Raw genomic sequence first — 71,751 nt, 5'->3', positions numbered from 1 at the left:
CCACCTTTTATTGTTTTGTTTTTTTGTCTTTTAATCATCTTTTAATTTAATTTAATTTTTATTTTCTTTGTAAAGCACTTTGTCACTTTATCAGTGATAGGTGTTATATATTTAATATTTAGCTACTAAAATTAACAAAAATGAGTGAAGATGAAGTGCTTTTTAAGGGACCAGACTCACTCGTTCACACTGTGGATGGATACAATCAAGCCAACTCTTCACTTTCTGCTGTGACTCTGTCTTTCGTCTGTTTTTGTCTGCAAGTTTTAAAGGTGCAATTTGTAGAAATTCTACTGTGAAATAAACGCAAAACAGTCTAATGTTTGAATCATGTTGGAAGGAAATTTATACGTAGAAACACATTTCATTCCCAGACAGCAGGGAGTTGTCGGCTTTTTTCCCTTTCGGACAAAACAAAAGCAGAACGAAGTTCCTTTCTGTGAGTTTGTGAGGTTGCAGAATCTGCAACGCAGACATTTGTAATTCAACACCAATAGGTAAAAAGCCCCAGAGCCGAAGCCAGTAAACTGCATCAACCCAGAAGGTATTTCTCAAACCCCTAAAGGCTGTGATAAACTTGCCGTTTAACAACGCAAACGCATGTTTAAAATGGTTTCCACGCGTTACTTGCGTTGATTAGAAGCGTTGTTTTTGCGCATTCTCCGAAATTAAGGCAATGCGTCCGAACGCTGCAATATAAGTAACCAGTAGGTGGAGTACACAAAATGAGCCAGACACACTCATCATAGTGACTCCGGGTGTTTCTCAATGCCAAGGAATCTTGCCTTGATGCCTTGGCCCCACCCCGGTTGCCTAGGAGATACGTCATCAGGAGATGCCAAGACGTGTTCCAATGTTCATGTTCAACCGATCCGTGTGTTCTCCGTTTGTTAGCCATTTAGCTAGCTGAGCGAGGATACACGGGAGGTGTCTTGTAGCCTAGCCTTGGTCAAACATTACCCAGAATACACCGCGGTATTTTCAAAAGGACGACGGATCAGAAGCCGGCAGCTACTTCGGGGACAATTTTCAAGTTTAAAAGTAAGTCAGCTGATTTTAAATGTTTTTTTTTAGATCCAAAGAAGTTAGCTATGGTTGGTTAGTTGCTTAGTGGTTGCAGCTTCGGTGGCTAGCGGGTAGTAACTCACTTATATTTTTTATTTAATAAATATATACACAATTTAAAAGTAAAAGGCTCATTATATATTTATATTGAAACTAATGCGTATAAAATGTAACGTTATCTCCTGTGTCACGTGAAGTTACGTGACCGCCGTGGAAACCACGGTCACGTGATGCAAGTCTGTTCCATTTAACCGTTTTCTTTGACCAAGGATGGACAGTGTCCTCGTAAGCAAGGAGCCTGGCCTAGCAAGACATCGCCTCGCAAGGCCAGGCGCCTTGACATTGAGAAACACCCTCCATTTGTGGTTTTGAGGTCTTTCACAACATCTACGGTACAGCTGCGATAACCAGTTACAGATCTCTTCTTTTGACGCCATGTTTGTTTTGGATGTACCCACAAACCTGGCTCTCTGTCCAGTCTGAGTAGTCTAGTGTGCCCCCTAGTGGAACCCTCCAGTTCTACATGCAGTGCCGTGCCGTGGAGCAGCAAGTATGTCAACAAAGACACAGCCTGCTGCCTGCGCCAACGCGAGGTGACACAGCAGGTATATCATAGCCCTAAGAAGCCACAGCATCTTTTTGTTCTGCTCTAATATCGGGTGAAGCAGGCTAGAAGCTAACATTGAGCTAACAATGCTAAAAGTAAATTAAAATACTAAGGTCAGTGCTAAAACTTTTTCAATCACCAACAGCTGGGTATTACGGTGAAATGTATGTGTGAAGTGAATATTGAATAATGAGTTATTTGTGGCGTTCTACTTCTTTTAATGAGTCGTTCAGAACTATAACAGTGAGATAACTGCTTGACGGAAAACAACAACACTTCCTCTTTGCCAGAGACATATTACCATAATATTTGGAGTAAGTGCTCCCCACTGTAAAACACCCAAGACAACTTCCACCAGATATGACGAAGTATTTATCTACATACTTATCAGTCTGCTGTGGTCGTCTTCCCCCGTCCTCATCTAGAATCCTCTGGCGCTGATCCATAACTAGCAACAGCCATGAAACTCACGGGACGGCAGTGAGAGAGTGATATGATTGATCAAACAAATGGACTGCAGGAACCACATTTGAACACAGGATGTCGTTCTTACAAATTGCACCTTTAACGTTTTAGACCCGCATTGAACACAGTCAGGTTGTAAAAAGTCTAGAAGGTGATTTAAATCATTTCTATTAGTGAATCGGTCTCAACAGCAACAATATAAAATACAGGTTCATTTGGTCCCCCTGCTTTACCATGTGTGTGTGTGTGTGCGTGCGTGCGTGTGTGTGTGTGTGCATTGCGGTGGCCAGCTTTGAAGGGGTAATCCATCTCTATCACTTAAATGATTATCTCCATTAATCTGTTGTAAACTAATAAAGCAAACACCCCCCCCCCCCCCTCTCATCCCTTCATCTTCTTTCTCCTCTGCACTCGATGAAGCTTCATTAAGTCTTCAGTACATTAATATGTCTTCATGTCCCCCATCACCACTATCACCTGGTGCTAAGGGCCCCTTGGGGCCTCTGGAAGACCTTGTGTGTGTGTGTGTGTGTGTGTGTGTGTGTGTGTGTGTGTGTGTGTGTGTGTGTGTGTGTGTGTGTGTGTGTGAGTGAGAGAGAGAGAGAGAGAGAGAGAGAGAGAGAGAGAGAGAGAGAGAGAGAGAGAGAGAGAGAGGACCCCACACACACACCCTGTGAAAATGCAGCGTTTCGTGGCTGTCTCACAGACATGGGGTGATGAGCTTAGTGAATTTAATTTTGCAGTGAGGGACTCATGTGCCCCTGGCAGTCGCCGAGGTAATTTGCCTGATCAGGTTAGAGAACGGTTGCTGCTGGTGATCAATCATCCGGTTTGTCACAGGAACTCAGGGCCCGGTCGGCAGGAGGCCACTTGTAATTGCCATTAGACTGATGTGGCCGTGTTTACAGAGCATGTCAAACAAAAGTTTGGTCAATTAAAGCTTGTTGAAATTACACCCTCCTCTACACACACACACACACACACACACACACACACACACACCTGTATGTGTAGATGTTGGGTGGTAGAATGACGATGACAGGAGGAGATAAAGCTGCTGGTGGAGAGGAGCACGGTTTGTGTGTGTGTGTGTGTGTGTGTGTGTGTGTGTGTGTGTGTGTGTGTGTGTGTGTGTGTGTGTGTGTGTGTGTGTGTGTGTGTGTGTGTGTGTGTGTGTGTGTGTGTGTGTGTGTGTGTGTGTGTGTGTGTGTGTGTGTGTGTGTGCGAGGCAGAGGGAGGTCTGCACTATTTTAGACTCTGACAGTGTTTGTCTTGTTGAGTGACTCTGTGCTGCCACCACTTAGAGATAAAAACAAATAATTATCTATTTCTGACACACACACGCACGTACACACACACACACACACACACACACACACATGCACGTACACACACATTTTGACCAGTACATTAAGATAAAGTGCTTTCAAACGGGTTTTGTTTCCAGATCTGATACTTAAGAAGTTTCCTGCAAATCTGAGAGATGTTTGTGAGGCTAACCCCATACACACTATACACAAAAGATACACACTTGATACTCACATGGGAGGCACCAGTAGCTCAGGAGGTAGAGCAGGTTGTCCAGTAATCAGAGCATTGTAGGATCTTAACACACCTTGCCCATTGGTGGTGCTTGGCAGCCTTGCCTCTGTCAGTCCACACCTGGGCAGCTGTGGCTACAATGTAGCTCATCACCACCAGCGTGTGAATGGATGAATGTTTCACTCTGGTGTAAAGTGCTTTGGAGTCCTCTGACTCTGAAAGGCGCTATACAAGTGCGGGTCATTTATAATTGATCTCACACACGCGTTCCTGTCACACGTCCCCACTAAATCCTGGATCTTTGACTCCAGTCCAGCTCTTCCAGCTGATCAATGAACAAATCTGATCTAATTTCACCTGATTGAGTCAGGTGTGTGTGTGTGTGTGTGTGTGTGTGTGTGTGTGTGTGTGTGTGTGTGTGTGTGTGTGTGTGTGTGTGTGTGTGTGTGTGTGTGAGTGTGTGTGTGTGTGTGTGTGTGAGTGAAGAGCATTTTGACCGTCAGATGTAGCTCATCTCAGTTAAATGGACCCTATTCCCAGTTAGTTTTCCCAGCACTGGGAAGCTTAAAGGAACATCCAAGTTCATCCAAGGACAGAACATGAAACTAACAACAAGAATTGGGACATCAAAGGATTAGGAAACAACCAGTGAGAGACTCTGTTGTTGGAATCTTTCACTCGTTCATGGAGCACATTGGAGCTAGAACCAGATCTTGGTCTGATGCTTCTGGTTGAGCTGACATCCTCAGACCATCACTGTGATTTTCAGACCTTCTGAAAACATCAAACACAAACTTTTTAGACTGAATCACAGGTTCAGGAGGGACACCGGGCCCACACAGCTGAGTTGTTGTGTTTTCTGATCTTTAGGAGGATCCGAGTGGTGAAAATTCACTTATTCTGTTTTAAAGCTCTAAATGGGAAAAATCCAACAAGGAAAAGGGATTTTAGAGATAAAAGAAAAGACCACACCTTAACCCAAACCCCAAACAGACTAGATTTGTTCTGAAGAAGATGTTTTCAAACTTCTAAGATTTATTTTAATCTACAACCAGCATCCGATTAAAAGCTGAGGTCAAAGTTCACACATCATCATAACTCCTAATGACGGAGTTCCTTTAGCTAGTCGAACGTTCGTGTCTGCTTCCTTCTCAGGAATGTCACACGGAAAGATGTTTATGGGTTGGAAAATTCCAGAGTTCACACACTCAGTCAGCCGATGGAGCTCCGCAATAATTAGCTTAGTACTCAGTAATCCAGTCACTCAGAGCTGCTGGTTGTGTTGAAATCAGATGGATTAACTCGGATTAGTCTGAGTGAATCAGAAAGGAAATCATCAGAAAGCTGCTCCTGGTTCCGGTTTCTTCAGTCAGTCAGCTCAGACCATCGCTGTGATCTTCAGACCTTCTGAAAACATCAAACACTAACATTTCAGACTGATTCACTGGTCCAGGAGGGACACCGGGCCCACACAGCTGGGTAAGGCCAGAAAGGGTGTGGACAACGACAAACATATATTTTTATGGCTCTTGTGGGTTTTATTGTACAGATAAAAGCACGCCGGGCCATTTTCATCATCCCAACTCTCCCTAAAATGGCTGAAATCTCATCTCTGCATCATTCTTGCTAAATCAAATGCTCTAAGAAATATACCATTGTCTCACACACACATACACACATACACACACACACACACACAACCCAGGCCATGATACAATAGAATAGAATAGGCTTTAATGATCCCACAGTCACTCGTTTAGGCAGCATAAACACCTAAACAATAACACAGGTAAGGTGGGAGGTTATTATTGTAACTTTCAGCAATTAGAATAATGAATAAAAACAGAAAAAATGAATTTCCATAAAGAAACAGCATAAAGGATGCAGAAATACAAATAAACATCTGGGTATTTCTTGTTTGATCTACTCCCAGCTAAAGGTAACCTCAGTAACTCTAGAAGACTGCAGGTGTGTGTGTGTGTGTGTGTGTGTGCGTGCGTGTGTGTGTGTGCTTGTGTGCATGTGCGTGCATGTGCATGCGTGCGTGTGTGTGTGTGTGTGTGTGTGCGTGCGTGCATGTGCATGCGTGCGTGTGTGTGTACTGGGGTGTTGTGTCTAACACTCCTCTGCTTACTGGTTTCTTGGAGTTTTCAGGACTTCATTGGACTCTGAACACAGTCCGTTAAGCTAATTAGAGTGTGACCTTTGACCCCCGAAAGATGAGAGGATGATGTTTATTCAGAAACACACACACACACACACACACACACAAACAAGTCAGATGTGACTTAAAGTTGTATTTGACTGAAAAATAAGTTTTTAAATGTATTCTTAATGATCCTCTCTGATTCTAACGGGTCTCTCTGAGTGTTTCATGCAGGCTGAACATGAAAACTGTTTGCTACACCTATATCCTGCAGTAGCTTCTGATAGAAAACAGACTGGGGGTGAAACATCTGGGCTAGTAGAAGCTAACCGCTAGCATTAGCAACTCCACCTCACAGCAGAACCCCTCCAGGCTTGTGTTATTGGTGAAGATAAAACATCGACGTTGCAGAGCAAACAGAGTCAGTGGTAGAGTTGTGTTGCTGTTAGCCAATCAGAGGAGAGATGTGCACATATCAGGAAATAAGACTCCATATCCTGCTGTCTGAAGCTCAGCTGTGAAGAAATGGTGCGCCGGTATATTTATTCCCTTGAAAATGACATACAAGGCGTTCACTCGTACCAGAGAACACTGCTACTGTATTGATTAAACAAGTGAACCTTTAAGGAAGATGGTTTGATTATCCTGCCCTAAACCTTATCCTGCTGGGATGGATTTGGCCCCAGCAGAGCAATGGAAACCAAACGGGACGTTTCCGTTCTGTGACTGGAACATGATGAAGTGACAGAGCGGGCCTGAAGCCAGACTCACTCATATCTGTTAAAATGATTCAGAAGTACGTAGGAATTAAAGCGGGGACGATTTCAGGAAAGGCTGAGAGAAAACTCCACCAAAGGAGGGAGCAAGTGGCCGGGAAAAGGAGGAGTGAGAGAGGAGGAGGCCCGGGATCAGTTGCTGTTGCTCCTGTTCTCCTTCCTGAGTGAAGCTGAGGAGCTTCAACTGGATCTGAGCAAAACATTAAGTCAGAGACACCCCAGGGGCCCGAGAGGCACCGTCCAGTCTGTGTGTGTGTGTGTGTGTGTGTGTGTGTGTGTGTGTGTGTGTGTGTGTGTGTGTGTGTGTGTGTGTGTGTGTGTGTGTGTTACTTTTGAATGTTTTCTCCTTTTCATTCCTTCTCTGCTGCTAAAGAAACAGGAAGGTTTTAGGAGTTTTCACCGTTAGACACAAACATTCCCGACATCATCGCTGCTCAAACGGTTTGTGTCAAATCAAAACACTGAGTCCGATTCATGGGTTTGAGGATGAACGGACATGAAGACAGAAGACGTTTCATTATTTGATTTTAACGTCCTAAATGTCAAAGATCATTACATTTGTCTTGATTGGCGTCTGTAGGACAAAACAACATGGTGGATAAAAAACTTGTCTTTTACAGTTTTTAATTGTGTTTTTATTCAGATTGTAAATAAACCCGTGCTAATAAACTGGATTGATGAGCTCAGAGTGACGCGGTGTGAATTAGCTTCTGTCTGACTGAGAGCAGACGTCTCAGGTGGACTAAAAACAGGACAATCCTGTCTGCCCTCCAAAAAGAGACACGTCCCAGCTGTCCCTAAAAATGGACAAAAACTAGAAATCAGAAGAGTCACTGTTCCTCCCATCCGCCCTTCAGGGGACAGCAGGAAGCACACACTCGACCCACGGCACCTCTACCCGCCATGGGGGGGTCTCCAAGTGCTGACGGGGGGGTACTGTTTCACCAGACACACTCCACCTGTCAGCCATAAACTCCTGAGCATGAAGCCAGATCAAGCCAAGAAGTTCCTCCTAAATAAATGTTTAGTTCAGAATTCATGACGGAGCTAAAATATAAAACACGTTTAATAAAAACTCTGATTCCACTGCTTCAGCTTTAATAAGGAAGAACATGTTTTCACAAAATGTATTGTTTCAGGTTTTCTCTGTGCTTTTTGCCTTTTCGTCTAATTCTAAACTGATAATAATTTTAATAATAATTATTATTATTATTATTATTGTTATTATTATTAATAACCCTAACCCACCCAGCTGTTCGAGCCGTCTCGGGTTCATGGTTTGGTACCAAACATCTCTCACTTCCAGAGGTGTCCAACATTTTTCTGCTGCATCCTAACAAACTGGTCATGTGACCCCACCATCAGCAGGATTCCCACTCTGATGGGATTGGAAGACATGATGGATCATACGATGGAGCTGCAGGTTTGTTGTGTCTACGGCCTCCAGCTCTAGGATTACAGGCGGCTCCTCTGGAAGACGTGTGCAGCTTGAATCAGGACCAGTAAACATGTTTCTGTGTAATTCTGAACCAGACTAAACGTTCTCTGCTCCTTTAACCAAAGATTAATTTGGCCTGACTCGTCTTTATAAATATGACTGTTTAATTACGATTTATCGTCATAATAATGACTTTATTTTATAATGGCTTATCTTCATAACTCTAAATCCAAACGCGTGAGCACAGCAAGCAGCTGTTTTCCTCCTCCTGTTGCCTCTCGACGAGGACTGACCAGCTTTAAAGTTGACTTTCGTTTAGTTTCAGAGATTTTCGTGATCATTCTAACTATGAATTTGTTTATTTAACAAAGTGTAGTCACTTCATAGATCCACCCCACCTCACTGTTCTCATCTCTATCTGAATTATCAAAATTAATTAATAATTAATTAATTAAAAATATTATTCTGTGAAGATAAAATCTAGAAGCTTGTTTCAAATCTTATGTTTTTCTTCACCTGAATGATTCTTATTTAAGTAACTTAAACCACTAACAGAGAAATTAGAGGTAAGGGTGTTTAGAAGCTTTATTGGTTAGATTAAATGAAGCCAATCAAACGTAGAAACTGAAAACCGGACGCTGTTGCTGGCTTAAATGTGAGGATTTCTGCTGATAAACTGAGTGACCAACAATGATCCATGATTTTCCTTCATGGAGATTCACAGATCTGTTGTCAGAGATCAGGAAAAAGTCTCTTCACTAACGTCTAAAATGCTTCAGCAACCATCAAGCATCATTAGTTTCCTCCCACAGAAACTAGAAATCCTCCCATCAGCCACTCAATCCACTCTCCTCAGGAAGTCAGCGACTTGGGAGCTGACTGACTCGAGGACTTTTATGGAAAAACCCTGAAATGTTTGGGGTCAAGAGGTTGTTTGAGGACACTGAATTCTTGTTGAATCATTTCTTATGGTGTCCTCTGACGGAGATCCCTGCTTGTTTCATCTGATGAACAGATTTCAAACGTTGGTTTATCAGGATGAACTATCGGATCATTAAGGGTTCAGTGGTGTTTAAAGGCCGAGATCACTGAGAAACCATCTTGGTTACGTTAAAAACGTGATTGATCACTCTGAGTTCATATTCAGGCTAAACAAGAAGATAGTCTTCTGTCTGAGAACTGTGATAAAAGTTCCTATCGTCATATTAATACACAACAACCCACTCTTTCTTCACTCTTTAAAGAGCAACTCACCCCCTACCAGAGTATTACTCCACTCCCACTTCCTGTTTGAAAAATGCAACAAATGCTGTTGCCTAGCAGACCGAGAGGGCGGAGCTGCTAACAAATACACACACACACACAGGCTCACAACGACATTGTGACATCATATGGTACCAGCTAACATTCTAGGGTACCTCTTAGCCAATAGCGATGTCAGATTTAAATTCAAATACAGTGCAAAGTTTTTACCTGACAACGGCACAACACTGACAGTTTTAGGCAGAAAATTTAAATTTTAACTAAAATGCACTAAAGTGCAAAACTATTGACTACACGTGTCTGCAGCACGATTAGACACACATTTATACAGTTTATCAGGAAAAAAAAGTTGATTTGGGGGTGACTTGCTCTTTAATGTTCTCTGGTTATTATTTGTTTTCAGTGGCGGCTGGTGAAAAATATTTTTGGTGGGGCTGTGCTATTTTTTTTAAACAAACTTGTGCTTTCTGAGCTTTGTGCACAACTTCACTATTTCCTGAATTAAGCACAGCTCTTTTATTTCCTGTCTTACATCATTGGACAAACTGATTAATCCAGGTGTGTCTGACTATTGGCATGCTGCCTTACGGACCAAGGTTGAGAAATACTGCATTAAATTGCACATAAAATAACATGACCATAAATGGTAAATAGGCAATGCAAGAGGCAAGTAACAAAAACATTTTGTTTAATTTCAACATTTGAGTGAACACGAAAAATTATGAGCAGGTCACTGTTACAGTAATGGTAGTAAACACTGCTTAGACAAAATGCCAGAAATTTACACTGTTAGGACTTATGGAAAGTGGAAACACTTTCATAGGAAATAATGTCATCAGTATCCTCTTACAAATGTTATATTTCCCACTTTTTGGGACAATAAAACATTTCTGGTTCTCAATGAGATGTTTTTACTTCAAATGTAAAAACATCTCATTGAGAACCAGAAATGTTTTATTGTCCCAAAAGCTGGGAAATTTGTTTGCTGCAGCAGAAGTGTAACAAGTAAACTGGAATCAGATTGATGTATGTACAAATTTACTTGAAATACACATTTACATGATTAAATATGTATAATAGGTATGTGTGTTGAAATTAGTTTTTACAGTTATTGCACATTAAACAATGTACATGTTATTAAACAAATGTCCCGGTTTGTGGGACAACCAAGGATTTCTGATTCTGATTGTCTTGTTTACAGAAATGTAATGTACAGCTTACCTCTGCACCCAGCTGCTGTTCTCCCTGTCCAAATGTCCTCGGTTTCTTTGTTGGCTGCTGCACTGATGCGCTGCATTCCTCAGTCAGAGAATGAATGGAGTCCCCAATGAGACACAAGTTCCACATCCACCTTCTGTGGATCCCAGCCGTTTTGAATAACAAACACAGAAAGCAAAATAACGCATTAGCGTGATTGCATCCAGCAAGCCAAGCCTTCCTGGTGTACCAATTTTGGGAGAAGCGTCGTGTGTACAGTTTACCTCTCTCCTCCTCCTGCTGGCTTATCTTTACGTCGGGCTGATCTGGTCCAAGCTCTTTGACATTAAGTTTTTCCACCATAGTTCTCCTCTCGAACGGATACTGGAGAAGGGACCGAACTGAATTCAGTGGCTGCTGAGATCCGGTATCCATGTTGTAGGCGCACTGGCGTCCATGTCTATGTCTGCGTCATGACCGTCACGAGTCACGACCCAAAACGTGCTGGAGTCGAGACTCTCCGAGTTCTACCGAACACCAACGAAACCTTTGGCGGTAGCTCCATCGCCCATCATGCTTCTGAAACGTTCTGAAACAACGTCGACGCTGATTGGATACATTCCCATTCCAACCCTTTGATTTTCTTGTCAGCAATTGGACAGCTGGTCTCGTCTTGTTTGGGCGATTGAAAAACAGCACACAGCCTCCACCGCTCGGCAGAGACCGGCAGAGACCAATATATATATATATATATATATATATATATATATATATATATATATATATATATATATATATATGTGTGTGTGTGTGTGTGTGTGATTTATTTTTGTTACAAAACACACAATTAACTTAGAATATGTGATTATTGTTAATTTTATTTATTTATTTTTTTAAATAAAAATTTAAAACACAGGGGAAACTGGGAGGGCGGCGCCCTATCACCCTCTACTGGCCAGCCGCCACTGTTTGTTTTTAAAGTTTAATGTCAAACATTATAAAACGGTTCAGGATTAACAAAAGAGTTCAATTTTAAACTAAAATCGTTAGAAAACAGAAGTCAGTTAAACAGCCATAGAAAATCTAAATTCTCTAAATTATTGTTTTGTAGTTTCTTTATGAATTAGCAATGAAGAAGAAATTAGAAAACAATGTTTTACATCCCGCTCCTGCCCCCCAGCACTGGTCCCAGTGACTTATGTTGTTCCACTTAACTCCCACAATCGAACAACACCAAGTCACTGGTTCGTGTGTGTAGACGACACATGGGTCAAAATTCTCACGCAGTACAGTAGAAGGCTTCATCAGGCGCATTGCCGCCGTGGACAAGAACATCAAGTTCACCAGGGAGGATGCCCACAACCAGCTGCCCTTCTTGGACTGTGCTGTGCAAACGGGACAGGGTGGAAGTCTCAGCGTTGAAGTCTACAGCAGACCAACTGTTACGTGCCGTGCCCCTTTTCAGCCACAAGATGGCCTCAGCGGCTTCTGCCTCGGCTGTCTCCCAGTGCCCAGCTGTCTATAATCAGCTGTAATTACTAGACAGCTGTTAAAAGCCGCTCTCCTGCCCTCAGTCATGGAGAAGGTCCAAGGTAGAGTAGACTGGCAACAGTTTTTTCTATTCTCTTCTCCTCGAAAACTCGAAATAGTCTTCGGTGCTCTCGTTTTTTGGATTACGGATTTGGATTTAGGATTATGACCATTTGGCTTGTAGACTTCGGACCGGTTTTTGACCTCGATTTAGGATCTCCCCTTTTGAACATTTATATATTTAATATTCTCGGTTTTCTTCCCACCCCCTTCTGGGGTGGTGCTTTTCATTTTCTCCCCTTTTGATTGTTGCTCTTTCGGTTTTGTATATAATATTTGTTTTAGGTTTTTTGTAAATATCCCTTGGTTTTGTAATAAAATCCTTGTTTTTTTTAAAGCGACACAGCACTTTGTTATTATTTACCCACACACTAACTTTATTGCTCCCCTCCTCATCTCTCCTAGAGAGCCGGGGACGTAATAACGACCCCAGAAGGGGGTGTGAAGAAAACCGAGAATATTAAATATATTAATGTTCAAAAGGGGAGATCCTAAAGTCTACAAGCCAAATGGTCAAAATCCTAAATCCAAATCCTTAATCCAAAAACCAAGAGCACGAAGACTAACTATTTCGAGTTTTTACAAAAGAGCGAGCGAGAAGAGACTAGAATAAACTGTTGCCAGTCTGCTCTACCCTTGGACCTTCTCCATGACTGAGGGCAGGAGAGCAGCTTTTAACAGCTGTCTAGTAATTACAGCTGATTATAGACAGCTGGGCACTGGGAGACAGGCGAGGCAGAAGCCACTGAGGCCATCTTGTGGCTGAAAAGGGGCACGGCACGTAACACCAATGCAGACCAGTATCTGACTCGTATTGCCAGCTGGAGCACTAAATGTTTGTTCTCAGGACGTTACACCATGGTGCTGAGAATATTCCCACAAAGACTGATGGGGAGCAAAAGGAACAGAGACACATCTAGAAAGCTCTCCAAAACTGCAGATACCAACTGGGCCTTTGTGAAATCAAGAAGTCTGGAAAGGAATCCGCAGCAGCAACCGGCAAAGGAAAGGACATCAGGCGAAAAGGCACCGTCATCCCGACAGGAGTCTCAGAGAAACCACATCCTGGTAAATTGTAAACCCATCAACACCTTCAGAAACCGGAGAAGTCCAGTTGCCTTCATTCGAACACCTTTGTGTCGTCTTCTGCTTCCCTCTCCCCTGGCTCACCTCTAGCTGCTGAAACAGGAGCACTAGAGCTATTACTCCGCCAAGATCAACTCACAAGGCACTCATTTACCTGAGAGACACTGCAAATGTGCTGAAAAAAAACGACTTGTTTAACAGTTAGTTGTTTAATCAAAACATTTGCAGTGGTCTCCAGAAGGAATTAACACTGGTGCACCATTTGTAGGAACTAGAGGTGACCCACATCAAAGCTGAGCTACAGACGGCAGGATCCGAGTCTTACTTCCTGATATCTGGACATCTCTCCTCTGATTGGCTGACAGCAACACAACTCTACCACTGACTCTGTCTGCTCTGCAACGTTGATGTTTTATCTCCACTAATAACACAAACCTGGAGGAGTTCTGCTGTGAGGTGGAGTTGCTAATGCTAATAGTTAGCTTCAACTATGAAACGTTCTCTGCTGTTTCCTGGACGTTAAACCAACAACAGCCTTCCCCGTCGTGAGTCCAGATGGGTGAATCCATGAATGTTAGTGACAGTGTGACGTAGATCTGTCAGGATTTTCTAATCCTAGAGTTTCACCGTCTGTTTTAGCTAATATAGGAGATAGGTGTAGGAGACTATTTTCATGTTCAGCCTGCATGAAACACTCAGTGACCCGTTAGAATCAGAGATAATGAGTAAATCAAAAATAACCAACAATTTTTACAAAATCATGACTGAAGTGGGTTTTTTTATTTGTTAATGTTCAGACACACCTACTCCTTCAACATGATTGTACAAACCACCTGAGAACCACCCACACCTGTGCTGCTGAAGGGTGGAGCTTCAGGATCTGAGGGTGCTCTCAGCTGGAGGTCCTCTGCAGTTTCTGAGTCTGGTTGTGGTCGGTGTGTGTGTGTGTGGGGGGGGGGGGTACACCTGTCTGAGTGGGCTGGACCAGCTCTCCTTTCTGAGTGGTATTTGGGGGCTTTGGAGCAGAAGATCATAGTTGTAGAACCGTGCTTTCACCAGGACGAGTGTGAGGGCAGGAATGACGTCTGATGTTTTGTGGTTCAGGTAAACATGGACCAGGTGAGCCCATCGTTTAAGGCTTCTATGTTTTTAGGCTGATCTGAACTTTTCTCAGTTTTCTTTAAACCAAACAAAATCTCGTGATTTCGACTTCAGTTTCTCTGTCTGGTTTCTTTTTCTCTCACTGTCTTTCTGCCCCTTCATTTGCTGACTGGCTTCCATCAATCACTGGAAAATGGGATTTTCTGGAAGTTCTTGACATTCACATGATAAGTGCTCTGATAAGAAGCTGTCAGTCACCCAGATGGAAGACAAATAGCAGACTTCAGCAGCTCGGCCTGCACGGCCAAAGCAACTTGCATGTTTTCCACATTATAGACACACGTTTGGGTTTACCGGCTGAGATTTATTCACAAATGAAAGAAAAACATTTAAAATCACGTTAGATGACTCTGATTTGGGTTTTACATAGAACTGGTCCCAGTATAAATATTAGCTCATCAGTCGGGTCAGCAACTCAATCTACGGAAAACCACTCCGGTTTTCCCTTTAAGGTGCATCTGTCTGTAATATTAATATTTATTTCTAACGGTGAGCTTCAGCCCTGCAGCAGCAGGATGAATGAGTGAACGTTTCTGACTCATGTCTGGGATTCTTTCCCAAACCCAGAAGGACTCTTAGACTCTGAAATGAAACCGTTCGCCCAGTTTTTGAAGACGAAACACAGCCTGTGACGTCACAGGTTCCTGCCAATTAACCGTCAGATAAAATGATAAGTTACAACTAATCAATTCATCTGTTTAAACTTAAATTAGCTTATAAATCAATTAAAACAGGTGAGTTTTTTTTATGTTATCTCAATAATATTCAGATTTAAACTGTGCGCGAGACGCATTGTTGTTGCTGGTCGGGCAGCCAATGAGAACTTTCCCAAACATCAAATATTAATATCCAAGTAGCCGTTAAGTAATTAGGTCCCCGTGGACTTCCGGTGGAGAAAATCAATGAGAAACATGGTTTAATTTATCATTTAATTGTTGGAGGTTTGAGGCGCAGAAAAGCGCAACAGCGCTGCGGGTTGTTTATCATCTGCGCCTAATGAAAGATTCTGTTTTTATTGGAGCTTTAACCCGCTGATGGGAAAAAAGCATCCATCATTTCCGCTTCCGTTTCCCAATCGCAGCAAAGTGCATCTAATTGTAGTTATTACTTATTAAACCCGCTTCATCCCTGCACATGAATTATTAACCACCTCACATCCTCCTCTAATAACAATCATTTTTCATTCATTCATTCACTCATGTGGCAGAATCAAACCAACACCTTCTATGGTTTAGCTTCAGACGATGCTGCCAACAAATTCATTCATTCATGTTTTTATTTGGATTCAACATTTTAGAACATCCTTAATTCGTGACTTTTTTTTTGTTAGTCAGCTAAAACAGCTGATAGTACAAAAACAATAAAATGCCGTCAGAAAATCATCGATCTGCGAATAAAGATTTATTTTGTTTTTTCAAACAAGTAGAATTAGACAAAGTTTCTGCGTTTGTGTGTGTTTGTGTGTGTGTGTGTGTGTGTGTGTGTGTGTGTGTGTGTGTGTGTGTGTGTGTGTGTGTGTGTGTGTGTGTGTGCGCGCGCGCGCGCGCGCGCGCTCCCCGCAGCCAGTCAATGAGCAGATAAATCTTGTGGTTCCTCTAGTTCCGGTACCGCTGCTCTCTGGGGTGTTCCGGACCGTCCCGGTGGAACAGTCCGGTTCTCACGCACAGGCCTGAATTCGGGTTTTAATCTCGCGCTGTCTATTTGGCACTTTGATTGATGTTCCCGCACAGCGGAGGGGCGGGCAGGCCAGCACCCGACTCCCCACCCTACCGCTTGTGCGCACAGAAAGACGCGCACACGTGCGTGTAATCGCTAGACAGCGATCGGAGGTCGAGCAGAGGAAGCGCAGACGGGAGAGTCGAGGGAGCGGCGCGCGGAGCATCCTCTGTTCCTCGAGCAGGAGCGGGGGGCTCACGACGGCCATGGACCACATGGGGCTCCTGGGGGCGCACCTGCAGCAGCAGCACACGCACGCGGAGCCCATCAGCTTTGGCATTGATCAGATCCTCAGCAGCGTGGAGCAGAGCTGCATGCTGGGCGCTAGGATGCAAGAGCCGGACTACGGATACCCGGCCTATGGAGCGGGCGGCGCGAGCGCCGGCTTCGCCTGCGGAAATGGAGGATATAATGGCACGGGCGGCGCGTGTGGGGTCGCCGCGCTTGGAGGGGCTTATCACATGAACATGAGCGTGAACATGAACGCAAATAATGTGAACTCTGCTGGGGTGATCCGTGTCCCCGCACACCGGCCGCTCAATGGTGGGAGCTCGTCTGTGGCGCCGAGCGCGCTCACCTTCCCGTGGATGGAGAGCAACCGCCGGTACACCAAGGACAGGTTCACCGGTACGGAGCCAGAAATAATAATAATAATAATAATAATAATGATAATAATAATAATAATAATAATAATAATAATAATAACACGCACACGAGCAACTAAATTAGCTGCAGTAACAAACAAATAATAAATAATAAATATACAGCTAACGAATAAAATAAAAATAGTTTATTGTTTAAAAGAACAATAATATTATTAATGATAATTCAAATAAATGAACGAAAATAATACATTTCTCTTGCAATAATAAAAGAGGAATACGTTTATGATTAATTTTATCGAAACGTAATAATAAATTGAAAAAACCCAATATAGTTTTAATGTAAAAGCAAATTTCTGCTTAAGAGTCTTTTGAAAATTAAATTAGTAAAATTAATTTAAATTTTATTTCTCCCAATTTTCAGCAGTCTAAAAGTTTCTTATAATTATTAAATTATTCATTGTATTTCTTATTTATTACTCTGTTATCGCACTGCAAGAAACAGTATGAATTAGGCTGAAGCAGGTGTGTTAATAATAATCATTATATTATTATTATTATTATTATTATTATTATTATTATTATTATTATTATTATTATTATTATTATTATTATTATCATTGTTATTAACATTGTTATTATTGCTGATTAGTTATTGATGAATTCTAATAATTGCTCAGAAGTGCGTCACTATTTAATGTTTAAAAAATACCTCCAGAAAACCAAATGAGTGGTGAATTTAACTCTTCAGATTAAATTTTTGTTTGAAACCTGCAGGCAGAATTTGGTTTTTAGAGTTTATTTTTTAATCGTACTGGTGTAAAATTTTTAAAGTAAAATGTGTAAAAATATGTTGTTGAATTTACCTCAAGATTCAGATGTTAAAACACTTTAAAGTCTTTTTATTTCTCTGGTGTTTTATTATAAGGAGGATCTAAAAATCTAAACAGAGTAATGTGGCAAAATTTATTTTATACCATCAGTTTATCTGTGTGTGTGTGTGTGTGTGTGTGTGTGTGTGTGTGTGTGTGTGTGTGTGTGTGTGTGTGTGTGTGTGAGAGAGAGAGAGAGAGAGAGAGAGAGAGAGAGAGAGAGAGAGAGAGAGAGAGAGAGAGAGAGAGAGAGAGAGAGAGAGAGAGAGAGAGAGAGAGAGAGAGAGAGAGAGAGAGAGAGAGAGAGAACAGGAGCTGTATTTAGAGGTGGAGCTTTGTAAATGTTACTTCCGGGTCTCCGGTTGTGTGGAGTGAATGAAAGAATGAATTACTTGAAATGAAAATAAGATCCAGACTATGTTGCTGCTTCTTTCTGTTTTTCTGTGACGCTGCTGCTGCTTTTCTGTCTGACTCCTTGCTGCTTTTCTTCCCGTTCTGTCCCGTTCTGTCCCGGATGTGCAGTGTCCCTCTCACCCCTCACTGTTACACGCCGTGTAGGTCATCCGTACCAGAACCGGACGCCGCCGAAGAAGAAGAAGCCGCGGACGTCGTTCAGCCGCCTGCAGATCTGTGAGCTGGAGAAGCGTTTCCACCGACAGAAGTACCTGGCCTCCGCGGAGCGCGCCGCTCTGGCCAAAGCCCTGAAGATGACCGATGCGCAGGTCAAGACCTGGTTCCAGAACCGACGGACCAAATGGAGGTGATTCGGTTCTTCTGTAGTACCACCAGAACAAAATGCTGATGAAGGTTCTCAGTCATCCAGGTCTGCTAATCCAAAGGATTCCACTGAAGGCAACTGGACTTTGGTTTCTTGACGTTGCGCTTCTCATCTGAGGAGCTAGAGCATTCAGTGGAACCATTTGGATTACCACCAGAACCAATCATGGATCACACATGAAGGGAAAGAGCTGTTAAAAACTTTGTTTGGTCCCTTTTCAGATCTAAGGTCATCAGTCGATTAATCAGTCAATCAACCAATTACATTTGAATCTGAAAGGATCAAAGCGGACAAGAGCTCATTTATATCATTGGCCTCTAGCACGTGACCACTGTCTTGCGTCAGCGGGCAGGTCCCTTAGAAAATGTTCAGGATGTTTGATATTTATTATTATTATTATTATTATTATTATTATTATTATTGGTGTTGTTATATATTAATAAACATCATCATAGCAGAATTTTAGATTAGAATATTTAGAGTTAATCAGATTGTCTTTTTGTCTTTTTTTTGAACATGCGTACATACACATAGTAATACACACAACAGAAGTAACTTATTCTCGGTTTTTTATTTATTTATTTTTATTTTATTTTTTTTAACACATGTTCAAAAGGGAGTAGGATGAAGCATCAGCTTATTTAATCCCACCCCTTTCTCGACATCAAATAACTAATAGTTATTTAATGTTGTCTGGTTTTGGCAAATGACTTTGCAACAGCAATTAAATTTTTATAGACTTTACTGTTTATTTTATTCTAAACACTTTGAAGTATTTTGTATTTATTTTGGCCTAGTTAGATTAATTTGAAGATTTTGTATTTTTGTGAAAATAATTTATTTATGAATGTATAATTTATTTTGTATTTCTAAAGTTTTGCATCCGTAATAAGTTTAACATTTTTATAAACATTTTAATTGCTGGAATTTTCTGATCTGTTTAAATTTCAGACAAATCTGTAAGAATGTCAGACATGAGCACCCTAATGATGATGATGGTGATGATGATGATGATGATGATGATGATGATGATGATGATGATGATCTGTAGGCGGCAGACGGCGGAGGAGCGCGAGGCGGAGCGGCAGCAGGCCAACCGGATCCTCATGCAGCTGCAGCAGGAGGCCTTCCAGAAGACCATCAACCAGCCGGTGGCTCCGGACCCGCTGTGCCTGCAGAACAGTTCTCTTTACGCCCTGCAGAACCTGCAGCCCTGGACTGAGAACACCGGGAAGATCAGCAGCGTGTCGGCCTGTGAGTAGAACTCACACGGAACCGGCTGGACTCCGGACTGGCACCGGGACAGAAACTGCAGACCCGGCTCTGTTCGGTGTGTCCTCCTGCTGCTGTTGGGTCTCCACTCCCATCAAATGGGAATCAGTCCGAGGAGTCACGTGTTGCTTTCCTTACTCATGAATGACGTCATATTTCTAAATGCTATTTTTCTATGGCCTGGAGCAGGTTCTGTCTGTCGGTATTTATCAGATATGTTATTGGACTTTTATACTCGACCGAACAAAGTTCTTCTCGCAGCAACTTTCTATTAAATCTAAATGTTTGAAAATGAGAAAAGATGTAAAAACAAAATCTAAATAAAACGAATGAGAAAATCATCAAGTTAAAAAAAGACTAGTAAACGGTGTGTGTGTGTGTGTGTGTGTGCGTGCGTGCGTGCGAGCGTGTGCGTGCGTGCGCGCGCGCGCGCGCGCGTGTGTGTGTGTGTGTGTGTGTGTGTGTGTGTGTGTGTGTGTGTGTGTGTGTGTGTGTGTGTGTGTGTGTGTGAAGTGACACTCTCCAGAGCTGCTTCTTTAAGCGCTGAAGAGGAATTTAAAGGAGTTTCATGGAAGCTCCGCAGGGACTTTCTGAAATTCCTCCTCGTCCCACAGATCCACGCCTAAAAGCTGCCATGACGAACCAGAACAAGCCGTGAGTGGGAGAACTGATGCTGATGCTGGAGCAAAATCATCCAACAGATCTAGTTTTCAGAGGGGTGTCCAAACTTTTCTAGACGAAGATCAAAATCATGGGCCAAAAAACAGTGCTTAAAAAATTTATATATATACACATATATATATGTATATATACATACAATGTATATATATATGTATATATATATATATATATATATATATATACATATATGTGTATATATATATATATATGCATATATAAATATATACACATATATATATGTATATATACATACAATGTATATATATATGTATATATATATATATATATACATATATGTGTATATATATATATATATACACATATATGTATATATATACACATATATGTATATATATATACATATATGTGTATATATATATACATATATATATACATTGTATGTATATATATATATATGTGTATATATTTATATATGCATATATATATACACATATATATACATATATATATACATTGTATGTATATATATATGTATATATATGTGTATATATATATGTGTATATATATATATGTGTATATATATATATATATATATATATATATATATATATATATATATATATATATGTATGTATGTATATGTGTGTGTGTGTGTGTGTGTGTGTGTGTGTGTGTGTGTGTGTGTGTGTGTGTGTGTGCATGCATATATATAAATATATTAGGGCTGTCAAAATAAACACGTTTTTAATGCATTAACGCAAAGCTCCTTTTAACAGCATTAATTTAATTAACGTGTGATTAACGTGCAGGCTTCCGTACTTTCCATTTGCCCTCCTGGCGTTCCATGGCCTACATATACAAGAATGTTAATGCTCAGTTGGTGGATGCTAGGCAGAGTATGGAAAGCAAAAATGGTCTTTTGAATGGAAAGTTTACATTTAAAACTCTACCAGATGGTACAACTGATAAGACAAAAGTCACCTGTGTTTACTGTCGATGTGAACTGAGCTATCATCATAGTACTTCAAGTCTCAAATACCACCTGCTGGCAAAACACACAGCTGATGCAGAGAGCTCTCCTCCTCCTCGCCGAAAGCAAACCACGCTGGAAAGTTTTCAGCAGACACGCCTGGACAGTTCGACATCATGTAAGCTTCCAACAGCCATTGCTAAATGGGTAGCTATGCTTGCAGACCGATTAACATTGTGGAGGATGAAGGACTACTTGACGTAATTCGCATTGCATCAAGCGACAGCACATATGAATTACCTTTGAGAGCCACCACGGTAACCAATATACAAAAACTGTATCAAGATGAAAAAGCAAAGGTGGAGGAGACATTGAGTCCGACAAAAACAGTTGCACTAACAGGGGACTACTGGACGTCTCTGAGTAATCACAGCTATCTCGGGGTAACAGCACATTATTTTACATCAAACTGGGAACTTCGGTCACATGCTTTGATCGTTATGAAAACAGAGGACAGACATTTTGCCGACACAAGCGCTGAACATTTTATGCAAGTAGCCCGGCAGTGGAACATTGAACTTAAAGTCAGCACACTGACCACAGCTAGTGCACGCACCATGATTGCTGCGGCGAGGCAACTACCATTTGAGCATATGCCTTGCACTTCACACAGCCTGCATCGAGCTATTGCAGTTTCTCTACAGAACAGTCCATTTGACAGTGCATTGACAAAATGCAGAAAAGTTGTTGGTCATTTCAAGCGCAGCCCAGCAAATGCAGTGGAACTTGAACAACAACAAATCACACACTCCATCAAGAAAGAGTCGCTCACCCAGGATGTGTCAACAAGATGGAATAGCACACTAGAGATGATCAAGCGCGCGCGCGCGCCTGTGTGTGTGTGTAGGGAGGGAGGGGGGTGGAAGTAATTTAGTCTAGGTGATTGGTTTCTTTGTTTCTGACTAAAATTTTAATCTGTTTTACTGAAGATACATCACTGATCTTCTGGGAGGAGAGAAGTTTGTTTCCTGCTCTGTGGTGTTGCCAGCATTGTGCCACCTCCTGCGAGTATTGGAGGTCTCTGAGGAGGACCCAGCTTACATGGTGAAGAGACTCTCAAAACAGAAATAGAGAAGCGCAAGGATAAAGCTAACATCACATGGCTCAAGGTTGCAACTGCACTCGATCCTAGGTTTAAGGATCTCAAGTGTCTTAGCAAACCTGACAGGGTTGAAGTGTGGCGACTAATCACTGCTTTGCTGAAGGAGAGGTAGGCACCAGCACAGCCTGAAGATTCAGCAACATCAGAGCCCCCCAAGAAAAGAAACAGTCCTCATGCTTTCCCAGGATTCTTCATCTGATGAAGAAGAGAACTGTATTGAGAGATCTTTGGAGCGATACAAAGCAGAACCTACTTTTGATACAGAGGACTGTCCCCAGAAACGGTGGTCCAGACATGAAGGTGCACACAGTGTGATGGCATCCCTTGCACAGAAGTACTTGGCAACACCCGCCACATCCATGTGAGAAGTTATTCTCACTTTCTGGGCATGTTGTTCAGAAGAAACGAGCTGCACTGTCTTCTGAAAATGTGAAAATGCTCGTCTGCTTGAGCACCTGGCTAAGTACAAAAAAGTAACTGGGAGAGCCCAAAAATAACCTGGAGAGGTTCATTGGGACAGGAAAGAAAAAATAAACCCAGAAGTGTTGCCTTTTTTTGTTCACCAGAAACAATAAGCTATGTTCAAAATGCACAGGCAGAGTCCTGGTTCTATATCACACACCTCTCTTTGTCCTAGTTTTATTCTCATGAGTTGATTTTGTGAGTCCTTATCTGGGTCGAACCATATAAGGTAAAACTGTTATGGTGAGGAAGGTTATGCTTAATTGCACTTTGAATATTTTAGTTTGTCTCATGAAGATTCTGAACTTTTTACGTTTGAATTAGCTCTAGTTATAATAAACATATTTTCATAAAAAATTATATTTGTTCACTCCATATTTGAAATAAAAAACTTTTTATCATTATTAAAAGTTATTATTAAAAATTAAGTTTGTGATTAACTGCGAGTTAACTATAGACAATCATGCGATTAATCGTGATTACAAATTTTAATCGATTGACAGGCCTAATATATATATATATATATATATATATATATATATATATATATATATATATATATATATAATGTTATGGGAATATTTTTATACTGAAACGTACACAAATAAATGTTTTAAAAACATCATCATTTGAGAAAAAATCTCTCTGCAAAAGGCCCTCGCGCCACAAGGTGGACATACTTTTTCGAGCAGGATCATTTTAAACATCGTGTTCAACATGCTGGTGAAGTTTCTCAGTCATCCAGGTCATGGTAATCCAAAACGGTTCAAATTGAGGCTTTATTTAAACCCTTTTAGATCGTGTTCAACTTTTCCGACTGACGGGGATCAAACAGGATAGGATTTTGTCTCCCTCTAGTGGACAAAACCACCATTACATGTTCCCGTTGTCCTCCGTCGTGTAATGATGACGACAGTTACGTAAACAGACCATATAGCTAAACCTCTACAGAGTGTTAGGGTACGTGTTGAGGGTCATTTTACTCATGAATGACCTGTAAACTTTAGATAATGTTCTGTTTGCGAGTGTTTTTCTCAGGAAGCGGACATGTCGTCTCCCGGACCGTCTTTACAGGTGAGTGTTTTAGCTAACCTTGCTAGCTTAGCTTTAGCAGTGCTAAAGTGCTTTATTAAGGAAAGCTAGTTTGTTCGAAACTACGTTTTGTGGCTCTTTAAGAGTGATGGATGAGTTGCTGGTAAACGGAGGTTAAAGGAGAGCTTGTTTATATTTCCTGGTGGCTGTGACCTTGGGCCAGTTGTGTTTCTGAAGACTCGTGCGTGTTTGTGTTGCTTATAGAATAGACTCATCATAAAAAATCCCTTTATTATCTCGCAGTGGGGAAATTTTAGTGTCACAGCAACAATCACATTCACAACAGAGAATAAAATAAAGAATAAGTAAAAGGCTGTAAGTTGAACAAAAAACGACTATGCAATAAAAACGGTTTCAACTGAATTTACAACATTTAAAAAATAAACGGTGTAAAAGACTAGTAGATTGTTATATGGACTGATCATATAACTGAGATATGACTGAGTGCAACAGAACAGCGCAAATAAAAACAGCAGTGTGGAACAAAACCTGTTGTTGTAATTAATGTTATTTGTTGTTGTTCAGGTTGTTCCCATAGAGCCAGTGGAGTTGTGAAGGACAGAGAACCTCTGAGGAAGGCCAAAACCCCACAGGGCCGCCTCGATAACCCTGAAGAAAAAAACCAAGATGTTCTGGAAAGTGAGGAAGACTGAAAGCTTTTCTCCTCGTTTGAGTCACAATCTGCCTCCAAGTCTTTATGTCTCAAAACCTCTTAAAGCCAAGACTCGTGAAGAATGAAAAGCCAGTTCTGCATGAAAGCAGAACAACTCCTAAAGTCCATTTAATTAAAAATTCTATGACTTTTTTCCCTTTAGTATAGAACTCTGTTTGTTATGCATGGAAAAAGCAGACACTTCCTGCTTTTATTTGATTAGATAAACTGGATGCTTTGTGGACTGTGAGCTGAATAAAGAAAAACCAAGTTACTGATTGTTCTCTTGTTTTTTCCTCAGAGTTTCCAGATGATATCAACCCTGCAACGAAGGAGAAAGGTGGTCCTCGGGGTCCAGAGCCCACCCGCTATGGAGACTGGGAGAGGAAAGGTCGCTGTGTGGACTTCTAGTTCTGTTTAATACTTTTTTCTCCTGGATATGATGAAGACCTTCAGCAGCACAGACCAAAGTTCTGCTTGGTTTGTGTTAAACGCCTGGCTTTGAGATCAGAGTCAGACTAAAATCCAGTTTGGAACTGAAGAAACTTTGCAGAACAAACATGTCACATAAGTTTAAAGATGAATCCACTTCTTTCAAACTGGTGAAAGTATTTGTTGTTTATGATACAAGTGGAAACCATTTGAGGTGGTGTAGAGTGATTCCTCAAACCAGCAGCACTGACATCCATGTCTGCAATAGAATGATAAGGCCAGCTGATTCTTGTATCTGATAGAAAAAGGGATATCCTGCAAAAAGTCTTCTGTCGCAGTAGTTTTTGTGCTGAGATTAAACCGTGTTTAGCATCAGCATGAAGCTGCAGCTCGCACACGTCCTACTGGTGTGTCCTAACTGATTTCTGTTTAGGTCACTATTGTAATAACGTATTAAAATGGTTTTGTTATTTGCTTTGCCTTCTTCGTACAAACAAATGACTAAATTTTTGCTAACCTTTGTTAAATTATGAAATTACTGAAACACATCTACTGCACTGCTCTGGTACACGGTGAAGCTCTAAGATGCTTTGCTGTTTTAAGAGTATTCCCCCTCTCACTCTCCTCACATCCAAACAGAATAATCTTCCTTAGATGAAAACATCAACACAGATATTGTCAATGGAATAATTTTACAGCAAATAAAGTAGCCTTATTTTATAGTTCATGTTTGCTTTTGATCCCAGCATCAGAAAACCCCACAGCTCCTGTTCCAGGCAGCAAAACAGCTTCATCACTGAGTATCTCATGTCTCGTACAAAGGCGCTCTCATGAAAAGCTCAAGCATTTTTAATGAATGTGTGCAATTTTACTGCTGTATCTGTTCAACCATAAGTTTTTATACAAAACACACAGCGTGCTTCATAGCTTGGTGTTAAACAGCCGAAATAAAGTCCTCTGAACATTTAACATTGGTCCTTTGATTTTGAGACTTGTGTTCTGTCACTAATACACGTGAATATTTTTAACCCAGCTAAAGACTTATGGCTAATAGCCCATAAAACACCCTTCCATCAGAAAAAAGTATGTTGAAAAAGATTTAAAAAACAGGTTGACGGGTTATTAAACTACCAAAAAAGCTTAGACAAAAGTAACTACTGGTTTAAAAGGACCTAATTTATTTTATGTGGCACAGCGCTGCTGTGTACCTCTGCACTTCGCCGTCTGTCCACTGGAGGGAGTAAAGAGTACGATCCCCGTTGAATTTCATGGTGCTTTTAAGTACTAGCGACAAAAATTGTAATTCCTAACTTAGTAAATATTACGATGACGTAGCAGCCCCGCATATCAGAGTGTTATTATCAATCCTGAATGTGATTATTAACCTTAAATCAAAGTCTAAACAACCTAGTAGTTTATTTTATAAATGAAAGGACGTGTGGTAAATTATCTGGAAAAACTGCAACGTAAGCAACGTCTTTGAAGGCAGCACCGCGTCAGAGGAAGAGGCGGGAACCTCGGCTGGAGCCTCATCTAGCCGGGTAGCTAGCTGCTCTACTGATGGTAAATATGAACGTTTCTGTTGTTTTTATATATAATATAACATAATGCTATAATACGACTGCTGGTTGAATTGTTTATTAGCCTTCTTTCGTGTCTTTACGTTCAACCTAAACGACCGTAAAGGATGAACAACGGTAAGCTGCAAATACGTAAAAGATGCCCGAATATCGACCACTGTCCATGCGTGGGGTGTGGCTTGTTTCCGTCCAGAGCAGAAGATTTAACAGAATCCACCTCATTGATAATATAAGGGTGGAAAACAATAACAGCTTTAGGAGTTTCGTCCAACTTTTGTCAATTTGAGTTTTCTCTTCCTGTTTCTGCAATGACCCCGCCCCCTCTTTGGGGAAAGACTGTTCAAAACTCCCTCCCTCCATAATGTTCACTCCGTAGAGGTGATGGGGAACAGCCTTGTGTTTAATAACATTTCCAGCAGCACCTGAATGTAGCATGGTAACTCCAGGTAGGCGTCACCTGGATAAAAGCCACATGGGTCTGAGATGGTGGACGCTTTTAGTAATTAGTCTCCTTGGTAACTGGCAGATGGTGGGGATGTCAGCCTGGACCCAGAGGTCATCCAAATCCTCTTGGAAAAGGGAGCTGTTGCTCCAGACCCCTCTTATTGGAAAGAAAAACCCAGTCTTGTCTGACATGAAAACATTGGAGCGGCTAACAAATGAAGACAGAATGTTAGAATGGTTCATGGTCTGTACCTTCTTAGAGTTCTACAACCCCCCAAAGCACTTCACAATGCAATCAGTCATTCACCCATTCACACGCTGGTAGGGATGAGCTTCAGTGTAGCCACAGCTGCCCTGGGGCGCTCTGACAGAAGCGAGGCTGCCAAACACCGACACCACCGGCCTCGCTGACCACCTAAATGTCTTTCCCAAGGACACAACAGCAGCTTCCTATTACCAGACAATCTGAGCTACTGCTGCTCCTGAGCAACTTCGTTTTCTGACTGCAGAGATGTAGATCCGCCAGACAAGAAACCGAAAACAAACCTTGAGATTTTGGTTCTGCAGAAAAATGGGTTTTAGGTGAAAGTAGGGCTGGGCGATATGGCCTAAAATCAACATCACGATATACTGAGAATTTCACCTTGATAACGATAAATGGACGATAACTACAGGTATGCGCAGAAACAAAAGTTGTCCACTAGATGGGGCTGTCACATGGGTGAGTCACATTTTTACCTGACTCAAGGTGGTGCAGCGTCTTAAAGGGACACAAATGTTGCCAACCTACACACATCTTTTTTTATTATCAAATTTATTGACATTGGAAAAATTATCACGATAAGAGTCAGAAATTTCGATAACGATACATTTTCGATTTATTGCCCAGCCCTAGGTGAAAGTGAATAATCAGATTCTATTGTTTAACATTAGTGTTTGTTGTTATGTTCCTGTGAAACGAAGGACGCGGGTCCTGGTAGTTCCTGGGTCAGTCTGCTTTGAAGGACCTGTGTGTCCACACATGATCCAGGAGACCTACACAGCAGCTTAGGGTCCATCCTGGTCCTCCTGGACCTGCTTCATCTTCATACGGACTCAGGAACGGAACCTCAGGACGAGTTTTCCTTATGTTTTATCTAAAAAGGATTTATGTTAAACAAATCTATCTTCTAATCTCTGGATATTAAAAACCGTGTTTAATGGTTCTTATCCTAACTTTAATATCATTTATTTTCATTTGGTGATACTGGACTGAACAGCTGATGAAGCAGCTGTAAAGATCAGAGTGAGCGGTGATTCGGACTGCTCTGCTGTTGGTAAAAGATCCCCTGGATGCTGGTCCAGTCTGAGCATACAGTTTTAATGAGATCAGTCAGGTGAGGAGCCACGTATCATTACACAGCCAGGAGCCGGCGGGCTGCTTCTCCAGGCAGCTGCTGGGTTACCCCACCATCGTAGAGAGGGGTAACTGAAGTCATAGCTCTAATCCCAGATGGCTGTCTACTGCCGCTAGTGCGGGGACTCCTCCGCGCTACGATGGAGTCAGGAGGCTCATGGAAGCGGGGGAGAACCTCAGATAGGTCCCGATGCTATGGCTAACTGCTCTTACGTTCAACTCTTCTATCAAACATTTTAGGTGTCCTTTGTCCATGTGTAGCCCCGCCTCTCACCTGGTGATAGACACGAGCTCCCTGAGCCCCTGACAGGAAGAACCCACAGCAGTGTACGAATGAATGAACGTTGAGGAGGTAATTATATTTCTGCGTCTATATTTGAATTCTATTATTTTAAGAAAATAAGTGAAATTCTTGCTTTTCTCGTGTTTATTTTATTATTCAACTCCAGGCCTCCTGAGAAGTTTGTTGTGAAGACAGAAGGATGTAAGATGGCTGAAGGTGTGGCCTGAACAAACACAGGAGTTAATAATCCAGACCATAATATAACATCACTAATTACTCATGTGTTCCTTTAGTTTCACACACGGAGCCTAGAGGCTGCAGCCAGCAGCTCCCCGAGGTTCAACACAGCAGGAGGATCTGTGGTCTGGCTCAAAGAGACCAGGCACACACAAGTGTAACCATGGCAACCACCTCCAGGCATCTGACAGACCGGCGCTATGTGACGAGGAAGCCACTGTTCTCTAAAGAACATGTTTCCATCTTGAAGATGGCCGTCCCAAAGGAGGTGAGGAGGAACGAATCGGGTCCAGATCCGATAAACTCGTGTGTGTGTGTGTGTGTGTGTGTGTGTGTGTGTGTGTGTGTGTGTGTGTGTGTGTGTGTGTGTGTGTGTGTGTGTGTGTGTGTGTGTGTGTGTGTGTGTGTTTTCGCCTCCCTCGTTTTCGTTTGTAGGAATGTAAATTTAACGTTTTGAGTTAGCACGATAGCTTTTCCTGTTAGCCGTGCACGAATACCAAACTAACTGCTGTTTCCTGTCATTCAGGAGAAACCTCCGGCTGTGGCTGTTAGTAGAACAGAACCTCCCAACGTGAAATTCTCGACCAAACCAGGAGAGATGGAGATACCAACGAGCCAAAGTTTTCCTCATAGAGTCACTTCACGTCCCACAGCCTCCATAGGCTACCCATGTCCCAGAGTCCCAGGGCTCCATGCTCGGCTCTGTCAGGACAAACCCAGTTTAGCATCAACCTCCAACGGAAGCAAATCATCTCTGAAGAAAGTTCCAAGTTCCATCCTAGAATTCCCAAGTCTAAACGCTCCTCTAAGGCCACCGCTGACCTCTACAGTCCTTTATCCTACATACACTCCTCGCTCTCGGGACTCCGGGCCATGCCAGATTCAGCTCAGGCTGCAGGAACGCTGCAGTGGGAGAAGTTTTCCCACGGGGAACTCGAAAGGGGTTTCTGTGTCTTCATATCAGGAGGACTACTGGGCTTGTGCCATTCCTAAAGCACAGCCCCCCTCACCCGACAGGCACTCTGCTGGCTGGAATCCAAACAAGGAATATGAGGCCCTCCTAGACTACACCTACCCTCTGAGACCAGGGCACAGGGACAGTGGATGGGACAGCTGTGAGCTGCAGAGAGACTCCTTTCTAAAGACAAACCCCACCTTGCAGGATTCAGGGATTGATCTGGATCCCTTCCGCAGCTCCGCCAGCTTGTCGGGGTTAGAGGCTTCTGAAAACGAGGAAGAGAAGATCAGAGACTGTAGCTCCATTTGTACAGGTGACAGGTCACCTGACCTTCTAGTTTTCCCCAGATCCTCAGATGGTCCTCTCTCCTGTACCCCTCTGTCCCTCGCTGATCTGAGGGGGTTGGACAGCGGTGAAAACAAAGTCGAAACAAGTTCTCACAGCAGGGGTGGTTCCAACCAACAGCATCATGCAGAACCCTCCACCACATCAGTCCACTCCACCCGTGGATGGTCCCGCTGGGATCGCGGAGAGGCTGACGAGGATTTCTTGTGTCTTCCGGTGCAGCTGGAGGAGCTGCAGCAGCTTTCTAGACAGGTCAGTGCTGATGACACATGTCCACCTCACGTTGATCCCCAAATGACCTTTTGATCCTTCTGATCAGTGAATCATGAGTGTCACATTCATCTGGAACGTAATAGCTCAGTAAAAACGACTCATCTCCTTTAGTGGGACCAGCAAACCCAGTTGTGCAGGGTTGTGAATTAAACATCCTCATTCCTTTATTCATGTTCAGACTGAGGCGTGGGAAACCATCCTGCAGGTAACCCAGGATTTAAATGTGCCGTCCTGTTCTACTAACCTTCATGTTTTCTTATCGAAAGGTTCCTGCTGGTTCTCTGAATTTCCAGCTGTGGGCTTGAAAGTCACTGCATGCAACTGTCCAAACGAAATCTTCACAGTGTCTATCCCACAGATTTCTGCCCTCAGCTGATCCCTGTTTTAATCTTAATGTAGGTGAGGGAGGTGACGGCCCAGCTGGACCGGCCCCAACAGACGTCTCTCTCTGTAAACCATCAGCCTGCAGACGAGGAGGACGGCGCAGGTGTTGGAGAGGACAATCCCTCGCATGAGGAAGATCAGCGTGTCAGAGAGCAGAGAGGTAAAAGGTCATGTTTTACAGACTCAAACCACTTAAAAAACAGCTGATAACTTTGACCTTTGGTTTTGTTTCTTCATCTGCAGTTGACGAGGATTTCTCTGAGACTTGTAGAGGTGGTTTGGGGGTCTGTGTGGAACCAGAGGGAGGAGGACGGTGTATGTCCAGCATGAGGGAGGTGGAGGCTTTAGTGATGGAGCTGTGTGGCTCCAACATCCCTGCTGGTCAGAAGCTGCAGGAGCAGAGTGACTCTCTGCTGCAACTCGTCCAGGTAGTCCAGCAGAGGCCTGACCCGTTTCCTGCTCTGTCCCCACAATTTTTACTATAAAATTTCAAATTAAGAAAACATGATTCAACTTTTGCTAAAGGCTTTCTGTGTGATGTTGATATTTATGGAAAATGATGACGATGCCTCCTTGGTTTAGCTGATTACGAGTGAGGAACCGCTTTAGGCTTCAGTAGGAAAATCCTGTTTTCTGGGCAGGAAGGATGTTCTCATTTCCCAAACAAAACACTCTTTTACATCACAGACATCAGATGCAGGTGCAGCATTGCTCAGTGAGGCTGTACTTATTGTGTTTAACCTTCCAGATGTTCTCTTCACACTTGGAGCTTCTCATCCAGCAGCTGTATGGCCTGTCGGAGAGGATGGAGCGACTTGCTGCTCCCTCTGTGGATGTAGGCAGTGTGAAGTCCTCTCTGACCGAGTATCAGGTGAGGGTGAAGCCCCCTCCCCAGAGGAAACTCGTCTAGCTCTTCTACATCCGAGTCCTGAGCTTCAGCACTGATAGTTATGGAAGATTTTTAAAAACTGAACTCCAGATGAACAGATTCTGTAGCTGAAGTTGGTTTAAATGTTTCACAGTGAAATACTCAGACGCATTCAGGGGGAACTTTGGCTTTAAGCTGAGAAAATGATGTACCAAGTAGGCTCTGTTGGTTGCTAGGAAACCAAAATGCATAGCCCAACCAGAAAGTAGCTTGTTTCCCCAACTGTAGTTGAATACAGTGTGTATTTGAAAAGCGCTAGCAGCATCTTGTGTTCATTACAGCTCAGATTCCAGAGGTTAGACTCCTTCAGCAGCAACACCTGCCTCCATGTTTACCCCACACAGGTGAGGGTCATGTGACAACTGGTCAGCTTGATGGAGGAGAGTCACAGTAACACACTTCAGATAAAACCATTAGGGCTGAAGGAGGGATTAGTATACACACTCAAGTACGCACAGTCATGCACATGCATGCACACACACCAATATGCATGCATGCACACCTACGCACACACACACACACACCTAAACCTCCACACAAACTCACACACACACACATGGATATGCATGCATGCACACCTACACACACACCTAAACCTACACACAAACTCACACACACGGATACGCATGCATGCACACCCCCACACACACACACACCCCTAAACCCACATACACACACACACACTGATACGCATGCTCACCTACACACACAGACATGCACATAAACACACATGCATGTAAACACCTTAATGCATTCATGTACACCTACATACACACAACCACACACACAACCACACACACAAGCACTCTTAAGCCACACCCCCTGAATGAAACGTTCTGTTCTCAGATGTTTCAGAAGGAGCTGAGCAGCCACCGACCTCTGACCTCCTGTGTTCTACATGCTGGACAGCATCTCCTCAGCTGCATCAACACCATCTCTCCATGTCCGTTTGCTTTTAACAAATGATTCATAAAGAATAAGATTTACACCTTTAGAGCAGAGTGTGAGTTTGCCTCTGCTGTCTCATTTGCAGTTTTAAGAGATGCCCTTCAGCTCATTGAGAGGCAGTCTGGGACGTTGCAGACCCACTCGGACCGCTTCTTCTCAATGATCCTGTCTGCTGTGGATAGTCTGACACCACCCGCCCATTCTGGTCTAGCTGAGTGGAGAACAGCGGCGTACCCTGCCAGGATTTCAGGGTCCAGTTTGTGAACAGACTGAGACTTGGCTTCATGCTTTAAATGAGATTTATTTGTATTTTCTGACTTTTGTCCATTTTGTTTTTGATTAACTTAATATTCAAAGCTACAAGTGGCCTCCTTTTTACATTTTTTCATTCAAAACACTTTCTGAATAAAAATTTGCATTGCTGAGCACAACTGAATCCTGAAGTTTAGGATTTATAGGTCTGACCTTGTCTTAATGCTGTTTGTATCCTAATTACTGACCCCCCAACCCCCAAGATCATATATATTTAAAATTCTCATTCACAGTCCTGTCTTAAAGATCAATGATGAAGCATGTGTGTGAGGGGATAACAATGTCCCCATGGTTATTTACATACATGTGATTCAGGGCTGCTGAAATGGTCACGTTTCCTGAACCATAACGCTGAAACTGGTCTTGTTTAATAAGCTCGTGTCTGCAGTAGTAATTCATTCTGATGGGATGTTTTACTTTCGTTCCTGCAGAAAACATGAAAACGAGTGTTTTAAATATTCAGACGTTTATGATATAGGTCTGAAGGACGAGGAACCGGGTGATGTTGGAAGCAGGGTTTGCGGGTCCAGATTGGAAGTCTAAACCCGGAACTAGTGGAGGTGTAGTTTGACAGGACACGGAGCGCTACTGACTCCCTTTGCCACGTTTCACTAAATGACGTAATCTCTCCGGTAGAGCTCGACAGTTCACTGGTGCGGCAGTGACAGCCACCGGCTAGCTTCCACATCTACCCGTATTATCTGGGTTCGGTAAGGTCCGTCTTACTGCCGATGAACCATTAACATTCGGTTTAACGGATAAAACGGGGTTCACCCAAGCTGCGCACCTTCGCTTTTTTGTCCCCTAGGCAACCAGCTGGCTAATGTTAGCCGTTTCCTGGTTGAAGTTGCAGCCATTTTGGATTTTTACTGAAAAAATAGCTAACCGGTCGCGGTTTGGGGAGCTGCACAAGCTAGTTACCGAACCCGTTTTCCTAGCCAGACAGCCGAGCTTACCTCCGGACAGACAAAAGAACACCACACCAGAGAAGATAAACCACACTACAAGTCAACTATGAATCCTGAATAGTAAGTATAACAGTTGGAACGCCGCGGTGGGTTAGCCCTGTGCTAACAGGGTTGGCTAATATCTGGAGTCGGTTGAGACGTGAAACATCAGCTGACTGCGACCCTTTTGAACACCTGAGAGTTAATGGGAACAATGTCAGAGGACAGCGATCGAAGCTTGAATGTTGAATATTTTAATGTCTAACTCTTTTTTTCCAACAATGTTTCGTTGTTCTTGTTAACACTTAAATCGTCCAGGTCCTTGGGTGGGGGTGGGAGGCACTTTGTCGGTATTTGACGGTTTGCTTCTAAATTGAGGACAAAGGTTCCCTTTGGACTCGCAGACAACTTTATCCTGAACTCCTGTGTGATTAACAGCTGTTTTCATGTTCCTGGAAGACGACGCTATCACCAGCAGCGCTCATAATCAGCTGTTTGGCTTCATAAAATAAAAGCTGAGGGAGAAGAGCATTTTAGTGGCCTAATAAAAACGATTATACTTTCATGTTTGTTTCAGAACATGTTTGATTCCATCAACCAGAAGGCTGAGTGTCAGCTGTCGGTGGTGGTTTTCGGGGAAGAGCTGGTTTTCACCGTAGTTTGTGTTGTGAGTGACTCAGTTCGGTCATATGGTTCAGAAATGCTGAAGCAGCCCATCCAGTCATGTGTAGGTCACATGCTACAGGAAAGGCTCTCACTTCCTCTCAGCAGGCTTTAGTAATCGCTAACTTCTGCTTTGTCACCTAACCCTAACCCATTCACAAGCGTTCACCAGGAGGGAAAGTTGGACTTTTTTCCCATTCTTCTATATAATTATTCATTCATATTGGTGTTCTTACCAGTGTTTTATCTCCAGACTTCTCAGAAGTCACATCACAGACACTTCCCTATGGACCAGATATTCAGTGCTACGTTAAAATGCGTATCCTGTTATGTTTGGTGAAAATGAGTCGGGTCAGAGCTGGATCATCTTGATCCAGTTCAGCCAAATGAAAGTAACTAATATGTATTGTTCTGTTGAACAGTGAGGTGAATGTTGAGCTCTGAGGAATCTGCTGAATGATGGGGGATGGCTGCAGTTTGTTATGGTTATTATAAGAGGCTAATTTAACCGATCTAGATGTGGAAACAGAGAAACTCGTGCTTTTTAGATTTGACATTGCATGTAGTGACTGGTAGTTTTGGTGCTTATGTATGGTTTAACATAGGTTATTAGTAAAGGTAGATCGATATTGGGCCCATTTTTGTACATTTACAATCCTGACATCTACAATGCTCTAAAAATTATTTTCAATACATTTCTTTTTATATACCAGTTTCGAATTACCATACCCCTTTATTTATAAACCACAACTAAAATAAAGCATGGGAGCTAACCACAGTGCTGCACAGATGGGTTCGGTAAAACCGAAATAAGACAGAAAAACCAGTGAAAGCAAAACCACCAATGCAAAACAGTAAAATCAAATGGAAGCAGTAAAAACAAGAACAAAAAAAAAAAAAGACAAACGAGTCACTGGCTAAAGGCCAAGCCATAAAGGTAGATCTTTAAACAAGATTTAAAAACAGCCAGAGAGGATGCCTTCCTGACTAATCGGAAGTGAATTCCAGTCGTCATTTAATTGATTTGTTTGGTTGACTTTAGATTAACAGATTTAAGATGTAACAGTCGGCTAAATTCAGTTTTCAAAAACATTCAGCTTCAGAAATGTTGAGCATCCACTCATAATATTAGTGACATTTTAGCACGCGGATGAGGTGGAAAACGTCTAGATGTCGGCCATGAAAATGGTCGAAATAAATCGTCAGTACACATCGGTATTGGCAATAGAAAAAACATCGGTCAACCTCTAGTTACTAGCAGAGATCAACCAACATGGCCCATACCGATGTGGAGTAGACCGCTAAGCAGATCCTATTGTCTCGTATCTGTTTGCTTTATGGATTTGTGCCACACCTTTATGTGCCTGATATTAGTACCATGATGGGAAGAACTACCTTTCTGATTTGCTGTCAAAAATTACAACAGTTTTCTCTTCCTGACTCACTGAAAGTATTTAGTCAGCAGTATCAGTACCTGCTTTCATAGCAGCAGCGCATGTGGAAAGACACGTCTGGTGGTCGTGGAAAAGCTGTTAGTCTCTGTGAGAAGGGTCAGATCATTGGCATTAAAACTGGTCTGATGAGTCCAGATGGACCCTGTTCCAGAGTGATGGTGCATCAGGGTAAGAAGAGAGGCAGATGAAGTGATTTGAACCTGAATGACTTGATTTACCTTTTTAATTACTTGTTTTTTTTTTTCTTTTTTCTTTTTCACATTGATGCTGTGTGCACCCCTCCTATATATTTATTTGGTTGTCTTCTGAACGCCATAGGGACTTAAGCCGGGCGCACACTGTGCGACTTTTTCACTTTTTTGAGTCGATTTTCCACTCGTGCGAGAATCCACAAGATCGGGGTGAGTTTTGCGCCGAGCGGTCGTGTAGTGTACAGGGGGTTACGAGAGGCGATTAACACCACGTGACCAGCTACGATCAGCAATCGTGAGCTCGCACGGACTTCTGGCATGTTTGATATTTTGCTCGTCCCTCGTGAGGGTATCGTACTGTTGAAGCGGCGATGTGAGCAGCTGCGACCCAAAAAGTACCAGAACCGCTCACGGCGCATGCGCAATCATGCATCAACACCGCTCGCCCGCTATTTCCCTAATAACACACGTTGTTCGTTTTAATTTCTACACGTTTTTTTTACTCACAAAGATTGTCAAGAAAGCGTGTTTGTCGTGTTCATGTCAAATTAAACTGATCACAAAACACAGATTTACTTTCTTTATTTCGTTTTCCTCATCCAACCCCCATAAATCCCTGTGTGTCCTCCTGCAGCACTCCCGAAGGACAACAGGCAAAACAAGACAAAAAAGTCTGACGTGTTGAGTAAAAACTGCTATTTTTAGCATATTTTTAGGTCCGACGTGTTGCTACCAGACGTACAGTGTGAGCAGTCAGGTCGCATCCGATAACTGGGTCGTGCAGTGTGAGCACATGACTCGTGAGATCTGCCCTGCGAGGAAGTCGTACAGTTTGAGCTGAAGCTGAGTGCTACGAGTGAAAAAGTCGCACAGTGTCCGCCCGGCTTAAGTTTGGCATGTTTCAATGATAATGAAATGATTCTGTCATTCATAATTCGTGAGCGTATGTCCGGTCACATGATCAGTCAGTATTACTGCTCTTCCCTCTGAAGGTGTAGCTCCACCAGGATCTCTGTCAATAATCATTTGATTTGTTGGGAAAAGCAGAAATGGGTGCTCTGGTCCTGGTTTTATAATTTACTGGGTTTTATGGGTCACGATTCTATACAACAGGAGTTAAGTGAAGTTATTTTTGTGTTTTCATTATTAACTACTTTAAAGATCCTCTAAAGTTTTAACTTCTCCTTCACAGTGACTATTTATTCAAACTGCTCCTGATTGGTGATTCAGGTGTTGGAAAGTCTTGCCTCCTCCTTCGATTTGCAGTAAGTTCCCAGAATAGCTCACTAACTCCGTTTTTAGACTAATTTCCTCTTTGCACACATAGTGTGTGTGTGTGTGTGTGTGTGTGTGTGTGTGTGTGTGTGTGTGTGTGTGTGTGTGTGTGTGTGTGTGTGTGTGTGTGTGTGTGTGTGTGTGTGTGTGTGTGTGTGTGTGTGTGTGTGTGTGTGTGTGTGTGTGTGTGTGTGTGTGTGTGTGTGTGTGTGTGTGTGTGTGTGTGTGTGTGTGTGCGTGCGTGCGTGCGTGCGTGCGTGCGTGCGTGCGTGCGTGCGTGCGTGCGTGCGCGTACCTGTATTTGTGTTTAATGTGAGTGACTTTATTTCTCTCTGCAGGATGACACATACACAGAAAGTTACATTAGCACTATTGGAGTGGACTTCAAAATACGAACCATAGAACTAGATGGGAAGACCATTAAACTTCAGATCGTAAGTACACACCTGCTGTTCACACTGAATACAAACCTGCAAACTTGTCACTTTTCAGCGAAAATTGCCATTCTCTTTCACGGGAATTGCAAAGAAAATTTTTGTTTTGGGGGGTGGGGAGTCTTCTTTTGGGGTTCAGCACTTTTCATGTGAATCAATTAGAGACAGGAGAGGCACATTAATCTTGTTTACAAACTCGTTGTTGTTGTGTTGTTGTGTCAGTCATGTCGTTATTTGACCAATCACAGTTCAACATCTCGCTGCAGTTTTGAGCTCAGTTTGTCAAATCAAACAAAATCACCAAATAGGTTTTTTTTCCTCAAGGACTTCAGCAGATTTATCTCCTTTCAGCCTTCATATGTTTCCTGAGTCTCGTCATGTTTTATTTTTGGATTTGAGTTTGGAAATTAACAAACACCAACAGCATTTAAAGAGCAAGTCACCCCCTACCAGAGTATTACTCCACTCCCACTTCCTGTTTGAAAAATGCAACAAATGCTGTTGCCTAGCAGACTGAGAGGGCGGAGCCACTAACAAATACACACACACACACACAGGCTCACTACGACATTGTGACATCATATGGTACCAGCTAACGTTCTAGGGTACCTCTTAGCCAATAGCGATGGCAGATTTAAATTCAAATGCAGTGCAGAGTTTTTGCCTGACAACAGCACAAAGGGGGGGTCAAGGTTGCATTTTTTTATCTAGGGCAGACGAGCAAACGAAGGCAGTGGACGAGTCTCATTGCTGTTGGCCAATCGGAGGCGATACGTTTGCATATCATGAGCGCAAGAGGTTTCTGACAGTAAACGACTCACCAGCATCGATTCATACTAAAGACCACAGCAGATTAAGACGTTTAAAAATGCTGCAAAAGCACGCGAAGTTCTGCAGAACCACAGCATTACGGTGAAGGTTCACTAATGGTAGTACTGAGTTGTTTAATTATTAATATTTCACTTTTTAATCACACGCCTTTAGGTTAGTAATTTTGGGTTAATAAGTCGGGTTAGAATGAAAATGCAGAATTCAGAAATATTAGTTTATGTATTTAGCAGACACTTTTGTCCAAGGCGACATACAAGTGATAAAAACAGAAAAAGCTGAATTTGAAAAAATAAAAGGAAAAGGATTTCATAATATCTGAGTATTATTGGACATCAGTAGCTCAGGTTGTCCAGTAATCAGAGGGTTGTAGGATTGACGACGCCCACACAGTAAAAGTGTACAGCTCTCTGTCCAGAGCTACCATGTAAACCCTACCTCATGTATACCCAATCACATGTGAGGTATGGCTGGGCGATATAGAAAAAAAGTATATCGATTAAAATTTTTTTATATTTATTGATGATTATTGAAACACATTTTTAAAACTGTAGAAAAGACTTTACGTGCCGTTTTATTTTGTGTATTTTTATTTTTTCTCCACCTCTTCTCGCCGCAACATCTTTAGGGCTGCCACAAACGACTGTCTTAGTAGTCGACCAATCGTGTCATTCATAAACGTTTAGCTTATTGCACCAGGATGCTCTAATATTCCCATCATTAGCTTCTAGTCTGAAGGGTGATCAGCTATGTGCCATCTAATAATAAAGACAAGATGATAGCTTATCAAACAACTTTTAATTAACTTTGTAATCTGTTAATACAAATGCTACGGTCAGATGGAGGTAGACACCTAAAACTAAAAATAAATTTTACACAAAAGAAACTTGTGTTCACAAGCGGCATGGTGACGAGGTTGAAGTGCTTCATCTTCCAATCTTAACTCAGGAGATGGCAGGACACACCGGGGTATGCCTCTGTAGCACGGCTGGTCCACACGTCAGCAGTCAGGGACCATCGACCGCTCTGAGGGTCTGCTTTAGCGTAAAGATAAGAAATAAAAGTTAGTTTATTTACCAGATTAATAATTCTGTTAAATCACATAAAGTAGGTTAAGATTTAACACAAAGACAATGTTTTATGCTTTAAAAATATTAGTTTCTTGATTAATGCATTTTATTGTAATGTTTATTTTACGTCCAGAGAGAAACCGAGACAAAGACGTGCGCGCGCGCACACACACACACACACACACCCTTTTAAAAGTTGTTAATTCTTCTTTTCCATCATGGTGCTGAAGTGGAATCAGCCTGGTAGGCTGCTACCTAGTTGTCATGGTAACCTGGGTTGAGCTGCTTGATCATCTCTCTGAAACCTTGATACCGACCATGAACAGGACTCTCGTGACCAACATGCTCACAACGGCCTCGGTCAGGACGTTCGCTCGCTGAGGTGTGCTCGTAACAACTGGTGTACTGAAGAGGAGCACTTTTCTTACCGCTGTAACGTAGCGGGATGAAATAAATCATTAGCGTTTGTACTAAGAGCAAAAATATGTGACATAAAAGTGTTCTAGAGGTAATAACATCACCACCACTACTGGTGTTGTTGTTACAGCTACAAATACAAGTAACTCTGTTAATGCTAGCAGCTAACAGGAGGTGAACTTACCGAGGCGACTCTTCATTCTCTGCCATGATGCGCTTCCTCTTAAGATGCTTGTGCATCGCTGATGTGCTCCCGTGAAAGGAGAGTTTGCTCGCGGACGGAACGCGCTTCACAGCTTCCAGCGTTTATTGTTCAAGCGGCTCGTCTCTGTGGTGAGCCAATATTCTCCCAAACTGTAGGGGGCAGCATGGAGCTCTACTATTTGCATCCAGCACTACACCATAGTAGAAGTAAAAATTACTGTTTACAACATGACATTCCAGCATTTTTAACAGCGTCCTCGTCTTTTCCGACAGTGAGAGCTTTTTCTCTCCAAGAATTATTAACAACATGTTGATCACGGTGATCTTTGAGAGCTGAATCATACAAATGTCTGTATTTACGAACCTCTGCCATACTAGTTCAGTCCGCCATGTTTTACACGTCCGACCGTCCACGTGGTTAGAAAATTTCCTAGGTGCGCGGTGCGGAAAGTTTGGGCCATGCGGAGGCGCGGAGGAGGGGCGTGGTTGTTAAAATGACGCAATTTTGCCGCGCGGACCTCGCGGACGCGTCAAGCATAAACCAACCTTTAGGGTCCCCCCCAACCCCCACTGAGTGGATCATATTCACCTGCTATTGTCAAAATAAATGATGTCATTTAATGTCAGCTGTTGAACTTGGTGTTCTTTGCTGCATCTTAATGATTATTTATTGTTGACAGTGGGACACAGCAGGACAGGAACGGTTCCGTACAATCACATCCAGCTACTACAGAGGGGCTCATGGTATCATCGTAGTGTATGATGTCACAGACCAGGTGAGTCCAGCACCACACCTATCATAAGTCAGCACAGTCACAACCTAAAGGAAACCAACATCAATTACTGTGAAACAGTGAAGCCGCAAACTGAGGAAAGAAATCAGACAAACGCCAGAGGACTGAGTTTCCCAGAGTTCATACATGTGGGTCAGGGTTATAAGACCCATCCCTTACCCTCTTAGGACGGTTCGGGTTGGGTCATGTAACCCCAGTCCCCTCAGGAGGGTGCTCTTGTTGTCTGAATTAGTTATAAAAGACTCAAACATCATTATTATTGAGTGGTTTTCTTCATCTGAAGTGAGGATGAGATCAAAAACATTATTTCCTCCACAACCACATGTGGCTGTATGTCTGAGGACCGCTGAAGTCTGGTTGTTGCAGAGCTCAATGGTTGATCTGTTTCCTCCTAAGGAGTCCTTCAACAACGTCAAACAGTGGCTACAGGAGATCGACCGCTACGCCAGTGAAAATGTCAACAAGCTATTGGTTGGAAACAAGTGTGACCTGACAACAAAGAAGGTGGTGGACTACACAACAGCAAAGGTAACTCACCTGCCAGCACCCATCACTGAAGTAGAACTGGTTTCCTGTTGCTCCTCCTATGACTCTGTTCAGTTTAGTGTAAACAGGTGATCCACCCAAAACCGAGCATTACTTTAGTTGTAATGGTGTCAAAATCAGATTTGTTGTGATTGAAGAGGCTGATGTTTATCTGTTGGACCGTAGCCAGCAGCTGTGGGCATGTGTGATGAAAGCAGCTACATCATTACTCCAAAACTCCACATAAACCTCTCCAGGAACTAAACTAGCAGAAAATGTTTCACTTCTTTTTGAAGCTTTGCAGCGTGGTGTAGATGGGACCTTAAATGTACTTACACAACCCAAAGGTCCTCTCTTCTCCTTTGTCTCTTATTTTCTTATCATTTTAAAGTTCATGCCTGCAGTTTTCAAACCAGCTGTGTGATGGAGTGTGAACTCTAGCCTGATAGTATCGTAGGCAGAGACTCGGCCAGAGGGTAGGGCACGGCGGGAGCTTTTCGTGTAAGACAGGTAGGGTTGTACGCATGTGTGTGTGGTATATTCGTCAGGAACACACTCGAGGCTGTCTACCATCACCAACAACGTGTTCTGCGGAGCGAGACTGTCCTTACAGGAAAATGACATCACAAAACTGGACCGCCAAAATAAGAGTGGTGTAAATTTTACAAAATGAAAGCACTATTGAACGGGATGCAAATATAACACTTTCTGACGAGCTGTGATGGATATTAAGTTGTATAACGATCAACACACCTTCATGTGGGAGTCATGACCACAAGCTGCGCGTTTCAGACGGGCCTGGCTCTCCTCTGTCAGACACCAACACGGTTTCTTTGTGTGTAAACACCTCTGATGCAACACAAAGCTAAATGTTTCCCAGCTAAACCGCTAATCATTTAAGTAGATCTATTCCCACTAATGGAGAAACTTAATTTGATAAAGTTTGGCTTTGTTTTCGGACACAAATGAAATCCTGCCTTTATGTTCTCCAGGAGTTTGCTGACTCACTTGGGATTCCCTTTTTGGAAACCAGCGCCAAAAATGCCACCAATGTAGAGCAGGCCTTTATGACCATGGCTGCTGAGATCAAGAAGAGAATGGGTCCTGGAGCCACGGCTGGAGGAGAGAAGCCCAACATGAAGCTGACTCCAGGCACTACTGTCAAGCCCTCCTCAGGAGGATGCTGCTGAGAGAAACATCACCCCCCCACCCCCCTCCTCTTACTCTGCAGGCCTGTCAGCCAGGCCCCATCACCCTCTAAACACCACTGTGTCCCAGAGAAGCCCCGACAAGCAGACCGGACAGGAAGACTCGCTCTCTCTCTCTCTCTGTCGTGTGTGTGTGTGTGTGTGTGTGCGTGCGTGTGCGTGTGTGTGTGTGTGTGTTTCATGCATTCCTACAGAGGGGTTGGCTAACCAGTCTTCTCATTAAGGTTTCTGTTCTTTTCTTTCTGTGACTGCTGTCTTTTTCAGCATGTGTCTGTCAAGTTTGAAGGTATTTTTATTTTCTGTACCAACCTCTGCACAACATTGTCTCAGCTGTTCTAAAGTCTAGTGCAACATTATATGTACATAAACATTATGTATATATATGTAAAATTGAGTTTGCCAGTTCTCTTGTGTTTGACACATTACTGAATTGGTCTTGAATCTTTATCTCTGCATTAAATTTGTGGCTGAAGACAACTGTAAGTTTGTTTCTCAACATGTAACACTTAAACTGAAAATAAATATTGTACTACCATACTTAATGACATGGAGTTTTTAAAATGCTGCACGTAATGTTGGTGTCATTCATCCTACAGACAGAATATCTACACATGTAGATTTAAATACCTTAAAAACGACTGTAATCTCAGCACAGAGCTCCAAATACACTCTTCTCTTTTCCTAATAAAGACCAGGGAGTCGAGTTTAACCCTCTGGGCCCTACGTCTTTTTTTGAAAAAGTTGCAACTTCATGGGTATATTTCTGTCACCATAAGGTCCACTTGATGACTTTTGGTCTCATTTTGAAGTGAACTCTTGTGGCATTATTGGTATATGTGTCACTGTGCTTCTACTAGTCAGTATGTTCTCTGCTGATTTCTGGATGCTAAACCAACAACAGCCTTCCCCGTCGTGAGTCCAGATGGGTGAGTCCATGAATGTTAGTGACAGTGTGACGTAGATCTGTCAGGATTTTCTAATCCTAGAGTTTCACCGTCTGTTTTCTATCAGAAGCTAATGCAGGAGGTAGGTGTAGGAGATTATTTTCATGTTCAGCCTGCAAAATCACTGACCGATTATAATTGGGAATAATATTCATTAAAAAATCAAAATATTAATTTGATAAGCTTTAAAACCCAGACATGTCTTAAAACAGCTAAGATAACTGAAGAGGAAATAAAAGAAACATCAATAATGCAAAATCTGTAAGTGACCCTTGATGCTAATATCGACTAAAATACGAATGAATCTACCAATTTCAATATAAATATGTATCTAAAGAACACCTAGTTTGTTGGATCCCATCAGAAGATGAATCCAAGCCGCACATAAATCTGATTTCTAGCTGTACGTTTATCTGGAACCCTGACCCCACCACCAAAGACCCCTGACCTGTCTCCAACCACAGTTTCACGGTCCAGACCGACTTAACCACAAACAAGAGTATAACCATGTTTACTCAGCTACTTTGCCAGATCCGTCAGTCTCGGGTCTCCATAAATCTGCTGCAAATCAGCTCTTCTGGCTGCTCAAGTCACCACTCAACAGACAGAAGTAGTATCTTTTACCGTGGATCCTACATGTGGCATCGGCACTGTCAGGCCTCCGCCATTCCTTCCAAAACACAAGTGCTCTCGAGCCAAGAATCTAAATTCACTGCTGGGACCAACAAAAAAGTGGTGAACATTATTTTCTTTATCATTTATGAGGAAAAGCCCAGGAAGTCCTTTTTAAAGGAGCCAGATCATGCTATTTAAAATCTTTGAGAGCAAATGTAGGGACATTGATAAAATATTACCGTTTTATTATTTTAGACATCAAATCCTGGATGGCAGAGAACTTTCTCCAGCTCAACCAGGACAAAACTGAAGTTTTAGTCATTGGTCCTGAGGCCCAGAGAGAGAAACTTTTACCAAAACTACAATCTCTGTCTAATCCTTCAGAACCCGTGAAGATTTCTGACTCTAAGCTGATCTCGCACATTAAAACATCACAAAAATAGGTTTTTATCATCTAAAGAACATCGCCAGAGTCCGCCCTATTCTCTCTCGGGCCAATACGGAGATGCTGATGCGTGCTTTTATCACCAGTAGAATGGACTACTGTAATGCCCCGCTTTCTGCTCTTCCCAAAAAGAGCATCTCACGTTTATAACTTCTACAAAATTCGGCGGCACGTGTCCTGATGAAGACCAGGAGGCGGGAGCACATGACACCGGTTTTAGAATCATTGCATTGGCTCCCCGTATGTTTCAGGATCCATTTTAAGGTTCTTCTAATGGTTTTTAAGTGTCTTAATGGTCTGGGGCCTTCTTATCTCTCAGAACTGCTTTTACCATATGAACCCTCACGGCCTCTGCGCTCCTCTGTCAGCCGTCTCCCGGTCATCCCTGAAGTCAGGACACACACTTACAGCGAGGCGTCCTTCCAGTGTTATGGCCCTCGCCTCTGGAACGATCTGCCGGAGGACCTCAGGGCCGCAGAGAACTTTCATGTCTTTAAGTCCAGGCTCAAGACCAAGACCCGCCTACTTAGGTTAGCTTTTATCTAATTATTAATTATAGTTTTATTTCTTGTTTTACATGATTATATTTTATTACTGGCTTTGCATAATTTATATGATTATATCAGGGCTGCCAACTTTTGATCATTTCAAAGAGTGAGACGGGGTCCGGGGTTGGGAGCCGACCGTTTTTTTATGGGGGGTGGGTGTTAATATTGACTTTATTGCTTTATTTCAACTCTGTACAGAAGAGGATTAGAGCCACTGAAGAGGAAAAAAAGAAAAGAAAGAGAATTCTTACTTTTTTCTCAGAATTCTGACTTTTAACCTCAGAATTCTGACAGGGAATTCTGGGAAAAAAGTCAGAATTCTCTTTCTTTTCTTCTTTTTTTTCTTTTCAGTGGTCCTAATCCTCTTCCGTACCTCTGACTTTACAGAGGGAACTGACCTTTGTTTAATATAAAATTTTTTTGTGAGGAAAATTCAACATCCAACTCTCCTGAAATTCTTCACATTATCTATCTATCTATCTATCTATCTATCTATCTATCTATCTATCTATCTATCTATCTATCTATCTATCTATCTATCTATCTATCTATCTATCTATCTATCTGTCTGTCTGTCTGTCTGTCTGTCTGTCTGTCTGTCTGTCTGTCTGTCTATCTATCTATCTATCTATCTATCTATCTATCTATCTATCTATCTATCTATCTATCATCTATCTATCTATCTATCTATCTATCTATCTATCTATCTATCTATCTATCTATCTATCTATCTATCATCTATCTATCTATCTATCTATCTATCTATCTATCTATCTATCTATCTATCTATCTATCTATCTATCTATCTATCTATCTATCTATCTATCTATCTATCTATCTATCTATCTATCTATCTATCTATCTATCATCTGCAGTAAAGAGTTACAGCTACATGTCACAAATGGAACGTTTAATTATAATGAATGGAAATGATTTAAATTCCATCTTTTTTTTGGGGGGGGGGGTATCATGTCATTCATAATATTTCCAGTTATTATTTCCTGTCAAGAAAAAAAAATCTATCGTGTTAAACTAACTTCATGATGTAATTGCATCCACTAAACAGGATTATGTTCATGTGGGTCATCAGCATGAAGTTATTGAAGTTATCAAAGCAAACATGGCTGGAATCAGTTTACCTGTAATCTCTAAGTGTGTGTGCTGCTGCAATGAGTGGATGTCCCCACTTTGGGAGTAAAAACATTTACTCTATTCTATTATATTAATTCATATCAGCCAGTAGGGGGAAAAAAAACATTTGAGGAATTTTGGCCTTTCCAGGCTTCCGTACCAGCAACCTGGTTTTGGAGGAGTGGTTCGTCTCACAAACAGGAAATACACACAGGTGAAGCGCATAGGCTGTGTCCGAATCGGGTAGGATGCTTGTGAGTACGGGTCCTCGCCGGTCTAGCAAGGCCTGGTCCTTGCAAGACCGCTAAAACCGGAAGTCAGCGGCTCTGAATTCGGACAGTACTAGCCTCGTTGTTATTCCCGCCCCCAGGTCAAGTTGCCTAGCTACCGTGACGGCGGAAAACAGGCTAACAAGCTAACAAGCTAGTAGCGACGTTGAAAATGGATCCACAGCAATATTTCATTTTATTTGTGGTTTTTGAGGAGCTGCGACGGCTCAATAAACGTCACCGGCCATTGTATTTAAAGTTTAAAAATCATTTAGCCCTGTTATCTGCTAGAGTTACAAGTATTATACTCATGATCTCCTTTTTTGCATATATCTGAATGTTAGTGATGTGACAGCCGTCGATGGAGCCAGCCCAGCAGACCCTTTTGATGGACGATGCAGTGGTCAGTGAGATGAGGCATCCAGAAGCACCCTCTGCAGACCACTCTGTCTGATGTTCCACTTGCCAACCAGAAACGTTCAGCCACGGATCTCGGTTCCTGCACTCCATCCACCTCGATCCATGTTTAGTAGATTTAGCAACACCACCAAAGACTCCCTGCTTTCCAAGTTTACTGTATATATTTTACTTTTATCTTTACTTTTATTCCTTACAGTGTTCCCTTACAATTTATTTACTATGTTGTTACTTGTTAAAAACTGAATAATAAAACTGTTAATGATCAAAAAAGAGTTATCAATTAATAGAAATTTTATTACATTTAAACAAATATCAAAAACATTCAAACACATATATAGAACCTGAACCAGAATAAACTAAAAGAAAAAAAAACCCATTTCTCTGCCATCCTTTCCATCAATGCTAAAAATTTGTCCATCCTTCTTTCTCTCCTCTCCTCCGCTTCCCTCTGTTGTCTCATGTCCTCCCTGATCAGGTCAAGGAGCTCATCAGCCCTTCTCCTTTTTATCCCTGATGAGGAGTCCGGCTTCCTTCCACCACTCTCCCTGTCCTCTGTCTCACCCACTGCTGCACTTGGCCCTGGAGTATCCTCGGGAATGGAAGCAATAAGGACAGGAGGCATAGTGGAAGGCCTCTGTCCCAACACCTCGTCCATGGGGACAAACCAGGGCCAGGTTTCAGCAGTGGGCTTTCCGCTGACTCCCTCTACTGACCCTGGATACTTGCAGTCCTACAGACAAAGGGAATTAGAATTACAAGACTTTATTGTCATTTAACAACTGAGAACACTGTGGGCATAATGCAATTACAGATGCTCCTTAAAGGTACTGGCTCTGAATGAGAATAGAGAGGAATAGAAGAACAAAGTCAGATTATAAATCATAGTTGATAAAACATGCAATAAACAATATTTTAATTTATCAACATGGGAGATGAAAATTGTGTTCTGTGTTTTTTTCCGCCTAAAATGAAATTAAAAACATTAAATCAGTAATGTGGTTTCTTAAAAATTAACTGAAATAAACATTAAACTTAGTTTTCGTTATTTTTGGCGTTCGTTACATGATTACATAAGATGCAAGCTCTTTTACGGTGAGTTTTTTCCTATTAGACTTTCAAGCAAGTTTACGGTGGGGTGTTAACCTTAAAACAAATGATGAGAAGCTTTATTCGCTAAATAAACACACACACACGGGAATTATGACGGGACCGCCATACAAGCTCGTTCTCGCTGATTTCTGCTTAAAATGTACTTATACAAACGAAAGATGTCTATAAACAGAACCGCTTTCAGCTTAGTTTTCTACCGCTATTTTCTTTTAAAAAGCCTGCTGGGATCAAGCTAGTTTACGGTGTTTTTTTTCCTATAAAACGTTCAAGCTGGTTTTCGGTGGGGCATGTTTTAGCCTTAAATTACATGAAAAAAAAACCCAATTTGCGGTATTAGATCGTATATAAAAAACAAACCAAAAGTGCCCAAACACGTATTTTATTTTTTTGACCGCTATTTTTTTTAACTAACTTACATTTTAAGCTGTACTGCTGTCCCGCTCCGTCCGCCGTTGTTGCGAGTGTCGAGTCCAGCCAAAAGGCTGGGATACCCTTTCTCCTGTGAGGATCCATCAGACCCATCCTCGAAATGTGGGTGGAGCGAGGACGCGTTTGAGGACGCGAGAATGAGGATACTTGTAATTCGGACAGTAGAAGGGAGGCAAGATGGCGGAAGGAGCAGACGTTCTGTAAGGAGCTCCGGTAGCAACCTCAAAGAATGGTCTAATTTAAGAACTATTATTACTTAATGTTTAATGAAAAATCTCATCGGGAATATAAAACTACCCTCTACAACTAGTACTAGTATTAGCTAAACAAGAGTGGATGAGGCCATACGTGAAACACGAAGAAATGGCTAAAGCTAACAGCAAAGCTCACAAAGCCCTGCTAACTCACGACTACCTTGGTTCGGAAAATATGGACACCAACTCAAGAGGTAATAAAAACCCACTTTCATCACCCTGCAAAGCCACAACATCACACAAAAAACAAAAAGGAGAAGAAGAAACCGACTCTAATGTATCCAACAGTGCGCTACTAGCCGCCATTGAAGGTCTACAAAAAATGATGGAAAGCTTTGGCGCTGACCTCAAACAAAATACACTCTCCATCTCTAACATTGCCAAAGCGGTTGAATTTAACAGCGCTGAAATTCAAGACTGTAAAGAGAAAAATAAGCAGATGGAAAAGCAAATAACTCAGCTGAAAACCACAAATGAAGTGTTAACCAAAAAAAGTTGACAACTTGGAAAACAAAGCTTCAAACCTTGACCGATACCAAAGAAAATGGAACCTACGGCTCAAAGGGTTAAAAGAGGACAAAGAGGAGGACACAAGACAAAGTGTATCGGACATCATTAAAAAGATCCAACCCAGCTGGAAGGAGAAGGTTAACTTCATTCTGGATTCTGTTCACCGTATCGGCCCCAAAAACCCTGATCACCCAAGACAAGTCATCATACAATTCACCAGCCGTTTCTACAGAGATGAACTTTGGAGATCCACTAAACAACATCCCACATGCAGAGAGCTCAACATCCGATTCGCCGAGGACCTCACCAAGGAGGACCGTGAAGCACGTCTTGCGGTATGGCCTAGGGTGGAACAAGCGAGAAAAGCAGGGCTGAAAACCACCTTTAAAGGTCCATATGCCTTCATCAATGGACAGCGGGTTACACCCTAGCCAGTTTAACATAAACACGTGTAAGTGAAAATGAGACCACTTATGATTATTTACATATGTATGTAGTTGTAGTTGTATGAGGATACAGATCCGCAAATGTTATAAATGTTGTTCACTCAGATTATAGTTTTTGGGGATTGCTACCTAGGTTCTCTTATTGCTTTAGGTTAGCTCATCCTAGACATCATTATTATGCATTGTTTAATTGTTTGAAAGGTGACCAGCATGAGGATGGCTCTGTAATTAATGATGAATCTATATGTGTAACGACCCATGAGGTGCATGATGCTATTCACAAACTAGCTGATAATAAGGCTTCTGGTCTGGATCACATTAGTGCAGAACATTTGAAATATGCTAGCCAAAGACTAGCTCCCCTTTTAGCTCTATGTTTTACAGGGTTCATGATTCATGGCATACTACCAGACTCAATGATGGCAATTCTGCTTGTTCCAGTCATTAAGAACAAATCTGGGAAGGTGACCAGTATGGATAATTATAGGCCGATTGCACTAGCCAGTGTTTTATCTAAAGTTCTTGAAAGAATCATATTTGATAGAGTCACTGTGTACCTCAGTTCCTTGGATAATCAGTTTGGCTTTAAGCCAAAACATGGTACTGACATGTGTATATACGCACTTAAAGAAATGGTCAATTGGTACAGAAATAGAAATTCTTCTGTTTTTATGTGTTTTATTGATGCTTCTAAGGCTTTTGATCGTGTAAACCACAGAAAACTTTTTATTAAGTTAAAGCTACGGGGGGTCCCTGGGTTTATTGTGAGAATCCTGTCTTACTGGTATGCTCATCAGAAGATACAGGTTAAATGGGGTGCCAGCATCTCTGCACCATTTGGCGTTAGTAATGGTGTTAGGCAGGGTGGAATTCTGTCTCCTATCTTATTTAATCTGTATGTTGACGATCTGTCTGTGCAGCTCAGAGCCTGTAACACAGGATGTTTGATGGGTACAACTTTGATCAACCATCTGATGTATGCTGATGATCTGGTGGTCTTTAGTCCAAGTAGTGCTGGTTTACAGCAGCTCCTAAATATCTGCTCTGAATATGGTGTGCAGTACGATATTCAGTATAATGCTGTTAAAAGTGCTATCTTGATATGTAGAACCAAGCAGGATAAAAAGCTAAACTTTCCTGTGTTCAAACTGTCTAATAGTGATCTTAATGTGTGTGAGAAGGTGAAATACCTTGGCCATTTTATAACTGATCAAATGCGTGGTGATGCTGACATCCACAGACAGTGCTGTAAGCTGTATGCACAAGCTAACACTATAGCTCGTAAGTTTGGTTTTTGTTCACCTCCAGTTAAGGTGGCTTTATTTAAAGCATATTGTACTCCGCTCTACACAGCCCAACTGTGGTCATCCTACAATCAAAGCAGCATGAACAAGCTGCAAGTTGCATACAACGATGCCTTAAGGATCATACTTAAAATACCCAGAGGGGGCAGTGCCAGTCAGATGTTTGTAACAGCAGGCGTTTGTACTTTTAAAGCTCTTTTAAGAAAACTCATATTCACTTTTATAGGCCGACTGGATAGCTCTGCCAACAGTATAATTTTAGCAATCACTGATCCTACTGTGAGCAGTTGTCGCTATTTCTCCAGTATAAGGAAATACTGGTTGAAGTGTTTGTGTGGTTAACCTTGTGTGGAACAGTTTATAGTAAAGCTTTTAATTACATTTAGATTTTTATTCAATTTTATGCTGTTATATTTTTATTCTATTTATCTATTTTGTTTCATTGATCTGTTGTTTTATATGTATTTTATCTGGACCTAAGAGTCTGTCAATAAAGATTATCTATCTATCTATCTATTGTTCTTTTTTGTTCATTATATGGTTATTATAAACAGCGAACTTTCGTTAATCTCTATCAATGCAAGAGGGTTGAGAGATATCACTAAAAGGAAAAGCCTTTTCTTATTCTGCAAAGGGAAAAATGCTGTGTTTACCTTTTTACAAGAAACTCATTCTACACATGAAGACAGCAACTTTTGGACTAAGCAATGGGGAGATGAAGCCTTTTTTTCTCATGGCTCTTCAAGGTCAGCTGGGGTTGCCATCTTGTTGAAAAACTTTCGAGGTAAAATTACTTCTATTGAGAATGATATTGTTGGCCGTTGGTTAATTCTTACCATAAACATAGAAAATTCTATTTTTATTCTAGTAAATATATATGGATATAATACCTTAACTCAAAATAAAATATTGCTGGAAGAAATAGGTTTACGGTTAGACCATCTAAAAGCCAAACATTCCACCAATAATGTCCTTATTGGAGGAGATTTCAACCTTGTTCAGGATGAATTTCTGGATAGATGGCCATCTAAATATGAGATAAGCTACCCAAATCCATTATTTACCAACTTCTGTTTTGAACATAATTTTATGGATATATGGAGACACCTTAACCCAGTCACTCAGAAATTCTCATGGTTTAATTCAACTAATAAATCAAGGATCGACCATTGGCTTATTACTAATGACTTACTTTTATTATATGACTTCATCTCTGATATATCTGCTGCCCCACTAACGGACCATTACCTTATATCACTTAAAATTAAGCCGAAAAACAACACTTATAGGATAAACAAATATTGGAAATTTAACTCTTGCCTTCTCCAAAATGACCATTACTGTAAAAAAATAAAGTCACTTATTACAGATATTGTAAACTCAAAAGATTTAAACAGTCCAACCACTAAATGGGAATTTTTAAAGTACAAAATCAGACAACTTTCCATTTCATTTAGTAAGCAACTTAAAAACGAACTTCAGGTTTTAGAATTAGACATTATACAAAAATTAAACTTATATTGCAATAAACCTAATCCATCTGAGATAGACAAGCAAAATGTCCTAACCCTTCAAATAAAGTTGGATAACATGTACATACAAAAAACTAAAGGAGCCTTCATTAGATCGAGAGCCAAATGGATTGAGGAAGGTGAGAAAAACACTGCTTATTTCTGTAACCTAGAAAAAAGAAGACAACAAAGAAATTCTATAAACTCTTTACTAATAAATAATGTTGAATCCACGGATGAAAAATTAATAGGACAAGAAATTTTCAACTTTTACCAAAATTTATATACTTCTAAATTTTCAGCCCCTAATTCTAATGCTTTTCTAAACCATATTGATTCCTTCATCCCTAAAATAGATGACTCCTTCCAAAATACCTGTGAAAAGGAAATTACAATGAGCGAACTAGATAAGGCAGTCAAAAGATTAGCGATTAATAAAGCACCTGGCCCAGACGGCCTTACAGGTAACTTCTACCGTCACTTCTGGGAGGACATAAAACCTTTACTCTTTGAAGTTTTTTCGGAAATCTTTAATAATTCTACTCTTCCACCCACGATGAGACAAGGCATCATCATATCTATCCCCAAACCAGGCAAAGACCCAAGAAATATTGAAAACAGACGACCCATCACACTTAGAAATTCGGACTATAAATTGCTTACTTACATATTTACCTTACGCCTCCAGTCAGGAATTTCAGATATTGTCAGTGAATCACAATCCGGTTTTCTAAAAGGCAGATCGATCTATAATAACATTAGATTGGTAATGGACTTAATTGAATACAAAGATCTGGTTACTGACAATGGATTCATACTTTTCTTAGACTTTTACAAAGCCTTCGACTCTGTAGAACATCAGTTCATCTTCTCAGTCTTAGAACGCCTGGGTTTTGGTACCAACTTTATCAACTTAATTAAAGGCCTATATGACAACATAAACAGCTGTGTCATCCTACCAAAAAACACCACCCCTAGATTTAATATTAATGTTGGAATCCCACAAGGTTGCCCAATCTCACCATATCTATTCATTCTGGTTACCGAAATGTTGGCATTGTACTTAAAAAACTGTGATAACATTGCAAAATTAAATGTTCTAGGCACTGATCTAATTATAAGTCAACTTGCAGATGACACCACGCTTTTTTTAAAGGATTCTAAACAAATTTCTATAGCCATCCAAAAGATTCAACTCTTCTCTGAGGCCTCAGGTCTGAACCTAAATCTAAAAAAATGTGAACTTCTAGCAATTCACGACACAGTGTTAAAAGAAATACATAATATCCCTATAAAATCTGAGGTTAAATATCTAGGAGTGACCATTAACAAAAACCCTAAACTTAATTCAGTCTTAAACTTTGAAAATAAACTTAAAGAAGGAAATTCTAAACTTAACCTGTGGCTCCAACGTGACCTTTCTATTCTAGGTCGTATCTATCTCACCAAAATGGAATGTCTATCAAGATTAGTTTACCCAACCTGTAACCTTGCCTTACCAAACGACCTAATTAAAAAAATAAATCAAACAAACTTTAACTTTATTTGGAGAAACAAACCACACTACCTTAAAAAGGCTCATATGACTAAAAAAAATAAAAGATGGAGGTTTAAAGGCCATTGACTTTGAATGTCTTAATGGCACCCTAAAGATTAACTGGTTAAAATTTTGGTTAAATCACCCAGACGTCTTTTGGTATAGTATCCCCAATTACATCTTTAACAAAATTGGTGGCTTAAAAATTCTTCTCCTAACTGACTACAATATAAACAAACTCCCCATTAAACTTTCAGAGTTCCATAAACAAATTTTATTGTATTGGAAAATGATATATGTACATAACTACTCACCACACTCTATAATCATTTGGAACAATCAATTTATATTGCACCGAAACAAATCATTATTCTATAAAGATTGGTTAGATAACAATATATGGTCTATTATACACTTAATGGATGTAGATGGTCAGCTCTTGAATTATGACAATTTCTGCAGAAGATACAATTTTAAGGCTTCTGAGCTTGACTTTAACAGGTTACATAATGCACTTCCAAAACAGTTTATCATCCAAGCCCAAGAATATCTAAAACATCAATGTTCTATTCCAATCCTTCCTATCTTATCTATTAAAGGTCTTCTGTTAACTGACAGAAAATGCAACAATCTTACAATAAGATCAGCCTTAAATGAATCTCTTTTTCCTGGAAAAACAAACAAAAATAACATAATTTACAAATTTGATAAAATATCTGTTGAGAAAATAAGAACTATCTACCTAAAATTACCTATACCACCGAAAGCTAAAGAAACCCACTTTAAAATAATGAATGCAATCTATCCTTCAAAAGAGTTGTTAAGAGCTCGTGTTAATATTGATAGCAACAACTGCTCTTTTTGCGAAAATCACATAGAAACTATAGATCATATATTTTATGAATGTCAGAAAACACAATTGTTCTGGAAAAAGCTAGAGATGTGGATCAGAACTAAAATACCACTCCCAGTTCACATCACTAAAGATATGATAATATTTGGGATTATATTCAATAATAAAGATAAAGAACTCTGCTATAATATCATCCTCTGTTTAGCCAAATTTTTTATCCATAAACAACGAATTTTGCAATCATCCCCTGTCTTCAATGTTTTTTAATAGAATTTCAATTATATTTAAAATCCCTGAAACAACTCAACAAATATAGTGAAAATCTATATAACATGTTAGCTGAACTTCCAAAGTGATTTCATAATTCTGTATGATATATGCTGTACCCTCATTGAAAGCTGTACTTGTTCTTCATGTTCTTTTGTCTCTTGTTGTTCTGTTTTACTGGATACTTACAAATGTTATATTAACTGCTCCTTTTGAATTTAAGTTTTGAACTTAACATTGTCAAGGTGCCATGTTTGTTTGTAAATTTACTAAATAAAAAAAATAAAATAAAAAAAATAAAATAATTCGGACAGTACTCGTCACTGCGCTTTGACGTCATCGACCTCAAAATGCGCACTTACAAGCATCCTACCTCTGGATTCGGACACAGCCATAGACTGTACATACGTGTGAAGCGGTGAATTAAAACATTAGGAATCCACGTCACCATTTAATGTAGGAGAGAGAACATGTGAGTCACCACGGAAGGAAAACCAGCTTGAGCTGCGGCTGCGCGCGCCGCCAAAATGTCATTCTTTATTTAGAAATGCAGCCGCGTCGCCCGTCGATGTTGACGGAGCTTCAGTCCCGAAAGTTTTTCTTTTTCACTCATCAGCCATAGATCGCTCGATCTCAGCAAGCTGGGCTTCCTACCGCGGTGACTCCCTCACATGTTACCTGTCCTACATTTGTTGGTGACGCGGTGAATTACCACTTCACCATGTAGAATGTAGAGCTCAATGTTAATAACCCCGTCCAAAGCTCTTATTGGTCGGCGAATTGTCTGCTCCCAATCCCATGATCCCGTCTCACTCTCTGAAATGTTCAAAAGTTGGCAGCCCTGTACTGTTAAGTATGTGTAATTGTCTATTTAGGGTGTTGTTTGAGACAACATCAGATGGGCAAACAGCTAATATTAGCTTCAATTCAAACTATAAATAACTAACGATATAAATATTACTTACATTATGATATGACTGTTTAACATTTCATATTGTAGTATAAGTTTCAGTGGGAGCACGGGCACTCGAAAGGCACATCCTCAGACTGAGCAGCAGCAACAGGCCATGCACGCATTGCGTCGTGGCTGCTTGCTCTTCAGAGCTTCGACATTGAAGTATGCTTCACACGTCTCAGTTTCACTTGTCATCTACCTTCTTGGAAAATTAATGGGTTCTTAACCTCTAACCAGAAGCCTGTTAAACATCAAGACCTCTTCATGGCTTGTGGTGCCCTAGCGACATCACATGACATGCAGATCTATTGGCGTGAAGTCAAAGGTCTTCCTCTGCACCCGGACCTGATAAGGATCTGAACGACTTTGCAGACTCTCTTGCCAAACAAGGTGCAGCTGTTGGTACCCCATGGTCCTTTAACCCCAGGTGGCTCCCTGAAGATGTGCCTTCTCGGTCAGACCCACCTCGCGTGTGTGTCATGACTCGAGCTCAGGCCGCTAACGCGTCCACCTCTCGACCATCCGATGGTTTTGTGTCTGTTCATCCTGTCTTTTCTGAAAACAACCGTGTCAGTCTTCAGTCCCAGGACCCTGCTATCAGCAGGATGATCCTGTATCTTTCTGATCCGACAGCGCATCTGCCTTCTGTCGAGCTTGACTCCGTTCCTGAGCTCCGTGCTCTCTTTCGTGTTCATGTCATTCCCTCTTTGGGTGCTGTTAACTACAATGGCGCCACCAGGGTGATCCACAGCCTCCAAGGTCAGTGACACCCACAGAGTCTGTTTCGTCTCTGCAGCAGGATCACTTCACCCGTGGGTGGGAAAACCACCTGCCCTAGTTGAGGTTGACGGTTGCAGTGGCACTGCACCTGAGATTCCGCACCCTGCAGTGGGAACACCACCTCCCGAAGGGGGAGTTGATGGTGGCGCTGAGACTCCGGCTGAAGCCCAGTACCTTGCGGTGGGGACGCCACCTGCCGAAGGGGGGCTGACGACATCACTGACCCTACTCCAGCTGGCGCTGGTGACCTCTAGCCCTGAGGTTGGTGACTCACCTACCACCGGGAGGATTGACTGTCGCCCTCTACCACTACTGGCCAGGGGCGGAGCTTGATATGTGCAACATGTGCGGCCGAACAGGGCGGCAGTCTGCAGGGGGCGGCATTTAATTTCCTTTTTTTTTTTTTCTAAAAAAACTTTTTTTAGCATCAACCAATACATAAACAAAACATAGAAATCGCATGTTCTTAATAATAATAGTGATGATAATAATAATATTTCTGTAATAAAAGCACAGCAAAGTGTAACCCATATCAACTACTCCCTGTCACATGACCCACGTCAGCTGATGTGAGGTCCCTCTCCTGATTGGCTCCTTCCACGTCGCGGCAACCATGAAAGCTGCTCCTGCCGTGGCTGAAAGCTTGTTGCTTGTACGGCGGTTGGAAAACAAAGCGTTTTTCTCCCCTCAGTTAATTTATACTCTCATTTTACCTCAGCGGTAAGTGTTCTTAACATTTACCAATAACACCCTTTTACTTGTCAGTGACCACTGGTCACTGACCAGTCGATCGTTTTCGCTATAAAAAATGACCTTGTTCGGCGGAGTTCCCACCGCGAGCAGAACTCCGGTTCAAAAACGCTGTTTTTGAAACACTTTTATTTACTTAAGCACTTTAATGGGCTTAACTTGAAACCAAGAGCAATCGAATTATTATTGTTATGTGTTGCCTTGAATTCGGCTATGCTGTCTGTCAGACAGTTGTTTTCCTTTATTGTTGTTTTTGTATTTGTTTGTAGCAAACGCTACTGGAATGCATAGATTGAGCTACGTAGCCAAGATGATTAATAATTGACCTGTTGTACATTCGTGATATGTTTACCGGTAAACTGAATAGAACTCGATGTGCTAATGAACGTTTCTCTGGCCTACAGGTCAGGTTTTTTTCCCCATGTTGAACTGATCTTCTTCATATTGAAGTGGCGAGCTGTTAGGACCATTCTTTCTTTTTGGAATTGGGAAATTAGCTATTATTTACCCCATGAAAAATGGAGCGGCAGCGGGCCGCTGGAGGTGCCACACAGGGGGATCTCGCACAGGGCGCCATTTAGGCCAGCTCCACCTCTGCTACTGGCTGACCCTGATCTCTCTGACTGCACCTGCGCGTCGACCGAGGGCCCTCCGCTCACCTGCGCCGGACCCTCGCAAGGCCGTGCCTGCGCCAGTCTACAGTCTAAAACGTTTTTGGTTTCAGTTTTCAGGACTGACAAAGTATCTTTTGCTAGTTGCGTGTTTCTGTCTGATGTCCAACGTGGCTAAGCTTCCTCCACAGCCACCTCTAATGCGACCGTACGAAGCTGGGCCCTCTTCGGGTATCACGCTCCGAGTGCGCCCAGATCTATTGATGACTAACTACCGCCTGATCACACAAAACATTAGTGTTAAAATTGGCCCCGCAGCTCAGAAGAGGAACTGAGTGAGGATGAGGATGAAAGATCTTCAGCCTCAGAGGAAAGTGATGAAAATGCGTTTGTGAAACCTGATGATGCGAACATAGATCTGTCAGACACTGAAGAAGAATTAGCTGATGGGTTAAAATAGGATAAAAATACCGTTCAAACGTTGTGGGATTTAGCTAAGAGAAGTAAAACCCCCTAAGAGAAGAGAAGAAAGTAACATTGAATCATCTCTGGTTTCAAAGGTAAGTTCAGGTGAGGACGAAGATGGAAAATCTTCATATGAGAAGTCAAGTGTGGATGAAGCTCATCCAAGCACGTCCTTTAGGGTCTCGTATGACCCACCCTCGCATCATCAGAGGAAAAATAAGGGATTAAAGATAAATTATCAGTGACTGCAGAAAATAATTCAGGAGTAAATAAAAGTGGAAGCTCGGTCACAGGAGCCAAAACTCGGAGTTCTCTGGTTTCTGGCAGAGATACAGAATCCTCACAAGTAAGCAACTCTAAAGCCTCAGTCACATCCCCCCCGCAGAGTCGCCACCTTATCATGGTGGGAGGGTTTGAGGACCTCCATATTCCTGGAAGCTGTGTAGTCTGGTTTATTAGCCCCTGTTAGGGTCTCCATGATAACATGGTCTCAGACGGTCGGACTAAGCGCGATTCAAACACCTAAAGATTAGACCTCCTCTATGTGGATGGTGAGATCGAGGTCTTCCATGTAGAGGAGGTGCTATCCATGGCCAGTCTTGTGGATTATCTGGTAGACGGGGATCTGACCTCTGCAGAACAGCAGTGGGGACAGGGCGTCTCCTTGATAGTAGCCAAGTCAGTTAGCCGTTCAGGGTGAGTCCCATCCTTTAGCAGCTGCTTCATTTGTGCTGCCAGACACTCATGGAGTGCAGTGAGCTTCTTAAGCCAGTAGGCGTGGATCATATCAGGTCCTGGAGCTGTCCAGTTCTTCAGACCTGAGGCTCTTTGTTGGATGTCTGCCACAGTGATGGCTACTGAGTTCTGCTCAGGGAGGTTGCTGTGGTCTTCTCTAGAGAGGCTAGCCCCTTTGCATCACTGTTCAGTCTCCAGCCTTAATGAACACACACGGTTAGAACACACACACACACACACACACACACACACACACACACACACACACACACACACACACACACACACACACACACACACACGCTCACACACACACACACATACACACGCACACGCACACACACACACACACACACACGCACACGCACACGCACACACACACACACACACACACACACACACACACACATACATGGTCAGAACACACACATGCACACACATACATGGTCAGAACACACACATACACATACATGGTCAGAACACACACATACACACACATACATGGTCAAAACATTCACACACACACACACGTACGGTCAGAACACACACACACACAAGTATGGCCAGAACACACACACACACACACACACACACACACACACACATATGGTGAGAACACACATAAACACACACACACACACATGTATGGTCAGAACACACACACACACACACACACGCACGATCAGAACACACACACGCGTATGGTCAGAACACACACACGCGTATGGTCAGAACACACACACACACACATATGGTCAGAACACACACACAAGTATGGCTAGAACACACACACACACACACACACACACACACATACACACACATACACACACACACACACACACACACACACACACACACACAGTAATCTTCCCAGTTCCTGTTTTAAAGCGGGTTAAATCTTTCTTCAGAGGCCAACAACAAAAATAAAAAACAGTAATTCTCTTAAATGAAAATGTAAAATCTCACCTATTAACTTTCCTGCTTTGGAGCAGAAAAAGTGCATAAAACCCAAAATATTTCAAGCTCAGTTTGCTCCACTCTGATTTACTGTGATGCTCACCTGTTCAAACCAGACACCTGCATCTCTGGGGTTGGGAGGAGGGTCCTTCAAGACTGTTGGAGACCCGTTTCAGGTGACTGCCTCTAGAAACTCATCAAGAGAATGCCAAGAGCGTGCAAAGCAGTAATCAGAGCAAAGGGTGGCTTTTCTGAAGAAAATGGAAAATAAAACACGTTTTCAGTTATTTCACCTTTAAACTCCACATCATAGGTTTGATGCCTTCAGTGAGAATCTCCCAATGTAAACGGTCAAGATAATAAAGACAGCACATTGAGTGTGAAGGCGTGTCCAAACCTTTGGCTTGTACTGAATAAAACAAAGTTTACAAAATAAATATTTTTATTTTTCATTTAACAGATAAGAGAAGCAGCAGTTTCAGCCAATCTGACATTAATCAGACGTATTTGTTAAATAAGCAGTAATAAAAAATAATATTTTCTTATTCTGTCAGTATAATAATAACAGTAACAGATGTTCTAAGAGGCGGTTCTACTTGTTTTTGTTGGCATCGAGCCGCTCTGACCGAACATTTATAAACCAGCCACCAGTATGGCGCCGTTTCCTCGTGTGAAACTGGGTTTCTCATCTTGGGTTCTGAGGTTCTGATCGGAATCTTTGATCCAGTTGGCCTCCCGATCACCGGTTCCTCTGTGTTTCTGGTCCTGTTTTAACATCAGGTCATGTCCTCTGCAGGAGCAGCAGGGGGCTGTGTCCGTTTCTGACGTTTAACTACATAGAACCCAATCAGAACCATAACCACCAAAGTCACAGCGACCACGGCCCAGATTCAACGGTTCCTTTCAGAATAAAAGCTGAACTCACTGATCCTCCGGGTCCATCCGACGCTGTCAACCAACTGTCACTTTTTACCTGGAGACAATCCAAAGACCAGTCTGTCGTACTGCTGACGCTGTTTCATCGGCTCCGGTACCGAAAGGGGGGTTTGAGGACCTGGCATTCTGGATCTGTACGGAGGTCTCATCCTGAAGGGTATGTGTGGAGCGACAAAATGGCGTCTTATGTGTTCATGAAACTCCGATCATAGCTTAAGAGCAAAACATCACAACATCATTCAGACTTGCTTCTCCGGATACGAGAGTTCTGATTACAACATTACTCACACTTACACCATTCATCTCAAGCCTCATTCACACCAGATCCACCCATTCACTTAAGCCCCCTTCAGACAGGCCATGAAAAACGGAAATGTTCCAGACTCTGTCCGTAAGACCTTTGTTTCTGAATACAAACATCCGGATAATGTTTTCTGTAATTAAACCAGACGAAGCCCCTAGTAACAGGTCCGGACTTGTTACGGACAGGGTGGCTGCTTCAGACTGGTGAGGTTGAGTTCCGGACAGGGAGGAGGGGACCGGGGGACGCTGTGCGCACCTGGATAGCTCGCTCCTGTAGCATGCGGCAAACCATGGCAGCTCGCCTCCTACGATACCATCTCCTAGACGCGCGACGGAGCGCTTCACACCGCTTCCGTGATTCCTTTTAACCAATGAGCTTCATCATCCTGGTCTCTTATACGTCTTCGTGTGCGCAGAATTATGCTTAACATAAGTCCGATCAGTGAGAGGAATTCTATCTCTTCTGCCATGTTTGAGTGAATGGCTTTGTTTGGGTAAATGACGCATGTACGCCCGCCGCACCATGTCGTCGTCCCCCCAGACATCTGGAACTTTTCCCTGCTGTGTGAAGGCAGCCGAAAGGACAAGTTCCGGTACAAAAGTGGTGTTTCTGAAAACACAGTTCCGGTTAAAAACCAGATTGAATTGTCCACACATATTCCAGAATGTCTATCTGAAAAGGGTTTTAGAGTTTAGAGTTAGTCTTATTTAAAATTGTTTATAAATAAATCTTCTTAAATGTTTTAAAGGTGACTCTCTCTTCTCTTGTCTCTGACTTAATACAAGTGTTACATAATCCCTGCAATAAAAAGTTCCAATCTTCTGGTTAAAATAGCCCAACGGTCCGTAAGAATGATTTCATATTTACTATGGAATCTTACGTCTTACGGGTCCTTAATTAGATGTAAATTAACTTCTTTTACATACGAATGTCAGAAAACACAATTGTTCTGGAAAACGCTAGAGGTGTGGATCAAAACTAAAATACCCCTCCCAGTTCACATCACTAAAGATATAATAATATTTGGAATTATATTCAATAATAAAGATAAAGAACTCTGCTATAATATCAGCAGTAGCTCAGGTGGTAGAGCGGGTTGCCTCATGATCGGAGGGCCATGGGTTCGATTCCAGCTCCCGCCAGGGGTATCCTGCTGTTGTGTCCTTGGGCAAGACACTTCACCCAACTTGCCTGTGTTAGTGGTGGTCAGAGGGGCCGACGGCGCCAAATGGCAGCCTCGCCTCTGTCAGACCTCCCCAGGGCGGCTGTGGCTGCAAGTAGCTTACCATCACTAGCAGTGTGTGAATGTGAGAGTGTGTGAAAGCGTCTTTGGGTGTCTAGAAAAGCGCTATATAAGTTCAATGCATTATTATTATTATTATTATCTTCTGTTTAGCCAAAATTTTTATCCATAAACAACAAATTTTACAATCATCCCCTGTCTTCAAAGTTTTTTAAATAGAATTTAAATTATATTTAAAATCCCTGAAACACCTCAACAAATATAGCGAAAATCTATATAACATGTTAGCTGAACTTCCAAAGTGATTTTATGATATATGCTGTACCCTCATTGAAAGCTGTACTCTACTTGTTCTTTATGTTCCTTTGTCTTTTGTTGTTGTCTTTTTGATGGATATTTACAAATGTTATAGCAAGTTAACTGCTCCTTTTGAATTTAGGTTATGGACTTAACATTGTCAAAGTGCCATGTTTGTTTGTAAATTTACTAAATAAATAAAAAAATAAGAAAAAGTCCTACTCACTTTGTTGGCAGTCGAGGTTTCGTGAACGGAGCCGAAATTCACATATAAACTTTAAATCACACCAAGAATCTCAAGTCTTCTCAAACCCTCCAGATGGTATTCTTTGTTTTCCTACAAGATTTACAGACAAAAAATAAAGGGGTAAAATATACATATACAAAAAAGAGGGAATGGAGAAGGGGAAGAAAGGATGAAGGGTAGTAAAGAAAGGAAGAAACAAGAGAAAGATATTTAAAGGTTCATTATTGTTGTTTTATGATACACAGTACTGCTAGCTTCACAAATTTATCTCTGTTGTTAACTAAATGTTTATTGTTAAATTGATAAAGATTTGTTTTGAAATACACTCTAGTCAAGGTCGTGGTTCAGTTTATGGTGGTTTGGCGCCATCATGTGGACAGTTAATGACATAGCGGTTATTTTATTATTATTTGTTGTTTTATTTTGCAGTTTACTTGCAAAATCTAAACAATTAAGAGGTAAGATTTTTTTTATTCACAATTCACCTCCTTTATAAGTCTAAATGGGGCAGCAGTAGCTCAGGTGGTAGAGCGGGTTGACTCATGATCGGAGGGAGGGTCATGGGCTCGATTCCAGCTCCCGCCAGGGGTATCCTGCTGTTGTGTCCTTGGGCAAGACACTTCACCCAACTTGCCTGTGTTAGTGGTGGTCAGAGGGGCCGACGGCGCCAAATGGCAGCCTCGCCTCTGTCAGACCTCCCCAGGGCGGCTGTGGCTACAAGTAGCTTACCATCACTAGAAGTGTGTGAATGTGAGAGTGTGTGAAAGCGTTTTTGGGTGTCTAGAAAAGCGCTATATAAGTTCAATGCATTATTATTATTATTAAATGCTTGTTTTTTTGTGTGTGTATTTTTTATAAATTAACCTTATGTCTGACTCCTAAAATAAATTTATCCTTGCAAAAAACCCATAATTCCAGAAATCATCAACAGTAATAAAACAACCCAGTGTGACTTATCTGGAGGGTGTAGACGACCAAAATGAGACAATTCTGAAGAAATACAAACCATAAATGTGAGACAAAGGCCTCAACATAAAAATAAGTCTGCATCCAAAGAGGTGCAACAATTATTCATGATGAGACATAAAATAAATTAAAACGTTTGAAAATGTAAGACAATTATGATGCATAGCCTAAATGAGAAAATGCTGCATGCAGAATTGTAAGCAATAAATAGTGATTATCTTTCTTTAAACAGATGAAAAATGACCAAACTAAATATGGGACACAGATGCATGCATAAATCAAAAAAAGGTGTCACTAAATGAACCCAACTTAGTTCAAAATGAGCTTAAAAGTGATCAAAATCACACAGAAACAATCGTTAAAGGACCAAAAACAAGTTCAAATTGTGGAGCAATTATGCCTAAAAGCCACACAATACCCAGCTGGAGGCTGAATGAAACTGTGGCCTTGAATCAGAGTCTTTTCAAAACTGTCAGAGGCCTTTCAATTACTTCTCTGGTTCTCAAAGACATCCCACAAATATAATCTATTATAAAACACACGATTCACTAATTTTGTGTTTCCAAGGCTGAAACTGTGTGGATTAAAACCGAAGTTGAGGCATCATGTTTGTAGGTAATATCATTTTAAAACATTAACCCTGAACTAAATCCAACATGTGGACTCGAGCTGACACGTCATTTTCAGCAATAGGAGTCAGCTTTAAGAGCCTGCTTGCTGCAGGCTCAGATGATCTGAATCGTCTCTAAGGCTGCCAGGGGGAACTCCCCTAATGAAACTCAAGCCTGTTCAGATCTTCTCTTTTTCATTGTTTGCAAATGTCACAAATCGCAAATTTAGCTTCATCTGTTAGCCAGTAAGTTATGTCAAATGTCATTAGAGCAAAGGTATTCAGTCAGAAGATCTGCAAATATTATTAATGGAGGCCAGGTAAAAAATAATATTTAGGATTTGATCATGGTTCAGTTGAAAGTGATTTAACGCCATCCTGTGGACCTTAAACCCCATTGCATTAAATTTGATACTGGAAGCCATGTGGGGTAGTCCATCCATCCATTGTCTGAACCCGCTTTGTCCATATAGGGTCGCGGGGGGGGGGGTCTATCTCCAGCAGTCAATGGGCAATCAGGCGGGTTACACCCTGGACAGAGAGCCAGTCCATCGCAGGGCAACAGAGAGACACACAGGACAAACAATCATGCACACACAATCATAAACACGCACCTAAGGACAATTTAGACAGACTAATTAACCTAACAGTCATGATTTTGGACTGTGGGAGGAAGCCGGAGAACCCGGAGAGAACCCACGCATGCACAGGGAGAACATGCAAACTCCATGCAGAAAGACCCCAGGCTGGAAAGCGAACCCAGGACCTTCTTGCTGCAAGGCAACAGCTCTAACCACTGCACCACTGCGCAGCCCATGTGGGGTAATCTTTAACCATTTTATAGATAAGAACAGTTTTTACCTCTAAATGTTTATTTTTGAGAAATGAAATGAATATTTGACTCCAAAAATAAAGAAAATACTAATTTAAACAGAAGAATTGGGATTTGTTTATAAATAAAACAGAATAGCTTTAGGTAATAATGACTGACTGGTAACAGTATGATTATTATATGACCACCTGTTGATGTGTCTGATTTAGTAACTTATTAAAACTTAGATTTAGAAAAATATTCATTATATAATTATTATTTAATTCAATAACTAGAAAATAATCTCAAATGTCTGGCAGCCTGTTAGAGGCAGCAGAAGAGCATCCAGCTGCAACACTGCGAAATAAAGTTAAAATAAAACCCTGACTTATTTTCAGATGGAAACACTGTTTTATGAAAACACAACCTGTGTGTGACCTCACTTGTAATTTCACAAACACAAAAACTGATCAGTGAACATTTACTAAAGAAGTTCATCCTCATTTTCTCCTACATTTTCCATTTTCCTTCTCTGCAGATCTTTTTCTTTCACATTTGTCCAGATGATTCCTCATGATCATTCATGTAAAGGAAAATAAAGATAACTGATGTCAGGTTGAATTGCACCGTGGATCTGGTGGGAGAGTCGGAAGCGTTTTGCTCTCATTCTTCTCCGTCTCCTGGAGAGTGTTGCAAAGCAATTCCCCACCAGGACAGCAGAGGGCGTAGCGCTGTTCTGTGGTATCCTGTCAATTATCAAGATAGTGTGTTTATATTGTGTTTTTTGTATATAAGAGACTTTTTAACACAGACAAATTTGTCTCTCATTCTCCTCCACCTCTTCATGCGCTCGCCACCTCTAAACCCACGTTTCCTGTCATTTCCGTCCACAAATAAAACGCTTGCTGCAGATCTTTTCACTCTCCAGTCACGGGGAATTAAACGTTCATGTTTTAGAGTTTTTTCGCGAGGTATTCTTCAAGCATCTCCGTGTCTGCTGATAGATATCATTGGCTCTCTTTATGTTTTTGACGGCGCAATGGCGGCGGAGTAGACAACAACGGTGTGCTGACCAATCACAAGCTTGCGTTGTCCGTCTCGACAGACGGATCGGATGTTTAAAAAGGTGGACTCGATTCCGTACGCACTTGCGTGCCTGCCGGGGCCATATGCAAGGACGGATAATGGTGTTGCGTGTCTCCGCACTGACGCAGATGGAGGAGTCTGACTCAGGCTTTAGTTGCTGCCAAGCCCCCACAATGCGGCTCAAAAATGGAAGCAATCCCGGAAGTACCAAAAAATTGCAGTTCCACCCTCATCCACTGGGGGCTGGTGTCAGAAGTGAGCAAATCCTCATTGACTCCCATGTTAAAAATACCAATTTCACAGCAGAAATAAACATGTTTACAGCCTGGTACCAAAACATGTTTTTGGTTTAAATGATCTACTCATGACAACTCTGAGGGGGGTGAATTTTTTTCTCACACCTCTGTTTAACTGTATTAAAAGCCTAAAATTCTGTATAATTAATGAGCATCAGACCCACGTGACCACAGAGCTAGCTCCGGGGAAAGGCTCAGTAGAGCCTCGGTCTGGCTTGGAAACTGTTCCGGGATTTTGAGTCTCTGTGTTTGTGTATTCTTTTTTGGATATTATTTGTGCAATTGTTGGACAAAATGACTTGCTGTGGCATTAATTACACTAATAGAGCGTCCAAGGAGTCTCCACTTAAAGAGCAAGTCACCCCTTACAAGAAGCGTACTTCACTCCCACTTCATGTTTGAACAATGCAACAAATGCTGTTGCCTAGCAGAACGAGAGGGTGGAGCCACTAACAAATACACACACTCACGACATTGTGACATCATAATGTACCAGTTTACATCATAGCATACCTCTTAGCCAATAGCGGTGGCAGATTTAAATTCAAATGCAGTGAAGAGTTTTTACCTGACAACGGCACAACACTGACAGTTTCAGGCAGAAAATTTAAATTTTAACTAAAATGCACTAAAGTGCAAAACTATTGACTACACGTGTCTGCAGTACGATTAGACACGCATTTATATAGTTTATCAGGAAAAAATTGTTGATTTGGGGGTGACTTGCTCTTTAATTATTTTCGGTAAGTAAAATTATATTTATGTATTTTAGGTCACTGCCGAGCTGAGCGTAGATTTTAACATGTACTGTTTAAAGGGGCATTATGGAAGTTTGACAGCCAAAACATGTATAGAAATAATAAATTTCTTCTTCATACATTCTCCTGCAATGCCCTGGTCCTGTAGAATGAGCCCTGGCATTTTTACTGTGATTGCCTGTTTTTCTGTAAAATCACAGAAAAAGAGAGCTGCTCGGGTCGAGCAGGCTGCTTCATGCGCGTTCACGCTCAGGCATCGCCCGTAGCATTTGCTATCAGTAGCTTTAGCAGCAGAGAGTGAGGTAGTGCCAACTCAGCGACTTTGTTGCTGTTCCTAACGCCTAGTGATGAACGTAGCTACATTTCTGAGGACACTTCGCTACTTTCTTCTAGATATTTCCTGCAAATTAGCAACAAAATAGCCATTTTCGCTCCGAACCGTTCTTTGAACGTTTTTTCAGCTGTCATCAAGGATATAAATGTTACAGATACAAAAGATGTCACTGGGTCTATAGCTCACCTAGTGAGGCGGCGGACTCTTGTGTGGAAGACCTGGGTTTGATTCTGGATGTGAACATAGTTTATTTAGAGTTTACTTTTTACATTAATTGTATATTTTTTTACAGTAAGATGCCCAAATTTTTATTTGAGACTTGCCGAACGACATTGAATTCACAGATAAAAAAGATGTGGGTTCAACTTTCATTTTGGAACAATTTTTCAAGCAAGGGAAGGGAATGATCTGAGCATGCAGGAGGACTGACCCATCATAAGCCTTTGTCGGCTGTGCTGAAGAGAAAGGTACAGAACCAAATTATTTAATTAATTAGCTACGTGTTCTCCTGTCCTCCGGGCCACCCACCCACCCACACACACACACACACACACACACACACACACACACACACACGGGACTGTCTCAGCTGTTATTTTCGTTAAGGAGTGTGCACTTACAGCATGCGCGCTTTGTGCACGAGCCCAGGGCCGGCTTTGGCGACAGGCGAAACAGGTGGCCGCCTGGGGCGCCATCTGATGGATAGGGCGCAAAAAGAAAAAAAAGGTTTATTAAATTTATGTTTGTAATATGAAATGCACTCTCTACATACTCCAAATTCCCCTCTGAAATGACATGAAATTAAAACATCAATATTTAAATTCTAATGATCTGGCTGCATGACGAGCTCCCGCTTGGGCCACCGCTCCGATGCATTTGACCGGGTGCTGTAGATCACGTGCGTGGGTAGCACTGTAGGACTTCCTGTTGTCGTTGCGTTTAAACTTTTGATATTTTACGATGAAAAGAACACCTAAGCCATCGGGATCAGCATTCCGAAAGCGAAGGAAGGAGGAAGAAAAAAGATGGGCCCAAAGCAGAGATATGTAGACTTTATAAATTTGGCAAAGGAACTTTTTGAGTTACAATTGTAGCTAACTGCCTCTCCTGCCACACACGGTCCACGGACGGACCCTCGCTAGCTGTTTACATACACAATACAGTATCTCGTAACTTTAACCAATTAATTTTACTTTTGAATCGTCGTGTCCAGATGCAGTGAGACAATATCTGCAGCCTGTCGACAGGCACCTGTTGACACCACGGGGGCGGGACTGTCTTCTACACCTGTTGAGCCTCACTGTGATGATGAAGAATGTAAGATTTTTTTTACCGTTTTTTGGAGTATGATTGCAGCCTTTTTATGAACTTCGATTCAAGTTTTAAGTAAGCATCCAATATGAATTTAATATTTTCATATCAGAAGAACGTTAAGTGTGGGTGTAGCAAAATTTCAACTTTGTCCGACACATCGGGCGTGCGGCACCGCCGTGGCGGGGACTCCCCAGCTGCCGCCGCCCCCCCGTCGGTGTTTCCTTGTTTAATAAATGAAATCCTCAGAGTGCCTCAGATCACCGGTTCTTCTTCCTCATATTCTAAATTTATTTGATGCTGAAGAGCACCTGAGAGTGAGACATACGTTTTTTTCAAATATTCCCCATGGATGCTCTCACTTCCACTTGTTTTTGATCATTTTATTCATGTTTTCATAGAACAGATTAAAAAAAAGATCAATAAAATTAAAAGTCCAGTAACATTAAAAATAATGAAAAGCATCACTGCACATGACTGAGGAATATTGAACGTGAAAGTGGCACTGTTCTTAAGTAATTCATGCATCGGAGGGTTAAGTTGCTTTGTGTGTGTGTGTGTGTGTGTGTGTGTGCGTGTGTGTGTGTGTGTGTGTGCGTGCGTGCGTGCGTGCGTGCGTGTGTGTGTGTGTGTGTGTGTGTGTGTGTGTGTGTGTGTGCGTGCGTGCGTGTGTGTGTGTGTGTGTGTGTGTGTGTGTGTGTGTGTGCGTGTGTGTGTCTGTGTGTGTGTCTATTTTCTCACAGAAGAAGAACCCAACACCAGCAGGCTCAGTGCTCCAGTCCAACAGCCTGAAGAGACACCATCATCAGCTTCAACAGATGTCTGTGAACATGTATGAGCTGCTGGCCCCATGGATCCTGCTGACTGGCCACAGCAGTTGAACAAACGGGAAAGTAGAACTTTCTTTATGATGACACTTTGATATTTGAGTCTTGCTTTTGATTGCACAGTTTAATGCTACTGTTGATTTTGAATCCCCCCCCCCCCCCCCCCATGACATTTGCACAGCATTTTGAGTTGTTGGTTATTAATATTCTCAGGTTACTTATCTTTCAAGCTTACATTTATTCTTCAGGCTGTTGACTTTAAAGAGTTGCTGTGTGAATATTTAAAATAAAAAATTAGTAACCAAGGAATAACTGTGGAGTTGCTTTTTCCAATATGTGGTGGGCGGGTGGACTTGGGTTTGGGTGAGAGGCGTGCGGGCGGGCGGGGTGGGGGGGGGTGGGGGGGGCAATGGGCAGTCTCGCCTTTGGCACCAAATTACCTAGAGCCGGCCCTGCACGGGCCTACTATTGAAGCTGCCGTTACGCTTTTGGCCTGAGGGGCATTCGCGAGCATAAAAATTCAAAACTCCGTAAAGTCCCTTTAACCATGAAATGTAAATGTAATAGGGTAAAACCCAGTGCATTTAACATAATGCTGCACTTTAGAAAATGGGTTGAAATATAACATGTTGGTGGAGCTGGGCTCCGACTATCAGCTTGTGGAGCTCTGGAATGGAAACCTTTCCACCCGGTTCTCCCCAGCGGCAGCTCTGCGCATCTCAGATCGCAGCGGTGCTTGTCTGCTGTGCAGCTGCCGGCTTGTGGAGCTCTCAGAGACCTCTGTGTTCCA

The 71,751-nt window shown here is 41.9% G+C and overlaps 4 protein-coding genes across 6 annotated transcripts; all 4 read left to right on the top strand.

Annotated features, from left to right (window-relative positions):
• Positions 1 to 15,967: 15,967 nt before the first annotated feature.
• On the top strand, positions 15,968 to 19,917 carry tlx1 (T cell leukemia homeobox 1). 2 transcript variants are annotated; one of them, XM_070542214.1, is made up of 3 exons: positions 15,968 to 16,679; positions 18,049 to 18,286; positions 19,356 to 19,917. In XM_070542214.1, the coding sequence occupies exons 1-3, from the start codon at positions 16,259 to 16,261 to the stop codon at positions 19,564 to 19,566; spliced, it is 870 nt and encodes a 289-aa protein (XP_070398315.1). In that variant the 5' UTR covers positions 15,968 to 16,258; the 3' UTR covers positions 19,567 to 19,917. The 2 variants fall into 2 exon arrangements, with proteins under 2 accessions (XP_070398315.1, XP_070398316.1); XM_070542215.1 differs by having other exon boundaries at positions 15,977 to 16,679; positions 18,085 to 18,286.
• A 3,776-nt stretch (positions 19,918 to 23,693) lies between these two features.
• Positions 23,694 to 25,957, top strand: sdhaf4 (succinate dehydrogenase complex assembly factor 4). The gene is made up of 3 exons (XM_070542213.1): positions 23,694 to 23,886; positions 24,430 to 24,543; positions 24,858 to 25,957. The coding sequence occupies exons 1-3, from the start codon at positions 23,823 to 23,825 to the stop codon at positions 24,965 to 24,967; spliced, it is 288 nt and encodes a 95-aa protein (XP_070398314.1). The 5' UTR covers positions 23,694 to 23,822; the 3' UTR covers positions 24,968 to 25,957.
• A 517-nt stretch (positions 25,958 to 26,474) lies between these two features.
• On the top strand, positions 26,475 to 33,165 carry cep68 (centrosomal protein 68). Of its 2 annotated transcripts, XM_070542210.1 has the most exons (11): positions 26,475 to 26,551; positions 28,649 to 28,760; positions 28,858 to 28,907; positions 28,985 to 29,196; positions 29,455 to 30,483; positions 30,904 to 31,048; positions 31,132 to 31,316; positions 31,637 to 31,759; positions 32,098 to 32,160; positions 32,663 to 32,759; positions 32,850 to 33,165. In XM_070542210.1, the coding sequence occupies exons 3-11, from the start codon at positions 28,898 to 28,900 to the stop codon at positions 33,026 to 33,028; spliced, it is 2,043 nt and encodes a 680-aa protein (XP_070398311.1). In that variant the 5' UTR covers positions 26,475 to 26,551; positions 28,649 to 28,760; positions 28,858 to 28,897; the 3' UTR covers positions 33,029 to 33,165. The 2 variants fall into 2 exon arrangements, with proteins under 2 accessions (XP_070398311.1, XP_070398312.1); XM_070542211.1 differs by lacking the exon at positions 32,098 to 32,160.
• A 706-nt stretch (positions 33,166 to 33,871) lies between these two features.
• LOC139062049 (ras-related protein Rab-1B) lies at positions 33,872 to 43,265 on the top strand. The gene is made up of 6 exons (XM_070542212.1): positions 33,872 to 34,104; positions 37,524 to 37,596; positions 37,945 to 38,040; positions 41,240 to 41,335; positions 41,750 to 41,881; positions 42,871 to 43,265. Exons 1-6 carry the CDS (start codon positions 34,091 to 34,093, stop codon positions 43,066 to 43,068), a joined length of 609 nt encoding a protein of 202 aa, XP_070398313.1. The 5' UTR covers positions 33,872 to 34,090; the 3' UTR covers positions 43,069 to 43,265.
• The last annotated feature ends 28,486 nt before the right edge of the window (positions 43,266 to 71,751 follow it).

Source organism: Nothobranchius furzeri, chromosome 12, assembly GCF_043380555.1.
Source record: "Nothobranchius furzeri strain GRZ-AD chromosome 12, NfurGRZ-RIMD1, whole genome shotgun sequence".
NCBI classification, from domain to species: domain Eukaryota; kingdom Metazoa; phylum Chordata; class Actinopteri; order Cyprinodontiformes; family Nothobranchiidae; genus Nothobranchius; species Nothobranchius furzeri.
Note: the sequence above shows the minus strand (reverse complement) of the source record. Positions and strands in the feature narration are given on the sequence as shown.

Coding starts and splice junctions, on each gene's coding strand:
- cep68 (XM_070542210.1), top strand. Junction 30,484..30,903: donor TGCAGCAGCTTTCTAGACAG/GTCAGTGCTGAT, acceptor ATCTTAATGTAG/GTGAGGGAGGTGACGGCCCA. Junction 32,760..32,849: donor CATCAACACCATCTCTCCAT/GTCCGTTTGCTT, acceptor TCTCATTTGCAG/TTTTAAGAGATGCCCTTCAG.
- tlx1 (XM_070542214.1), top strand. CDS start 16,259: ATGGACCACATGGGGCTCCTGGGGGCGCACCTGCAGCAGCAGCACACG. Junction 16,680..18,048: donor CACCAAGGACAGGTTCACCG/GTACGGAGCCAG, acceptor CCGGATGTGCAG/TGTCCCTCTCACCCCTCACT. Junction 18,287..19,355: donor AACCGACGGACCAAATGGAG/GTGATTCGGTTC, acceptor GATGATCTGTAG/GCGGCAGACGGCGGAGGAGC.
- LOC139062049 (XM_070542212.1), top strand. Junction 37,597..37,944: donor GCCTCCTCCTTCGATTTGCA/GTAAGTTCCCAG, acceptor TTCTCTCTGCAG/GATGACACATACACAGAAAG. Junction 41,882..42,870: donor TGGACTACACAACAGCAAAG/GTAACTCACCTG, acceptor TATGTTCTCCAG/GAGTTTGCTGACTCACTTGG.
- sdhaf4 (XM_070542213.1), top strand. CDS start 23,823: ATGTTCTGTTTGCGAGTGTTTTTCTCAGGAAGCGGACATGTCGTCTCC. Junction 23,887..24,429: donor CTCCCGGACCGTCTTTACAG/GTGAGTGTTTTA, acceptor GTTGTTGTTCAG/GTTGTTCCCATAGAGCCAGT. Junction 24,544..24,857: donor AAACCAAGATGTTCTGGAAA/GTGAGGAAGACT, acceptor TTTTTTCCTCAG/AGTTTCCAGATGATATCAAC.